Genomic DNA, 69,580 nt, shown 5'->3' on the forward strand with positions numbered 1-69,580 from the left:
AAAGCCGGAGTTACGTAGAACCGGAGGCCAGATGCTGCAGATGTCACCATGACCATCCTCTCTTCTGCCACCATCCCAGACTACCTGTCCCCCGCATTGCACCTCATCATGTCACACCCACCATCCCAGCCCCACCTCCAGCTCTGTCCCCTCTTTGTAATGTTGGTACTTGTTAAGCGCTTACTATGCGCAGAGCACTGTTCTAAGCGCTGGGGGAGATACAGGGTAATCAGGTTGTCCCACGTGAGGCTCACAGTCTTCATCCCCATTTACAGGTGAGGTCACTGAGGAGCAGAGAAGTTAAGTGACTTACCCACAGTCACACAGCTGCCAAGTGGCAGAGGCGGGATTCGAACCCATGACCTCTGACTCCCAAGCCCGTGCTCTTTCCACTGAGCCACGCTGCTTCTCTATGTGCAGTCTGTGGAAACACCGCTCTCTATAGGAAAACTCCTCTTCATCCTTAACCTGTTCCTGACCCAGCCACTGCTCCTCTCCTTCACAGAGTCCTGACTCACTCCAGACAATACCGTCTCCCAACCACATTCTCTCCAAGGAGCCTCACCATATTAATCCTCCCAATAGGGAGGAGTGAAGGGGAATCCGCCCACTCCTCAGCCTTCTGATATGCCATTTTCACGTCATCCTACCCCCTCCACTTCTCACCTTCTCTTTCTTTGAAACCCCAGTCATTTGCCTCTGTATCTGTAAACTACTGGCCTTGAAAGTGGCTTAGTGGATGGAGCCTGGGCCTGGGAGCTCGAAATTCATGGGTTCTAATCGTTGCTCTACCATACGTCTGCTGTGTGACCTTGGGCAAGTCCCTTCAGTTCTTTGGGCCTCAGTTACCTCATCTGTAAAATGGGCCATAGGTGAGCCATAAGAGTGTGAGCCATAGGTGAGACAGGGACTGTTCGACCTGACTACCTTGTATCTACCCCAGTGCTTAGAACAGTGCTTGGCACATAGTAAACACTTAACAAGTACCATAATCATTATTAAATCGTTATGATCCCCCTCTCGCTTTCCTACTCTTTCTCCATCCATACCCTGATCCCCCCAGGACCTTGATACCCACTTGGCTGTTCTCTACGACTTTTCCGGTGCCTGCTTCCTCATACTCCTTAACTCTGGTGACCTCCTGTTCTATCCCATCTCACCCACTCTGTACCTGGGCTCCAGTCTGGTTCTCCTCTTGGCTAAGCGTTGTACCAGCTCTAATCTTAGCAACCTTGGTACTGGGCTGCCCCTCTCCGCAGTTTATAAAAACCAGGTCCAAACCCTATAGCCATATTTGAAAGTGAACAATGGGGTAAAGCTTACCAATTAATCAATGGTATTTATCAAGACTTACTGTGTGGAGAGGCACTATACTGAGCACTCAGGAGGCTACAGTATGACAAAGTTGGAAGACCCATTCTCAGCCTACAAGTACAGTGTAGAGGAAGATCACTTAAACTTGTATCCAATCCTTGACCTAGGCCAGTGCCATTTTCCATTTCCTACTCCCGAGCAGCTACTCCTAAGCATAATAAACTAAAACATCAGGGGAAATAAAAAGAAAAGTACATTTCCACTTACCTGCTGTGTGACCTTGAACAAGTCACTTAATTTCTCTGGGCCTCTGTATCCTGATCTCTAAAGTGTGGATTCAATTCCTGGTCTTCCTCCTAATTAGACTGTGAACCCAATGAATCAATGGTATTTATTCAGTGCTTACTGTGTGCAGAGCTCTCTACTAAGTGCTTGGGAAAATATAATAGATTTGGTAAGTGTGATAAATACATGCCAACAAGGAGCTTACAGTCTTCGCGGGGAGACAAGACATCAAATTAGATTAGTGACAGGGGAAATGGTAGAGTATAGGAATATTTACCTAAGTGTTGTGGACCAAGAGTGAATATCAAGGTGTTTAAGGAGTTCACAGACAATGAGAACCAGCATGGCTCAGTGGAAAGAGCACGGGCTTTGGAGTCAGAGGTCATGGGTTCGAATCCTGGCTCGGCCACTTGTCAGCTGTGTGACTTTGGGCAAGTCACTTAACTTCTCAGTGCCTCAGTTACCTCATCTGTAAAATGGGGATTAAGACTGTGAGCCCCACGTGGGACAACCTGATTCCCCTCTGTCTACCCCAGCGCTTAGAACAGTGCTCGGCACATAGTAAGCGCTTAACAAATACCAACATTATTATTATTAAATTAAGTCGATACAGAGAGCAGAGTGGATAGGGGAAATAGAGGGTTTAATCTGGGAATGCATTCTAAAAGATGTAACTTTAGGAAGGTTTTGAAGGTGGGAAAGTGGGCTGCAGGATATGAATGGGGAAGGAGTTCTAGGCCTGAGGAAGAATGTGGTAATGTGTCCAACTTGATGATCTAATATCAAACCCAGTGCTCAGCATAGTGTTTGGTACGTTACTATTTTCAAATGTCATTTAGTCGTTTCTGATTCATGGAGAACTTTTGGGTACATTTTCTCCAGAACAACCTATCTTCTGCCATAACCGTATCCTGGCTAGCAGTTCTTACGTTATTGTCGTTGTGATTTCTATCTATCTAGCTGCTGCTCTGCCTCTTCCACATTTTCCCTGGACTCTTCCTAGCGTTAGTGTCTTCTCCAGAGAATTAAACCTCCTGATGATGTGTCCAAAATATGTTCATATTTATTGAGCGCTTACTGTGTGCAGAGCACTGTACTAAGCATACAAAGTATGCTAATTTGTCATTTGACCTTCCAAAAACCACCTTGGCTTAATTTGCACCAAAACCCATTTGTTTGTTTTTTGGGCAGCCCATGGTATTGGGAAAAAAAAAAAAAAAAAGGGCTTCTCGAACACCACATTTCAAAAGTCAATGCTTTTTTCTATCCTGTTTTTTCACTGTTCAGCTGTCAGACCAATACATTCTCACTGAAAACACTGTAGAATTGACAATTTGTATTTTTCTGGCAATTGTTACATCAGCACATTTCATGATTTTTTTTTTTTATTTTCTTATCCTGGCTCTTCATAGCAAATCTTCCTAACATTAACCTTTGGTTTATTTCCTGATTAATAGTCCCTTTATTATTGATTATCAATCCCAGGAGAGAAAAATTCTCTCGTACTATTTTGCACATAATAAGCCCTTAATATTTTCTGTAATATTTGTTTTTTTAAGAAAATCTAATATCAAAAAGTGATGCAGTGGATATATGACAACTGAAAATAAACTAAACTAATGGAGACTCCTAGTCTTCTTCAAAAGACAGATTCATTTGGTTCAAATTGTCATGTTATTACTTGGTAATTGACCATTTAAATTGAAGTGAATCAAAGCTTTGAAATGAAACTGTGCCAGAAAGCAAAAGATGAAATTTTGTCTTGATCCCAAGTGGAATGATGACATGGTCCCACAGCAGCACAGAGGTTCTGATCAGGCTGAAAGTGAAAAATTAAGTCATTAAGCGGGGAGAACAGGGCCAAGGCACTGAAGGTCCTGTCCATCTTTCCAAGATGAGGCTTTGGGCGTGGAGCTGGAAGCGGACTGAAGCAGGGCCTTCCATACCAGGGCAGTAAGACTGGCTCACTTCAACCCTGTGTGGATGAGGGGTAACCATTTTGAAGTCCCAGGCCAATTAAGAACCTGTATCCTTGCACCCCATGGAGCAGGAGTAGTGGAAATGTGGGGGTTTTGTATGTGTATGGTGTTTTTGATGGTATTCATTAAGCATTTACTATGTGCCAGGAACTGTACCTTAGCACTGGCTAGGTACATGATATTCAGTCTGGACAGTCTCTTTCCCACATGGGACTCAGGGTCTTTGTCCCCATTTTGCAGGTGAGATAACTGAGGCATAGAGAAGAGAAGTGCCTTGCCCAAGGTCACACAGCAGATGAATGGTGGAGTCAGGATTGGAACCAAGGTCCTTCTGACTCCCAGGCTTATGCTCTACCCACTAGGCCACTCAGGTTCACTTCCCTTTATCCGCACCCCAAGGAGGCCCTGCGTGGAGACATACTGACTTGCTGCTGGAACCAATAGTGAGCTTCATGGCCAGGGTCTTGCCAGGCCTCCAGCCGGCATTTCGATTCGGAGCAGAGGCCGCTCTCCTTGGCAAACACATGTTAGTGGGGGGGGCTAGAGCAGCCCACCGCCCTGCCAGGAAGCCAAAAAGGGGAAAAAATAAATCTTCCTCTTTGAAATCATTCAAGCCAGAACCAGTGCCCTGACAATGAATCTTCAAACCAGTTCTCCCTTCCTGACAGGAGCACCTCACTCCCACCCCTGTCTCTGAGGCCTGGCCCAAAAGCTGCTTGACAGGGGCTGGAACTTGGAAGGCTGTTTAAGAAACTGCCAAGAACGAATGTGAGTTCCCTTTCCCCTTTGCTTCACTTTTCTCATTTTTCATGGCCAATTCTTGGCTCAGGAGACACCTATTGTAAGGACTCCCCCAAGGGAGTTGAAAAATCCTCTTCCTGTCAGCCAGGATGTCCAAAAACCGTGTGAAATGTCAGGTTATTGTGTTGGCAGGGAGGAGGTGAGCTTCTGGGTACAGCTGTGCTTCTCACCCTTCTGTTATCACAACCTTGAGCTCAGTATCTGAGCAGCAGTGTGATTCCTGCTAAGCAGGTGTGCTCAGGCCCAGGGAGCATCTCCATGGCCAGTTTTAGCTGGCAGATCTCCGAGCAATCCATAGTCTCCTCTTTCAAATCTGGTTGGGTTCACTGCATTCAGACCTGGAGGGCTACCCTGGTAGCCTGCAGATAGAGACAAAGAAACAAAGCCTGTGGAAGCTGCTGGAGATGGAACCAACATGGCATTCCTCAACGTTGGAGTTACTACTTTCATGGAACAGATTTGCTCTATAAAAATTTGTGACCGGAATTCTCCTCTTCACATTACAGAGCACTGAAGCCACATGGACTTTTGGGAACAAGTTTCTCCGAATGGAGTTTGGCCTGAGGTCCCTTCACTCTGTAAAAGGTTGTCATTCTAACCACAACATCTCCACAGTGTTTCGCCATCTCCTAGAGGTTGGATGATAACATTAGGTGAGGTCTGAGGAAAGGTTTTTTTGTTTTTCTCCAAAAAATTGCTAAACGGCTCCTCCTTAGGCTCTGGAGTTTTGGTTTCTCTATTTTTAATCATTTCTTTTTAAAGTTGTTCAGTCTTGATTTCTTCCTTTTCTCCAGTTTGCTTTGGATTTTTTTTTTTCTTTTACATTTCCTTTTATGAAGTCTGACTCACTCCAGTCTCTTTGTGTGTTCTTTTTTGGCTTCCCTTATGGTAAATGCCTGCCAATTTCTTACAATCTCTGTCTGCTCCCTCACTTGGCATGCTTTTTGGCTGCCTGTCAATTCTCAGCCTTCAGCAATTTCAATTGCTACTCTCAATGAGACTATTTTTCCCCTTTGCTTCTCTGAATCTTTATGGGAGGTAGGCAATTAATATCTCTTGCCCCTTTTTAGTATACAGCTGGCATTCTCCCTCTCCCACCTCCCAACCGCGACCTTCCTCCTCCTTCCCATCCCTCTTCCTATCCTTAGCCTCACTTCCTCCCCTCCTTATCCTCATCCTCCAGCCCTCTCTCTCGTCTCCTCTCTTCCCTCAGAGAATGAAAAGCACTTTTGTATTCTAAGTCTCACTTGGAAAAGGGGCCCTTGAGCTTGTCTTGTCTCAGAAGCAGCAATTGCCCCAAACTTTCTTAGTTTTGAAATAAACTGATGCAGCCCACCTCTCCCCCCAAAATTTGCAAACAGATGATTCCCAGACACATCCACTCTAGCAGATGGATATCTGGCCTAATGGATAGAACACAGACCTGAGAGTCAGAAGGACCTGCATTCTAATCCTGGCTCCACCACTTGCCTGCTGTGTGAACTTGGGCATGTCACTTTACTTCCCTGTGTCTGTTACCTCATCTGTGAAATGGGGATTAAGACTGTGAGTCTCATGTGGGATATGGACTATGTCAAACCTGATTAGCTTGTACCTCCACCCCAGCTCATAATACAGTGCCTGATACCTAGTAAGCACTTAACAAATACCACAATAATATCATTATGACCTCCACCCAGGCTCACGTCCCTGCCTGTCAACCAGAAATGCATCAGTTCCCTTCTTTGTCCATCACCCAGCTATTCCACTGATCGCTGACATCCCTTCCAGGAGGGTTAAAACTCTAAAGCCACCCAGGTGGCAGTTTCTTGTTTTGGGGTGTTTGGGTGTGTGTGTTTAATAGTATTTGTTAAGCATTTACTGTGTGCCAGGCACTCTACTGAACACTGGGTAAAATATAAGATAATCAGGTTGGACACAGTCCATGTCCAACATGAGACTCACAGTCTTCCTCACCACTTTCCAGATGAGGAAACTGAGGCCCAGAGAAGTGAAGCAACTTGCCCAATGTCACATAGCAGACAAGTGGTAGAACTGGGATTAGAATCTCTGTCCACTGACTCCCCAACCCTTGTTTTTTTCCCCCATAGAAAACCCTGTCTTTCCATGGGAGAGCTCTTTCAAATGGTGTTTGGATGTGGGGGAACAATAATAATAATTATGGTATTTAAATGCTTACTATATGCCAGGCACTGTCCTAAGTGCTTCAGCTTCTAAGGTTGCAGAAGCTTCAGCAGTGGTAGGGTACTCAGTACAAAGGTGGGTAGGCAACACCCCCAAGTTCTGCCATTTCACCTCCAAGCACTTAGTATGTTCCTCTGCACATAGTAAGTGCTCAATACATACTATTGAATGAATGAATTCAATATCTGTCTCCCTCTCTAGATTGCAAGCTCCTTGTGGGCAGGGAACGTGTCTACCAACTCCATTGCCTTGTACTCTCCCAAGTGCTTAGTACGGTGCTCATGTCTACAGTAAGCATTCAATAAATAGGATCGATGGATTGTTCTGTTGGACTCTCTGCCCTCACCTACAGTTTTGGGGGTTTCACTGTGAAGACGTCAGGGTAGGGCCTGTCTTGTCCACTCCCACCCCTCCACCCATCCATCCCAGAATTCTGCTGAGTTGGCTGCCTACCCTCATCCACATGAAATAATGCCATTTATTACTGGATCAGATCCAACCAGCCCATGGGCCTCTCAGCTCAGTTCCAGAGCAAGAGGTTGCTGGAGGAACCATGGGTTGGCTGACATCTTTGCCATCAATCCCAGTGGTCACACATAACAATACTTAAAAATTATGGTACTTGTTAAACATGCCAAGCACTGTTCTAAGCCCTGGGGTAGATACAAGTTAGGTTGGACAGGTGAGCCCACATGGGGCTCACATTCTTAATCCCCAATTCACACATGGAATTCACTTTTTCTCTCTCCATCCCTAACTTTCCTACTCTAACCCGTTATGGACCGTTCATCTGTGACCTTTCCAGGGCATTCATGGACCTACTGATATTTCCATTCTGCACAGCTGCCTGAGATACAGGCAGTATTGAGACTTTAAACACAATTGGTTCCTGAAACATGTGCCTTTTAAAAGGTGAAGTGTTGCAATTTGGGGGCCTATTTTCCTCATAAAAACAATATAATAAATGGGATTTAACTAAGGCCAGAAATCTTTCTACTAGAAGTATCCAGAATTTATACTCCATTATAAGTAAGTAATAAAGCTACATGAATGTTAGAGAGAAGTCACTATAAGGTAGCTGACTTTCACCTCATTGGAAGTAAAATGGCTGGGTCAAACAATAATGATGGTATTTGTTAAGCACATACTGTGTGCTAGGCATTACACTAAGCACAGGGGTGGATACAAACAAATCAAGTTAGATGTTGTCCCTGACCCATGTGGGGCTCACAGTCTCAATCCCCATTTAACAGATGAGTTAACTGAGGTCCAGAGAAAAGTGACTTGCCCTTGGTCACTCCCTGGTAACTCGGCCTGAGCCAGTCACCAGCTGAACCCCCTTCTCCTCTTTCTCCCCATGGCTGCTCCTGTTTTTCTACTTTTTCTTTACACTCTCACCATTTCTCCCTCAATCAGAGCTTGTAAAATAGTTTCCCCCCCTCTTCCCTGAGCATGACCTTCCTTCTCTCCTACCCAATTTTGTTTTTGAAATTTAAAATTTAAACTTGTTTCATGGCCAGACTAGTCCCACCCCAACTCCAGCTTCTTTCTCCCCAACCTCCTCGCCCAGCCAGGACCTTCACAGCTGAGGATTAGTTGTTAGGTCTAGGAAGGAGGCCTGGGAGAGATGGTGGTCATAGCCCTCCTTCCTCTTCCTTCAACCTCAGTCAACCCATTCCTCCCATCTGTGACATTCTCAGGGCTGCGAGATTGGAAGGTCCCTTCCCAGACTTCCTCTTCTACTCCCAGTCCAACCTGGTCTAGTCCCTGGAGCAATGGTATTCCTGGAGGTTTGGGAGGTGTGGACTGTAGGCCTGAAACAAGTATGTACTGACTTGTTTTTTAAAAAACAGGCCTGGATTGTAGAAAAGATTAGAGAGGGGAATGGCTGAGAGGGGTGCAGATTTGGGGTTATAGGGGAAAGGAAGAGCATGGGAGCTGTAGGGGAGAAGAGGTGAGGAGACCCACAGAGGGTGAGGTGAGGGAAAGGAGAGGATGGGATTATGCGAGCCCCAGGAAGGGTTGACATGGCTATCTTACAACCAATGCAGTCCTGTAATAATAATAATGATGGTATTTGTAAATTGCTTACTATGTGCAAAGCACTGTTCTAAGCGCTGGGGGGATACAAGGTGATCAGTTAGTTCCACGTGGGGCTCACAGTCTTAATCCCCATTTTACAGATGAGGCAAATGAGGCACAGAGAAGTTGTGACTTGCCCAAAGTCACACAGCTGACAAGTGGCGGAGCCAGGATTAGAACCCATGACTTCTGACTCCCAAGCCCCTTCTCTTTCCACTGAGCCACACTGCTTCTCTCTAAGTGCTCTGTGATCTTGGGTCACAATAAATTCTGTCCTCATTTTCCAGATGAGGATGTGAGTTCTTACAGTGTGTTCTGTATTCACTGTTTGAGTTAATGTTAATTAATGTCATAATGTGTTAAGCACTGTTCTAAGCTATGGGGTTGATACAAGCTAATCAGGTTGGACACCGTCCCTTTCATTCATTCATTTATTCAATAGTATTTATTGAGCACTTACTATGTGCAGAGCACTGTACTAAGCGCTTGGAATGAACAAGTCGGCAACAGATAGAGACAGTCCCTGCCCTTTGACGGGCTTACAGTCTAATCGGGGGAGACAGACAAGAACAATGGCAATAAATAGTCAAGGGGAAGAACATCTCGCAAAAACAATGGCAACTAAATAGAATCAAGGCGATGTACATTTCATTAACAAAATAAATAGGGTAATGTAAATATATACAGTTGAGGCTCACAGTCTGAATCCCCATTTTACCAATGAGGTAACTGAGGTACAGAGAAGTGAAGTAACTTGTCCAAGGTCACACAACAGACAAGTGACAGAGCCAGAATTAAGACTGTGAGCCCCATGTGGGACAACCTGCTTACCTTGTATCTACTCCAGTGCTCAGAACAGTGCTTGGACATAGTAATCGCTTAACAAATATTATCATTATCATCCCAGGTCCTTCTGACACCCAGACCTGTGCACTATCCACTAGGCCTGTATTTATTAAGTGCTTACTATGTGCAGGCACTAAGTCCCTGGGGGAGCACAATACAACGGACTTGGTGGGTACATTCCGTAAGAGGGGTTAGAGTCATAAAACTGAAACCCATGTGATATGCTGAAAACTTGGTATTTAAAGGGTTACTTTGTGCCATGCACTGTACTAAGCGCTGAGTAGACCCAAGATCATCAGAGGGAACACAGTCCTTATCCCACCTGGGGCTGTAAAGCTGACCCAACCTGCTCATTTTGAAGTACTGTAATTATTGTTTCTTGAAACACTGTGATCCTAATAATAATAATAATGTTGGTATTTGTTAAGTGCTTACTATATGCAGAGAACTGTTCTAAGTGCTGGGGTAGATACAGGGTAATCAGGTTGTCCCACGTGGGGCTCAGTCTTCATCCCCATTTTACAGATGAGGTAACTGAGGCACGGAGAAGTGAAATGACTTGCCCACATGATATTTAAGTGCTTATTCTGCACGAAGCACTGTGCTAAATGCTGTGGTAGATAAAAGATAATCAGGTTGGGCCCAGTCTCTGTCTCACATGGGGCTCACAGTCTTAATCCCCATTTTTCAGATGAGGTAACTGAGGCCTAGAGAAGTTAAGGGATTTACCCAAGGCCACTCAGCAGCCAAGTGGCAGAGTTGGGATTGGAACCCAGATCCTTCTGACGCTCAGGTCTGTGTTCTATCCACTAGGCCACGCTGCTTCTCAAGGACTGCTTGTGGGACACTCAGGAGATAAAAGGGGAAGGGACAGACCCAGGGCATACTGTGGAGAGAAAAGAACAAGCAAATTTAGGGATAGAGGGATAAGGAGGTGACAGATGTCATCATCAGTGGTGTCAAGGGCATGATGTTACATGAGGCATAGTAAGGTTCTCCTGAGAAGAAGCCTCTCTCTCTAATCTCTCCTTGTTCTCTTCCCCAGTTCCCCTCCATCATTGCTAGACTGTAAGCTCATTATGGGCAGGAAACGTGTCTGCTAATTCTACTGTAGTGTACTCTCCCAAGTGCTCAGTACAGTGCTCTGCACAGAGTAAGCACTCAAAAATGCCATTGATTTTGTATGAGTGCAGCCCCTCATTGCAGCAGGAATTATAGTGACCTGGACTAAAGTTACAAAGGGCCTGATGGTGGCCTTGGTCTATCCCTGAAGGTCATACTGGGAGATGAGGAAGGAAGAGGCGGCGAAGGATGCCCTAAGGCCTATCAAGGCTTAGAAGGAAAATCTTCTTCCTCCAATTTTGCCATCAGAGGATCACAGTCTGCTGATCCTGTAGAGTGTCCAGTGCCATGTCAAGCACGTGTGGGTACACCTGCTTGGGGAAGCAGCGTGGCTCAGTGGAAAGAGCACAGGCTTGGGTGTCAGAGCTCATGAGTTCGACTCCCGGCTCTGCCACTTCTCAGCTGTGTGACTGTGGGCAAGTCACTTAACTTCTCTGTGCCTCAGTTCCCTCATCTGTAAAATGGAGATTTAAAGTGTGTGAGCCCCACGTGGGACAACCTGATTACCCTGTATCTCCCCCAGTGCTTAGAACAGTGCTCGGCATCTAGTAAGCGCTTAACAAATACCAACATTATTATCATTATTATTATTAAGTAGAAGCAGCATGGCCTAGTGGATAGATCATGGGCCTGGAAGTCAGAAACCTGGGTATTAATCCCAACTCTGCCACTTGTCTGCTGTGTGATCTTGGGCAAGTCACTTAACTTTTCTGTCACTGTTACCTCATTTGTAAAATGGTATTAAGACTGTGAGCCCTACATGGGACAGGAAAACATGTCCAACCCGATAAATTAGTATCTACCCTAGTGTTTAGTACAGTGCCTAGCACATAGTAAGTACTAAAAAATGCCATTTAAAAAGGGACACTATCAAGACTTCTGAAGATAAGCAAGGCCTGCACGATATACCCACAAACATTTCACGTGGGCAAGGATCAAGTTGGTTACAAGTCTGAAGCCAGTTAAAAGCTCCAGTTAGTAAGCCTGTGAAGCCACAATAAGAAACAGTGTGGGTTAATGGAAAGAGCATGGGTTTGGGAGTCGGAAGAGGGGGGTTCTAATCCCGCCTCCACCACTTGTTGGTTGTGACAACTTGGGCAAGCCACTTAACTTCTCTGTGTCTCAGTTACCTCATCTGTACAATGGGGATTAAGACTGTGAACCCCAAGTGGGCAACCTGGTTACCTTGTATCTACTCCTGCACTTAGAACAGTGCCCTATCATTACCTTCCAGTGTAGCAAAAAAGCTTGACAAAATTTTCCATTCTCAAATGGTATTACTGTATTGTGCTTCCAGCCTTAATGCAAATGCATTTTGGGATTTATCACTCAATCAGTGGCATTTATTTTTCATAGAGTACTGTGCTCGCCACAAAATTAGCAGATACGTTGCCTGCCCATATGAGTTTACCGTCTAGCAGAATATGCTCTTTGATAGACGTGATCATGTTTTAAAATGTTCTGTAAATTTACCTGCCGCATTTTAGGTGCTTAATAAATTGAAATGCTATATATTGATCATGCTACTGAAATGCCTTTAATGCAGTATTGTACCCTGTCAGCTTCATTTTCCTGTCCTCAAAAGGAATTCTTACTGAAAACAGTGAAGGCATTGGTAAATGATTTCTGCTAGTCATTAGGGAAACTTTTGGAAATCCCTTTCAAAAATTATAGTAGATTGCTTTTTATTCCTGTCAGTGGCCAAGAGTATTTCTCATAGAGTATGGCTTCTGAAATAAGTAACAAAGCCCTTACTAACATCTTCCCCATCTCCTCTCAAAGATTGATGCAGTATCCCAAAATATCCCTAAGCATTTGAATCATAAGAGCAGCACCATGACGTAGTGGAAAGAGCACAGACTGGGAGTCAGAGGACCTGCGTTCTACACCCGGCTCCAGTAGTATCCTGTGTGACCTTGGGCAAGTCACTTTGTTACTCTGTGTCTCAGTTACCTCATCTGTAAAATGGGGATTAAATTATCCTCCTCCTTAGACTGTGAGCCTCATGTGGAATGGGGACTGTGTCCAACCTGATGAACTTGCATCTACTCCAGTACTTAAAACAGTGATTGGTGCCTAAGTACTTAAGTATCATAATTACTTTTATTTGGGCTCAGGTGTTTAGGACAGTGTACTGCCTATAAGTGTTCAATAAATACCACTGACCAATTTTTTCCCCTCCAACTCTCTCCTTGACATCCTTCTATCTGGCTTCCACCCCCTTCACTCCACAGAAACAGTTCTCTCTAAAGTAAGTCACGAATAACCTACTGCTTGACAAATAAAGTGGCCTCTCTTTCATCCTAATCCTCTTTGACCTCGCAGCTGCTATCAACACTATGGTCCATCCCCTTCTTTTGGAAACCTCCAACCTCAGCTTCACTGACACTGTCCTCTCCTAGTTCTCCTATCTTTTTGGCTGCTGCTTCTCAGTCTCATTGGTGGGTCCTCCTCTCCCTCCACCCCTTGAATTTGGGAATCCCTCAAGACTCAGTTCTGATTCCCCTTCAAATTCTCCACTTAAGCTCACTCCCTTGGAGAACACATTTCCTCCCAAGCCTTCAACTATCCCATAATAATAATAATGATATTTAAGTGCTTACTATGTGCCAAGCATTCATTCATTAATCCGTTCAATTATATGTGAGTGTTTACTATGTGCAGAGCACTGTACTAAGCGTTTGGAATGTAAAATTAAGCAACAGATAGAGACAATCCCTGCCCAACAACGGTCACAGTCTAAAATGAGGAGACAGATAGCAAACCAAACCAAGTAGTCAGGCATCAATACCATCAAAATACTACTAAATATATACAAATATGCACAAACACTGTTCTAAGCACTGGGGTAGATACAAGGTAATCAGGTTGTCCCATGTGGGCCTCACAGTCTTAATCCCCATTTTATAGATAAGGTAACTGAGGCACAGAGAAGTTAAGTGGCTTGCCCAAGGTCACCCAGTAGGTAAGTGGCAGAGCAGGGATTAGAACCCACGACCTCTTACTCCCAAACCTGTGCTCTTTCCACTAAGTCATCTGCACAGATGACTCCGCAACCTACTTCTCCAGCCCTGACCTCTGACCTTCTCTGCAGTCTCACATTTCCTCCTAACTTCAGGATATCTCTACTTAGGTACCCCACCTACTCCCCAAATTTAATGGTCCCAATCAGAACTCACCTTCCCATCTAACCCCTGTCTTCTCCCTCCCTTTCCCATCATCACCATTCCCCCTGGTTCACAAGCCCATAACTTCGATATTACCCTAAAGTCATTTATCTTTTTCAACCCACATATTACCCAAGTCCATACTGTTCTACCTCCTCACCACATCTAGAATTCACCCTTCCTCTCTAGCCAAACTGCTAACACACTGATTTAAACCCTCATTATATTTCACCTCAACTACTGTTTCATCCTCCTCCCTGATCTCCCTGCTTCCTTCCTGACTTCTCCCTCTCCAATGCAAACTCCATTCTACTGGCCAAGTCATTTAAAAAGAAAATATTCGGTCCACCTCCCCACTCCTCAAAAACCTCTGGTTCCCCTTCCATCTCTGCATCAAAGAGAAACTCCTTTCCATTGGCTTTATGGCACTGTCAACTCTTCCCAACCTGCCTTACTTTGCTGATCACTTGCTGCAGTTCAACCCACACAGTTTGCTCCTCTAATACTAAACTTTTCACTGTACCTCAAACTTGTCTTTCTTGCCACTGACCCCGTGCCCACCTTGGAGGCAACATGGCATAGTGGATAGAGCACAGGCCTGGGACTCAGAAGGTCATGGGTTCTTCTAATTCTGACTCTGCCACTTGTCTGCTGTGTGACATTGGGCAAGTCACTTCTCTTCTCTGTACCTCAGTTACCTCATCCGTAAAATGGAGATGGAGACTGTGAGCCCCATGTGGGATAGGGACAGTGTCCAACCGATTTGCTTCTATTCACTCCAGTGCTTGGTACAGTGCCTGAAACATAGTAAGTGCTTAAATACCATTATTATTAATATATTCCTTCATAACCCATATTTGTGGTCTGTACTCAGTAAGCACTCAATAAATACAATAGCTATGTGACAGACTCCATCTCTTCCATCTTTAAAACCCTACTAACATCACACCTCCTCCAAGAGGCCTTCCCAAACAAATCCTTAGCTTCCCTGACTTACCCTCCCCTGGGTGTTACTTAAGTACTTGGCTCTGTTCCCCTTAAGTACTTTGATATTCACCCCTCCCCGGGCTGCACAGTACTAATGTGCTTATGATTCTGTAATTTATTTTAATGTCTGTCTCCTCTTCTAGTCTGCAAGCTCCTTGGGGTTGGGTAGCATCTAACCCAACTCTTTTGCATTATTGCTTAGTACAGTGCTCTGCACACAGTAAGTGCTCAATAAATACCATTGACTTTATTAGGACAATGTTTCTCAAACTGAGACTTGAGGATTCATTCATTCAATAGTATTTATTGAGCGCTTACTATGTGCAGAACACTGTACTAAGCGCTTGGAATGTACAAATCGGCAACAGATAGAGCCCCTGCCCATTGACGGGCTTACTCGTGGCCCATTACTAACCGCCTTCAGCAATCCCAACCCTCAAACTCAGCAGGAAGTTGTTCACAGGAGGGGTTCAGTAAGGTTTAGATGCTATTTAGTGGGCACTCATTTTTCAGGAACTGCCAGCCTCATAGAAAATGAGGTTCCAAGCTACCACAGCCTCCTATTTTCTCCCTTGCTATAAAATAACCCTTTATTTTACAGGAGTTTACAATCTAGAACTGACAATTGCAATTATGGCATAATTGTATATTACCTGTTATATCCTTGTTCTTCCTTCTGCTGCCACTACTTTCATCTCCATGCCTCTCTTCTCTTCTATCAGATTACAAACCCAAGAGCTCAAGATCCTTTTTTTTTTGGCTTTTGGTGTCCTCTCCAAAGAACTTAGTCCAATGCTCTACACGGTGAAGTACTCTCCCATCAGCAATGACAGATGGTTCAGAGACTTCAGGAAGGAATCGATTACCATGCTAATGGTTTTTGAAGAGGCACTAGTACTCTTTTATCCCTGTCAGTCATGTTCCCCCTGGGGCAGGAAGTAGATGGGGAGGGAAGCAGCACCTTGTGAGTGCATGTAAAGTTGTTAATCTGCAGAAACTATTTACCCCCAAAGTAACCACAGAAGAGGGCCAATGCTGGACGGTCGAGCTGTTTCCCTGAAGTCAATTGCTTCAGAGGTCCCTGCAGTCGTTCCAGCTCATGTGGCCAACTATTTTTCTTTATTCTGGCTGAATCTGTACACTTCCTGGAATGCCATGAGGGGTGTGTTTCTGTGCCTGGAAACCTTTGCTTCTGATGACATAGTCCTAGAGACAAAACCAGGACTAGAACCCAGGTTTTGTGGTTCCCAGAGCAGAATTTTTCATTCATTCATTCATTCAATAGTATTTATTGAGCGCCTCCTATGTGCAGAGCACTGTACTAAGCGCTTGGAATGTACAAATCGGTAACAGATAGAGACAGTCCCTGCCCTTTGACGGGCTTACGGTCTAATCGGGGGAGACGAACAGACAAGAACAATAGCAATAAATAGAATCAAGGGGATGAACATCTCATTAAAACAATAGCAGATAAATAGAATCAAGGCGATGTACATTTCATTAACAAAATAAATAGGGTAATGAAAATATATACAGTTGAGCAGACGAGTACAGTGCTGAGGGGATGGGAAGGGAGAGGGGGAGGAGCAGAGGGAAATGTGGGGAAAAGAGGGTTTAGCTGTGGAGAGGTGAGGGGGGGCTGGTAGAGGGAGTAGAGGGAGAAGGGGAGCTCAGTCTGGGAAGGCCTCTTGGAGGAGGTGAGCTGTAAGTAGGGTTTTGAAGAGGGGAAGAGAATTAGTTCGGAGGTGAGGGAGGGCATTCCAGGACTTTCCACTGGGCTAGTAGGAAGCCTGGATGCCCACAGGAGATGCTCATTAAATCAATCGAAAAGTAGTATTTATTGTGCACTTACTGCCTATAGAACACTATGCCAAGTACTGGTGAAAGTGGAATACAGCAGAATTGGTAGACTTGTTCCCATCTAGAAGGTATTTGTAGTTTAGAGGGGAGAACAGATATGAAAATAAATTGTGAGTATATATGACATAAATATATGGCTATGTGTGGTACATATTACTTATATAATAATAATAATAATAATAATGTTGGTATTTGTTAGGTGCTTACTATGTGCAGAGCACTGTTCTAAGCGCTGGGGTAAACACAGGGGAATCAGGTTGTCCCACGTGGGGCTCACAGTCTTAATCCCCATTTTACAGATGAGGTAACTGAGGCACAGAGAAGTTAAGTGACTTGCCCACAGTCACACAGCTGACAAGTGGCAGAGCTGGGATTCGAACTCATGAGCCCTGACTCCAAAGCCCGTGCTCTTTCCACTGTGCCACGCTGCTTCTCTGGCACTTATCTATGGCACTTAGATATAGATAGATAATAATTGTGGTATTTGTTAAGCACTTACTGTGTGCCAGGCACTTTACTAAGTGCTGAGGTAGATACAAGCAAAACGGGTTGGGCACAGTGGGTTTCAGTCTCATTCCCCATTTTACATATGAGGAAACTGAAGGCGCAGAGAAGTGACTTGCCCAAGGTTACACAACAGATACATGGCAGAGCCAGAATTAGAATCCACACCCTCAGACTCCCAGAATCATGCTCTATCCACTATGCCATGAAGTGTTTAGGGCTGAGGGTAGTGTTAATATCGGGTGCTTAAAAGGTGCAAATATAAATGTGTAGAAGACAAAGAAGGGAGAGGGTATAGGGGAAAAGAGGGCTTAGTCAAGGGGAAGAGCTCTTAGAGGAAATGTGATTTTAGGAGGGTTTTGAAGGTGGTAAGAGTGGTGGTCTGTTGTATATGAAAGAGAAGGCAGTTCCAGGCCAGAGGGAGGATGTGGGCAATGGTTCGATGGTGAGATATATGAGATTGAGGTATAGTAAGTGGGTTGGGCCCCCCTCAGCATTGCACCTGGAGAGTTTTCAGTACTCTACCAGTCTTGGCTACAGGAGGGAGAGTCAAGAAGAGGCCTATCCATTACATTCCTAGCTTGACCAGTGGTTAGCAAGTGGAAGGCAATCTACTACAAGTCAAAACTCACCTGTGCTGGGCTGCAGCTGCATGGGAGAGAGTCGAGGGCAGAGACTTGTTTACAGAGCAGAAGGTGGCAATGGTAAATCACTTCTGTATTTTTACCAAGAAAACTCTATGGATACACTACCAGAACAATTGCAGATGGAGAGTGGGACATTCCGGGAGAGATGTGTCCGTGGTGGCACTATGGGTTGGAAATGACTCGACCGCCTAAGACAAGAGTAAGTTGGCTTTAGAGTAGTGAAATGTGCAGACAGGTTTATAGTAGGAAGTCAGTGAGATAGGGTAAGAGAGGGAGATCTGAGTGCCAGTAATACCAGTAACTGATTGATCAAAGGGGGTTTGGGCAGAAGGTAGGGGTGAGTAGTGTGGGAAAAGGGACAGCTTCAGGGGTGGAGAGAGTCCCTAGTCTCCCCAGGGGGAGAAAACAAAAGTAAGCTTTATGTATGGCAGTCGACCCTCTTCCAGATCTCCTTGCCCTCATCAGTTTGACACCCTCAGACTAAACCGATTCTGTTCCTGATTCTGTTAGTGACTCATGCAGGCCTATCCATGGAAGCTAGTGAATTTCTAGAAGATATTTTTTCATAAGGAAGAATTTTCTCCCTAGATCTGCTTGGGGAAAGCTCTCTACTAAGCACCTTTCGGACAATGAGCTGTGCAGAGAGGACCAGTCCTCCTGAAGTCAGGCCCACAGAGTCCTGCCTTCATACCTGCCTCTCGGGTCTTGTTGTCAGTACATGACTGGTTATTCCATTCCTCCAATTCTGTGTCTTTCTCCCTCCCTCCCAATGAAGGTGAACTCCTAAGCCTTAGGCTAGTGGAAGTGGGTGGGTGAGGGGAAGGTGCACAGAGCCATTATTCATTCAATCATATTTATTGAATGCTTACTATGTGCAGAGCACTGTACTAAGCGCTTGGAAAATACAATTCAGCAACAGAGACAATCCCTACCCAACAGGCTCACAGTCTAGAAGGGGGAGACAGACAACAAAACAAGACAAGTGGACAGGCTTCCATTGCATCAGTATAAATAGAATTAATAATGTTGGTATTTGCTAAGTGCTTACTATGTGCAGAGCACTATTCTAAGAGCGGGGGTAGATACAGGGTAATCAGGTCATCCCACGTGAGGCTCACAGTTAATCCCCATTTTACAGATGAGGTAAATGAGGCACAGAGAAGTTAAGTGATTTGCCCACAGTCACACAGCTGACCAGTGGCAGAGCCGGGATTCGAACCCATGACGTCTGACTCCCAAACCCAGGATCTTTCCACTGAGCCATGCTGCTTCTCAGCTATATACATATTTTAGCTATATACATATGGCTAAAATAGACTAATGAATATGTACATAAATATGCAAGTGCTGTGGGGCGGGGAGAAGGGGTAAAGCAGAGGGAGGGAGTAAGGGCGACGGAGAGAGGAGGAGGAGCGGAGGAAAAAGGGGGCCTCAGTCTGGGAAGGCCTGCTAGAGGAGGTGAGCTTTCAGTAGGGCTTTGAAGGGCGGGAAGTAAACTACTTTGACGGATGTGAAGAGGGAGGGGATTCCAGGCCAGAGATAGGGCGTGGGCCAGGGGTCGATGGCGGGACAAGTGAGAACGAGGCACGGTGTGGGAGCTGTCAATCAAACAGCCTCCTGGGCCAATTAGGAGGTGTACCTATCAACGATTGGCATGACCTACCCCTTTGGCTTTTCAGCCTGCCAGTTCTGAGTCACAAGTGACAGACACTTAACAAATCCCCCTCTTATTACCTGGCTATCGCTATTGAGACACATGCAGGATAATATTCACTTTAATCCATTAGCCCTTACACAAAGAGCATTCACATACTTGGAAATCACGACCGGGACCGGCGCCAAAGTTTTATCAGCTGGCTGGGCAATATCTGTTCTGCTCTTTATATGAAACCTTTCGGGACCGTAGGTATTTTAGAAGCAAACAACTCAGCGTGGTCTAGCCGAAATAGGAACCTCAACGTTACCTTATAGATTTTCTTTTGTTTCATCTGGTGTTTGGGGAAAAATGCCCATTAAATATTCTTGAATTTCTTGTCCGTATCTATCTCTCTCATGCTGTATAATTCAAATTTCCAATCCACAAGTTCGCCCCTGGTGTCTATCCACAGGCTCTGACCAAATACGGCAAAAGTGAGATGAATTCTCATTGCTATGGACACATATTATTGTGGCAGACATGCAGATTAGCTGATGCAGAGACATTGCTTCCAGAAAAGCTATTTTGGGACCCAGGGGATATTCTAGCGGTTACTTATCCCACATGCAGTCCCTCCCTGCAGTTAATCTGCACCACATTTTGTGTAACGCTTCTCGGTTGCCCTTGCTGGAACGCACACCCGTCTGGTTGGCAGACGAAAGTCTGTTTGCTTTTATGAATCGAGGCTTGACAAATGGCTTGAGGTCAGACTGGGCAAAAGCTGAGCCTTAACGTTCAAACCAGGCTGCGTTTCTCAGATGGTCTCTCGGTGATTGACTGGGCCAGGGGTTCGTTCATTCATGCAGTTGTATTTATTGACGCTTACTCTGTGAAGAGCACTTTACTAAGCTCTTGGGAGAGTGCAGTACAGTGAAGACATGTTCACATTCCCTGACCACAGCAAGTTTACAATCTCGAGGCGGGGAGACAGATAGTAAAATAAATAAATTAGAGATGTTTACATAAATGTGTGGGGCTTGGAGGAGGATGAAAAAAGGAGCAAGTCAGGGTGACGCAGAAGGAAGTACGAGGAAAGGAAAGGGGGGCTCAGTCAGGGAAGGCCTCTTGGTGGAGATGAGCCTTCCATAAGGCTTTAAAGGCAGGGAGAGCAGTTGTCTGTCAGATTTGAGGAGGGAGGACGTTCTGGGCCAGAGGCAGGACATGGGTGAGGGGTCAGGGGAGACAGATAGTAAAATAAAATAAATTAGAGATGTTTACATAAATGTGTGGGGCTTGGAGGAGGATGAAAGCTTAAGCACATACTATGTGTTAAGCAGCGGGGTAGATACCATGCAATTAGACCCAGTCCCTGTCCCACATGGGGCTCATAATCAATGCAGGAGAGAGAACAGGTTAAGGGAGATTCCTCATTTATGCATGTAACATTTTTGGAAGGGTCACTTCCTAATGTTTAACGCATTGAACAGCTGTCTCCGGTCATCTTTAAGAAAAGAGAGGAGGTCCACAAAACAAGTACTTAGTACAATGCTTTGCACACTGTAAGCACTCAATAAATATGATTGAGTGAATAGAAGCCCGGAAAGCTTATCCCGGATGGATGGAGAACAAAAGGCACACAAGAACAACTGGTGGTGTACAGTATGAGATTCCAAGCTGTGACTTCCTACATTCTCGCTCACAGATCCCATGGATATATGATGCACAATATAATTATTTGCACTGGCATATGATTGCCATGTAGAGGAAGCATGAAATGGATTAGATGATCTGAATGGGTTTATTTCTTATACATGTGAGCTTGTTGTGGGCAGGGAAAGTATCTACCAACTCTGTGCTTTGCTCTCCCAGGTGCATACTACCGTGCTCTGCACACTGTAAGCGCTCAGTAAATACAGTTGATTGATAATGTATTTTCCCTCTGAATGATCTGCCGTCTATTTGGGTTTCATTCTCTGGACTGATTAGTGGACAGACTCCACAGAGAATTTCACAGTGGAAGACATCATCTCCACTCCTGACCCTAATAATATAACAATATTAATTGTGGTATTTGTTAAGCACTTACTAAGAGCGGGGGTCAATGCAAGATAATAAACTTGGACACGATCCCTATACCACAAGGGGCTCAGTCTAAGAGAACAGGTAGTAAATCTCCATTTTACAGATGAGAAAACATGCACAGAGAAACTAATAAACTTCCACAAGGTGACAAACCAGGCAGGTGGCAGAACCAGAATTAGAACCCAGATCCTCAGACACACAGGCCCCTGACCTTTCCAACCAGGCTATGATGCTTTCCTGCTACATGAACAAGTACTAAAATGGGAAGACTCAATAGTTTTTTTTCAACTCTGAAATGTTCTTACTTTTCCTTTCAATCAACTGATCATACTTATCAAGCATTTTCTCTGTGCAGAGAACTGTACCAAGTGCTTGAGAGAGTATAATAGAACAAGGTGGGAGACACGTTCCCAACCCATAATGACTTTCTAGGCTGGAGGGTGAGACAGATATTAATATAAATTACAGATAGGTACATAGGTGCTGTGGGGCTGAGAGAGAGGTGAATAAAAGGTACAAAACTGAGTGCAACGGTGACCCAGAAGGGCAGGATAGAAGAGGAAATGAGGGCATAGTTGGTGAAGTCCTCTTGGAAAGGATGTGTTTTTAATAAGATTTTGAATGTGGGGTTTTTCCTTTGCCTCTGACAAATTATTTTGCAAAAACTTACCCGCTTACTGCCAGGTACATTTTGGTCACCTTCAGCTTTTGTGGTGATTAAATTGTGAGACCATATGTACCCAGTGCATCTAAAATGCTGGATTGTTTTGTTTTACTTTTTGTTTTTTGTTGTTGTTGTTTTGAAAAATTCACACTGCATGGTAACTGGGAGCATACACAGTTTTTGACATGGCAGGCAACTGCTTCCCCATTGGCTGGAACCGACGGGCAAAAGTTTTCTAATTTTTTTAACAGAACGCATAGTGAAAACACACACTATAGCAGAATTGAGTGAACTATGCTAAGCCCTTCTGTTTACTGTCAGTTTCCTCATCTATGAAATGGGGATTAAGACTGTGAACCCATTTAGGACAGGGACTGTGTACAATCTGATTAGCTTTTATCTACCCCAGTGCTTAGTACAGTGTCTTGGCACATAGTAAATGTTTGACAAATATAACAAAAAAATTGAAAATATTATTTTGTTGTTTTGGTATTTGTTTAGCATTTGCTGTGAGCTAGGCACTGTACTAAGCACTGGGGTAGATAAAAGCTAATCAGGTTGGACACAGTTCCTGCCCCACACGGGGCTCACAGTCCTAATCATCATTTTACAGATAAGGTAACTGAGGCACAGTGAAATGACTTGCCCCAGGTGACACAGCAGAAGTGGCAAATCTGGGTTTAGGACCCAGGTCTTAATGATTCCTGGTCCATAGTCTATCCACTAGGCCACACTTCTTGTTGTTCACATCATTAGTACAGGAAAGGTTTTTATAGTTCTCTAGAACTACCCCTTATCGCTACAGCTCTAAATGAAGTCTACAGGATTAAAGGTAACTTTGAAGAAAGTTTAAGTTAAATGGTGGCATTTGTTAAGCCCTTACTATGTGCCAGGCACTGTACTAAGCACTGAGGTGGATGCAAGCAAATTGGGGCTCACAGTTTAAATCCCCATTTTACGGATCAGGTAATGGAGGCACAGAGAATTGAAGTGACTTGCTGGAATTAGAAACCAGGTCCTTCTGACTCCCAGGCCTATGCTCTATCCATTAGACCACATTGCTTCTCATTCACCTCATTAGTACAGGAAATGTTTAATGGTTCTCTAGAGCTAACTTTTTTTCTCTACAGCTCTAAAAGAAGTCTACAGGCATGTAGCACAAGTGAGAAACTTTGCTGAGATACCTTGACATTCTGGATGGTTTGGCAACTCCATTTGACTTGTGGAGGAAACTAGGGTGAAAATTATTTTAAAAACTTGTTAAATGCATTTTTCCCATGAGCAGTGAATGTTCTTGTAGGTTTGCAGTTACTTCTCCACTTCCTAAATGTCCTTAGAGGAAAAGGCACAGGATCTTCTCAGCATCTGAAGCAAAGTTTCTCAAGTGCCATCACCAGAGTATTTTGTATGGCCAGTGGGGAGGTTGAAATGGAGAAATGCTGGCCCAGAGCCCCCATGAAGATGGCAGGGTGTGGTAGGCGAAGATGGAAGAGGAAGGCAATGCCAGAAATAGTTGGGACTCTGGAAGAAGTTGAGGGGTGGTGAAAGGGAGGGGTCTGGGTCCACTTGAGGGCCTAGCCACTGAAAAGCAAAAGTAGCAGCCAGTGCCTTAGATCTAAGTGAGGGCAGCTTGGCCTAGGGGATAGAGCCCGAGCCTAGGAGTCGGATGGACCTGGGTTCTAATCCCAGCTCTACCACCAGTCTTTGTGACCTTGGGCAAATCACTTCTCTGGGCCTCAGTTACCTCATCTGGAAAATGGGGATTAAGACTGTGAACCTTATGGGAGATATGGATTGGGTCCAACCTGATTAGCTTGTATCAACCTAGAGAAGCAGCATGGCTCAGTGGAAAGAGCACGGGCTTTGGAGTCAGGGCTCATGAGTTCGAATCCCAGCTCTGCCACTTGTCGGCTGTGTGACTGTGGGCAAGTCACTTCACTTCTCTGTGCCTCAGTTCCCTCATCTGTAAAATGGGAATTAAGACTGTGAGCCCCACGTGGGACAACCTGATTCCCCTATGTCTACCCCAGCGCTTAGAACAGTGCTCGGCACATAGTAAGCGCTTAACAAATACCAACAATATCATTATTATTATTAACCTCAATACAGTGCCAGGCACATAGTAAGCACTTAACAAATACCATTAATAATAATAAAAGGTAGTAGGGAAGGGAGAGAGATTGAGGGGGAGATTAAGATTGACTGGAGGCAAGAAAAGAGAGGCTAAAACCTAAATGGGAGAGGAGTGTGAGAATGTCACATGGGAAAGGCATGAAGTTATGTCTTTTCAGCTTTGTAATCAACTTCTGGGCAGCATTCGTAGCTACTTAATCTGTTGAACTCTCCCAAGAGTTGAAAAGAGTAAGAGCTCAATAAAGTATCCCATATTTTCATTTTTCCCACCCTCCCACCTCCTTCCTAACTCTGTTTCCCCATTTTATCTCATTCTGACTCTCCTCCCAATCCTTTCTCCATTACCCTCCATCCCAAGCCTGTATCCTGTTGATGATTGGACAGTGGGCTTTTGGAAGTGGGAGAGCTTGGTCTTACAAATGGCATGGCCTGGGGGAAAGAACACTTTCCTGAGAGTCAGAGAACTTGGATTCTAATCCCTGTAGTTTGCTGTGTGACCTTGGGTAAATCACTTAACTTTCTCTGTACTTCAATTTTCTTATCCTTTCCTTCCCCATTAGACTGTGAACCCCATGTGAGACAGAGATTAGCCCAGAGTTTAGTCCAAATCTCAGCAGATAGCATTTAACAAATACTATCGCTACTATCATACCATCATTTATTATTATAAAATTATCATCACCAGAATGTTGGGAATAGAGAAACAGCATTGTGTAGTGGATTGAGCATGGGCCTGGAAGTCAGAAGGATCCAGGTTCCAATCTCTGCTCGGCCACTTATCTGCTGTGTGAACTTGAACAAGTCACTTAACTTCTCTGTGCCTCAGTTACCTCATCTCTAAAATATGGAGATTAACAGGGTGAGGCCAATGTGGGATAGGGACTGTGTCCAACCTCATTAGCTTGTATCTACCCCAGCACCTAAAACAGTGCTTGGCACATAGTAAGCACTTAACAAGTACCACAGTTATTAGTACTAGTGGTAGTAAAATGTTGTTTGAGAAACACCACTCTGAAGGCTGAGCTAAACCCCAGTTCCAGTTGTGGGCAAAATTCATTTAGGTTAGGGGCAGTGGGAAACGGGATTTAATTTGAAAGCCTGTTGTGGGCAGGGAATGTGTCTGATTTTGTTGTTATGGCGTAGTGGAAAGAGAATGGGCCTAGGTCTCAGAGGGTCAAGGGTTCTAATCCAGACTCTGCCACATCTGCTGTGTGACCTTGGGCAAGTCACTTCACTTCTCTGTGCCTCTCTTACCTCATCTTTAAATTGGGAAATTGAGACTGTGTGCCCCATGTGGGACAGTGATTGTGTCCAACTCAATTAGTTTGTATCCACCCCATCACCCATCACCCCATCACTTAGTACAGAGCCTGGCACATAGTAAGTGCTTAACAAATACCATTATCATCATTACTCTCCCAAGCACTTAGTACAGTGCTCTGCACGTATGTGCTCAGTGAATACAAATGATTGATTGGTTGATTGAACTGGCTTTGGCAGTGTTTACCTCCAGGTCCTCTGGACCTGCCATTTCTCACTGTGGGCTGGGTATGTGGTGCCCAGCTCCCTAAAGTAAATACTGCATGAAACTTCCTTAGCAAATGTCAAAGGAGGGAACAGAGATTGGCTTGGGCCTTCACTCTTCCCCAAAGCTTTGGTGCACAGTCTCAATTTTAGTTCAGTAAATCTGAACTGAACTCTGACATGAATCAGAATCCATTTTAGATTTTTCAGTTGTCCCTGCTGAGAATTTGAGGGGATATTTGGTCCTATTTTGATGAGTAGGGACGAAAAACCCCACCAAAATATTTATTTTAAAAGTTCTGGAAATTCAGTCATTACCCTGTCTGTCTGCACGTTGCTGTAATATCTGTTCTATTGTGTGGTATTTAGGACAGTGCCCTGCACAAGGTAAGTGCTCAGTAAATGCAATTGACTGGTTAATACTGCCATTCTTCAATCAACAGTATTGAGCACTTATTGTTTGCAGAGCATTGTCCTAGGCACTTGGGAGAGTAGAGTAAAATAGAGTAGTACTGCATTTTAGCTAAAATAGGGTTTCTCCCATTTCAATTCAACTGAAAGAGGACTAGGAAACACTGAAAATTACCACGAGATTTTCATTTTGGGCTGAAGTCATTATGGTCTTGTATAGATTTGATTTTCTATAATGTAAGCTCGTTGTGGGGAGAGATAGTGTCTGCCAACTCCACTGTACCCTCCATCTTTCTGCTGACCTCTTGCCCATATTCTACCTCTGGCCTGGAAAGCCCTCCCTCTTCACACCCAACGGAGAACACTTTCCCCACCTTCAAAGTCTTATTTCAGTCACATTTCCTCCAAAAGGCCTTCCCCAACTGAGTCCTCACTTCCTCTTCTCCTGATCCCTTATGTGTCCCTCTTGCATGTAGATTTGCACCCTATATTAATCTCTCCTTCAGCACCACAACACTTATGTACATATCTGTAATTTATATTACTGTCTGCCTCAGCCTCTAGACCATTAACTGGTTGTGGGCAGGAAATGTCTACCAATTCTATTATCTTGTACTCTCCCAAGTGCTTAGTACAGTGCTCTGCATACAATAAGCACTCAACTGATATGATTGAATGCTCTGAGTACTGTGTTTTGCACACAGCAAGTACTCAATAAATACCATCGATGATAAAGAACTTGCTGTTTTTAAGCTGCTTGAGGACCCGATGTGTGCCTAGTATGGTGTTTTGTATACTGCAGGTGGCCAGTAAATACTGTTCCTGCTGCCAAGCTCAAGAGGTGATCAGGTTGACAGTTCACATCTGTTTCTCGAACTTCCTCTACCCTCTTTAGATGGAGAAATAAAGCTCAGTTTGAACGTCTAGGAACAAAACCCATCGCCCTCATTCATTCATTCAATCGTAGTTACTGGGCGCTTACTCTGTATGCAAAGCACTGTACTAAGCACTTGGGAGAGTACAGTATAAGAACAAACAGACACATTCCTTTCCACAACGAGCTCACAGTCTAGAGGGGGAGACAGACATTAATATAAATAAATAATTAATAGGATTTATACATACGTGCTGTGGGGATGGGAGAGAGAATGAATGAAGGAGCAAGTAAAAGTGGTGCAGAAGGGAGTGAGAGAAGAGGACAGGAAGGTGTAGCTAGGGAAGGCTTCTCTCTGGCCCTCATGACTCCTTGCAATGGGGTCCAACTTCCCTTGTTTGGGGGACTCATCCCAAGTTTTCAGCAGGACTTGAGAGCTTCCAACAAGCCCTGAAAAGACTCAATTCCTTCCTTTCCAAAGCTTTTTCTGCACCTTCCAGCCACCTCCAACCTCTGTCCCACTTGCTCCATCATTAAGGTTCTGCTCTCCCTTGTTCCATGTCAAATGGAGAGTTGACCCTAACACCTCCGAGCTTTCCCCTTCCTTGAAACCCATTGCTTCAGTGTTCTTTTTTGAACTTCTTATCAAAAAAGCAATTTCTCAGATTCCTCAAAAACATCAGATTTGAGAATGATGCTGACTGCCATGATGATAGAAATCCAGGAGTTAGCTCTTTCTGTTCTTATGGGACACATAAAGGTCACAGATTAATTTTGCTCACAGAAGTGCTAAGCATCTGATACTACCATAATAGCATGATAAATTTCATCATCAATGACATATCAAAAGCCACTTATGTTTCAGCAATCTTACCTTACTTCTTTTAATACTCTTTTGGAATAACACTAGTGAATTTTGATGATAATATCAATGAGGTTGGCTCTCATTTGAAAATAATGCTGCAAAGTTTTCCTCAGCTTTAACACTTCCCTTCTCCTTCTGTTGTATTTTGACAGACTTGAATAGAGTGATTATAGCCCATTGCAATTTAGCATAGATTATAGCAGATCTCTCAGCCTCTTGGGAACATGGTCTAGTAGAAAGAACAAAGGAGTAGAATGCTTGTGTACTAGTTAATGATGATAATTGTGGTATTTAAGTGCTTACTATGCGTCAAGCACTGTACTAAGTGCAGGGGTTGATGCAAAATAATAAGGTTCTTCATGGCACCCCACCCTCAGCCCCACAGCATTTAAGAACATATCCCCCTAGACTGTAAGCTCCTTTGAGCAAGGAATGTTTTCACCAATTCTACTGCATCATACTCTTTCAATTAGTGCAGTGTTTTACATATATTAAGTGTTTAATAAATGACATTGATTGAAATCCGTAATTTATATTATATATGTCTCCTCCTCTAGATTGTTTGCTCACTCTGGGCAGGGAAAATCTACTAAATCTATTGCATCATACTCTCCCAAGTGTTTAGTACAGTGGTCTTCACACAGTAAGCACAGAATAAATATTTTGAATAAATTGTTAGCGGTGGGCTTGAGCAAGTCATCTAAGCTCTCTGGGTTCCTTATCCATAAAATGGGAAATGTCTTTTCTCCTTTCTTGCCCATGAGGGACAGAGACTGGGTCCATTCTAATTTTCTTTCACCAATCTCATGCTGTTCCTGCTCACTTTAATGTTTGGACTTCCATAACCCAACATTCCATATCCCAGGTGGAATAAGTATGCTCATTCCATACTCTGAGTCCCTCAGCATGGGCCAATTTGTGGGGCCTGATATCCTCTGATTTTCTAATTGTGCTCCCCTTGGCTGTTGAGGCCAACTCAAGAACCCATGTCTCTGGCTGACTGAGAACTCCAGGTGGAACTGAAAAGAAGCCAAATCAGCCTTTCTGTCTCATTAGTTCCTTGAAGTCTGTCACCAAATCCCCATCCCACATCTTCCTTGCCCCCTTTTCACTCCTCTTTTGTAATGAACAGCTGTCCTCTATCTAAGAAAGCTGCAAAAATTCTACAATCTTACCTCTAGTGTCCTAGTGACTTCTTGTTCAACAAAAATAATATGGTTGTCCTCTGGCATGATATTAATGCCAATAATAAAATTATAATAATCATGGTATTTAAGTGTTTTCTATATGCCAAGTACTGTATTAAACACTGAGGTAGATATAGCATATTCAACTTGGACATAGTCCCTATCCCATATAGGGATCCCAATCTAAAAAGAAGAAAGAATGGCTATTTAATCCTTTTTTACAGATGGGGAAGCTGAGGCAGAGAGAAGTTAAATGATTTGTCCAGGTTCAGAATCAGGAAAGTGGTGGAACTGGGATTAGAAGTCAATATCCCAGTCCCGTTTTCTTTCCACTAGACCAATACATGCCGCACTTCTTCAAATACTGGGAGATAGGAGGGGGTTGGGAGAGGTTGATAACTTCTGCAGGACACAGTGACTTGAAAAGTCCAATGATTCTAAGCTCCCTGTGGACATGGAACATGTCTACTAATTCTTGTATTTTCCCAAGTGCTTACGCCAGTGCTCTGCACACAGTAAGCACTCAATAAATACAATTGACCGAATTGAACCATACTGCTTATTGCGGTTTCACATGTCCAAGCACTGGCTGCTCCAAGTTCTGTTTCCCGTTCCAAGCCCCCTAATTATCTGGTTGGGGACTGCATTGGAGTCTATTTATTTGTCCTCTAAAGATCTATAGTTATCTAGGGACTAATGTCCTGGCCAGGCTTCCAAAAATGTTGAGGTTTCATTTCACTCTCCGAGCAACAAGTTCAATTCCTTTATTCTTCTTGTTCTTAAAAAGGGGTTGAAAATCCCCATTTGAAATAAGCATGAATCGTCTCTGTAAATTTGAATTAATGTTGTTTCCAACTGCCCGGATTTTACAAGTCGGAGCAGAGGGGAGAAAACGGTGATTAAAATCTTCCCTACATCTACTCTGATAGTGATATAATTTTCCCTGCTGCTTTATGGCTTCTTGAAGCTATTGGAGGCATACTAATAAAAATGTCTGTCATAAAACTCATATCTCAATCTTGAAATTATTATTCAAAGTTAAAATTGAAAACTGTTTAAGTGGGGGGGGGGGCAAGAAGCCATTTCAATAAGGTAATGAGAGAAATGTGTTTAAATATAAAAATTGGTATAATTAGAAGCTATTAATGTTGTTTGAATTTTTTTTACCTCCATAAAGTATTTCTCTTGAATAACAGAGGGCCTAAAATCGAATTGTGTGTTTAATTTTTATCAAATGTCATCATGGTGCAAACTATGGTAGCAAAGAACAGAGAGGTTAATAATGACCTTTCATCTGTCTAGACTGATTAGCTTGTATCACCCCTATGCTTAATACAGTACCTGGCATATAGTAAGTGCTTAAATGCCATAAAAAATAGTTTTAAAAAGGTAAGGTTTAACTATGCAAATAATTCTCATTGGCTTTAATGAGGGAAACATTACCCAACTTGTCTTCGCTGATGCAGTCGTCTTCTGCTTCTCCTATTTCTCTGGCCTCTTTTCCTTCCTCTCTAGACTCTAAGCATCCTCTCGGGATCACACCTGGAGAGTTTCCAGTACTCTATCAATCTCAGCTATGGGAGGGAAAGTCAAGCAGAGGCCTACCCATTCTATTCCTAGCTTGGGCAGTGGCTAGCGAGTGGAAGGCAATCCGCTACAAGTCAAAATTCACCCATGCTGGGAAGCAGTGGCATGGGAGGGAGTCAAAAGTGGAGACTCAAGTTTACTGCGTGGAAGTTGGCAATGGTAAACCACTTCCGTATTTTTACCAAGAAAACTCTATGGTCCACTACTAGAACATTTGCAGATGGAGAGCGGGGTGTTCTGGGAGAGATGTTTCTCTGGTGTCGCTATGGGTCGGAAATGACTCGATGGGATAAGACAGGACTGTAAGCTCCTTATGGGCACGGAACGTGACTGCTAATTGTGTTATACTGTATTTTCCCATTTTCTTAGTGCAGTGTTTTGCATATAGTAAGTGCTCAGTAAATATGACTGAGTGATTTTCGGTCTCTGTCACTGGCTCCCTTGCCTCCCACCCCCTAAATGTGGCAGCCCTTCAAGGTTCATTTCTGGGTCCCCTATTATTCTCCAACTCTACATACACTCCTTTGGAGAACACATTTGCTCTCATGGTTTCAATTACAGCCTCTACCCAAATGAATCCCAAATCTACACCTCTCTCCTCTCTAGTTTCACATTTCCTCCTACCTTCCAGAATCTCTACTTGGGTGTTCTGCCAACACCCCCAATTTAACATGTCCAAAACAGATCTCATCTTCCCACCCAAACCCTCTCCTTCCTGCAAATTCCTGATGGAGAATCACCATCCTCCCTGTCTCACTAGTCCAAAACCTTGACTTTATCCTCAAGTCATCATTCAACCCACATATTCAGTTTTACAAAATCCTGTTGACTCTACCTTCGCAGTATCTCTAGAATAGGCCCTTTTTCTCTCCACCCAAACTGCTTCCATGCTTATCAAAGGCCTTGACATAACCTGCCTTGAACTATGCATCAGCCTCTTCAATGACCTCCCTGCCTCCAGCCTCTTCCCCCATCTACTCTATATTACACTCTGCTTCCTGGGTCATTTAAAAAAATAATAATAATTCTGTGCCCATCTCTCCACTCCTCAAAAACCTTCAAAACCTCCAGTGGTTCCCCACCCTTTTCCATATCAAACAGAAAAGAGAAACTCCATACTATCAGATCAAACAGCTCTTTCCTCCCTACTTAGCTTTACTCCTCTTCCTCTAAAACCCAACCTGCACACTTCACTCCTCTAACACCAATCCACCCACTGACCTTCACTCTCACCTTCTCCCCCCCTCCTCACACCCCTTACCCCTTCATCCCTTGCTCCTGCCCTACCTCCTACCTGGAATTCTCTCCCCTGGGCAGATCCCCACTTTCCCCATTTTCAAAGCCCTACTAAAATCATATCTCTTCCAGGAAACCTTCCCTGACTAACCTACCTTTTTTTCCCTCCCTTCTGTATTGCCTATACACTTAGGTCTGTAGCCCCTAACCACTTTGATGGTCACCTTTCCTTCCCCCGCTGCACCATTTAATTCATTCAATCGTATTTACTGAATGCTTATTGTATGCAGAGCACTGTTCTAAGCATTTGGAAAGTACAGTTTGGCAACAGATAGAGACAATCCCTGCCCAATGACGGACTCACAGTATTCTTGTACTCTGTTGCTTCATCTAACTGTAATGTTTTAGGCTGTGTGAACTCTAGACTGTGAGCTTGTTATGGGCAGGGAAAGTGGCCACTAATTCTGTTGTATTGTACTCCCCCAAGCTCTTAGTGTTCTGCACACAATAGGTGCTCAAATACCATTGATTATTTTAATGTCTGTCTCCCCCATTAGACTTTTAATTCCTTTAGGACAGGGATCATATCTACCAACTCTGTGTAATATACTCTCCCAAGTGCTTTCAAGAACACTCTACACACAATAAGTGCTCAGTAAATGCCACTGATTGATTCATGCAGTTGCCTTAAAAGTGCATTTATAGAGTTAGTTACTCATTCCCACCTTCAAGAGGAAAAAATCTCTCCTCCAGGGGTGCAGAGAGCAGATGGAAGTTTGCCCTTCCACTGGATTGGAATGCTCAGATGATTATAATAATGATGGTGATAGCAATAATGGTATTGGGAAAGTACTATATGCCAGGCACTGTACTAAGTGCTGGAGTGGATGCTAGCAAATCAGGTTGGGCAGAGCCCCTGTCCCACATGGGGCTCACAGTCTCAATTCCCATTTTACAGGTGGGCCCAGAGAACTGAGGTGACTTGTCCAAAGTGACACAGCAGACAAGTGGCAGAGCCAGCATTAGAATGCATGATCTTCTGACTCCCAGACTCATGTTCTATTCGCTAGGCCATACTACTTCTCAGTTATCTGCCTGGCACCAGCTAGCCTTTTATCCAGGTCTTCCCAGGCTGTCTTAGACTTCCCCATTAGAGAAGGCTTGTCCTTCCTCTTGCTAACGTGACAAGTACATCAGCCTCTGTAGAAGCCGCGACCTAAACCGACAAGATCCCCTTTTTGGTTCCGGGAGGGCTATTTTGATCATTTTATCAGTTCAGGTGGTTTGTTTCCATTTTCAACCCTGCACCTTTCCCTTTTTTGTGAATTGATGTTTTCTGATTGCATTTTCCCTCCCCACTCCTAAATTCTGAATTTCTTTGGGGCAGGGACAATGTCTTTCACAAAATCCCCTTGGAAACTTCTTCAGTGCCTAGACCAGTCCAATACTGGCCTGGAGGAAATTTAAGCACTCTGTTGATGAAAATGACTGGGATTTCTTTGTGTTTGTGAAAGGATATAACAGTTCCACCCTCCAAAACCTCAGTCATCCTGCTCTGCATTTACCTGTTTTCACCCTATGGTATCTGATAATTGAGTCAATCAGTCATAGTATCCTCCCACCTATTTCACTTTCAGTTAAGTTATCTCTTCTAGCTTACTGATTGTTCCTCACTGGTTGTTCTGCTGATTGACTTTAGTTTATTTAATGAAAAATCCATGTTATATTATGCAGATCTGGAATGTGAAACTGGCCAAGCTCTTAAGGAAGCAGGTTAAATAGGGGTGTCTAGTGCCTGAAAATCTGAACGTAAATCAACCCAGACAAATTTGCTGAAAGAGACACAACTCCCAACAAACAAGAAATTCACTCTCTTCTCTGTCTTGGAGAGAGAGAAATGGAAGAAGCAACGTGGACAAGCAAAAAGAACATGGGACTGGGAATGAGAGGACCTGGGTTCTAATCCCAGCTCTGTCACTTGTCTGCTGTATGTCATAAGGCAAATCACTGAAGTTCTCTGCATCTGTTTCCTCATCTGTAGAATGGGGGTTTAATACCCGACCTTCCTTTCCCTCAGACTTTGAGCCCATGTAGGACACGAACTGTGGGAATGTGTCTGTTGTTGTACTGTACTCTCCCAAGCGCTTAGTATAATGTTTTGCACCCAGTAAGTGCTCAATAAATATGATTGAATGAATTAATGAATTAATATTTGGTACATAAAGCTTAACAAATACCACATGTTTCAATATTTTCTGTGGGCATAAATCCATCATGGTGAAAGAGTGGTACAGTGCCTGGGCTCATAGTAAGCTCCTCCATATCAAACAAAAACTCCTCATCATTGGCTTTAAAGCACTCCATCACTTTGCCCCTTCCTACCTCACCTCGCTTCTCTCCTCCAACCCAGCCTGCATACTTCTTTCCTCGGGTGCTATACTTCTCACTGTGCCTCAATCTCACCTGCTTCGCCACTGACCCTTGGCCTACGTCTTACCTCTGGCAGATCTGAGGATGGAGGGCATTCCAGGCCAGACAATTACTTTCCCCCCTTTCAAAGACTTACTGAAGGCACATCTCATCCAAAAGGCCTTCCAGACTAAGCCCCACTTTTCCTCATCTCCCACTCCCTTCTGCATCATCCTGACTTGCTCCCTTTGCTTTTCCCTCCTCCTCTCACCTCAGAGTACTTATGTATATATCTGTAATTTTATTTATTTATTTTGAGGTCTCTGTACTTGGATTAATATGTCTTCCCCTTTCTAGACAGTGAGCTCATTATAGGCAGGGATTGTCTCCTTTTATTATTGTATTGAACTTTCCCAAGTGCTTAGTACAGTGGTCTGCACATAGTAAGTGCTCAATAAATATGAATGAATGAATGAACAAGTAATGTCATTATTAACAGAGGCAGCGTCCCACTGGCTGCTGGTTCTGCTCCCTGCATCTACCCCAGCCACCCAAATCCATCCTATTTACCTCTCTGCCACAGCCCCCACTTCCACCCCAGCCCATGTTCCCAATCCAACCCCTGCCTCCACCCATGTTCAGAAGCGGGATTTTGAAGGGCTTATTCGGCACTGTCTGGGTAGCGAGTTCAAGCTGTATGAGCACAGACCGGCCTAATCCTGATACCTCCACTTGCCTGCGGTGTGACCTTAAGCAAGTCACTTCTCTGGGACAGATTTCTTTAAAATGGAAATTAGATATCTGTCCTCCCTCCTCCTTAGACTGTTAGCTCTGGGTGAGACAGGAACTGTGTCTGACCTGATTATCTTGTATTTTACTCCAGTGCTTAGTAGAGTGCCAGTTGGTAAAGCGCTTGGCACAAAGTAAGCCCTTAAAAAATATCGTAATTACTATTATTACTATTATAAAATGATCATTCCATCCACTGGGGATTTCTGGTTATCTTAAATGCCGGTAGATCCAACCCACCTTTTCTGATGCTATAAACTAGGTCCAGAGACATGAAATCAAGGTTTCAGTTTTGAAGCATACCTTCTTAAACCCAACTGGCAAAAATGAAAGCTCATTCTGGCCAAATGCAAAACTTGGTCATGGCCTTTCACACCTGGTATTCTCTCAGATAGCCAGGTTGGGAGTTTTTCCCTTGTTTTACAAGTAGATGCACTTAGACCCTCTAGACTGTAAGCTCATCGTGGGCAGGGAATGTATCTGTTATATTGTACTCCCAAGCACTTAGTTTATTGCTCAGAACGTAGTAAGTGCTCAATAAATATGACTGACTGACCCCCAGATTCAGCCATTTTGTTCTCAGTGAGCAACAGTTGTTTCTATAATGCTCCTTTGGCGTTTTTTCCCACGTGGGAAAACTGGGTGAACTCTTGCTTTATAGGAAGTGCAAGAATCCTTGCCAAAATCTACAGTCTAATTTTGAACTAGTGGATGAGATACATAGGAAGCTTGTTGGAAACTGCATTCCCACACTGAAGAAATGTAATTGTGAATGGGCCTTTTATTTAAATAATTAATGTGCCATTCAACTTCAGTGAGCATGTTTTTAGCCAACAGGATAGGGAACCTGGAACTGTATGGTCTTAAGTCATATAGTTAACTTTCTGAATTTCCAATCATCTTTTTAATCCATCCTACATACTTTTCCTATAAGAACATGGTGTTTTGATAAATAACCTTACAGAGGAAATGGTTTACTAATTTGGTATGAGACCTTGAATGTCTCACACATGTTTATGAAATCCTTCTATTTTCATGTTAGAATAAATTGCTTTAACAACTATGTTGCCCTCTTTTTAGAAAGGACTATAACATATCATAATTATCATTATAATTATTGTATTTGTTAAGCACTATGTGCCAAACACTGGTCTAAGTGCCAGGTGGATACAAGTTAATCAGGTTGTACATCACTCTGTGCTATTTGGAGAATGCAGTCTAAGTAGAAGGGAGAAAAGTATTAATTCCCCATTTTACATATGAGGAAACTGAGGCCCAGAGAATTGTGACTTTACCAAGACTACAAAACAAGCAATTGGTAGAGCTGGGATTAGAATTGCTCTTTCCGCTAGGCCACACTGAATTCATTCATTCCTTTTTATGGTCATTGTTTTCTTTTAGAAACTCACAGAATACTTATGCGTAAAAAGGTCATGCCCATGTTCATGAAAATGCACTCGACATGATACAAGCAACGTTATCACCTTAGAAAAAAAAGTTAAATCTCTCCCAGTGTTTAGGACTATGCTCTGAACCCAGTAAGTACTTAGTAAATACTATTCATTTACCTTTTTTTTCTCAAATGGGAGTTTGGTCAAACTGAAAGAAGCAGCATGGCCTAGTGGAAAGAGCCATGGGCTGGGAGTCAGAAGGACCTGGGTTCTAATCCTAGCGCTGCCACTTTTCTGAAACGCCTCCTGGGACAAGAAATTTCACTTCTGTGCCTCAGTTACCTCATCTGTAAAAATAGGGATTAAAACTGTGTCCAATCCAACTTGCTTGTGTCCACCCCTGCACTTAGCACAGTGCCTAACACATAGAGCTTAATAAATACCACAATTATTAAATGGAGAACAGTAGTGAAGTGCTTGAGGAAACGACAGTAGAGACTGCAGAGAGGCAGCCAGCTATAGGGATCTTGAGGGAGGAGAGGCATGAGGAAGGGAGAATCAGCCTCAGGTAGCCCAATTCTGCCATCCCCCACACCAGCTCTCCAGAATTAGAGTGGCAAAATCGGTGATGTTGTCCCCTCTTCTTCAAGATACCCCCTACTAACCACCCTGAGCTCCTCTCCTTCACTTGCTTCTGCCACCCTTTGGTCAGCAGGCAGAGTGGCTATGGATTAGACAGAAACTCATTAAAAATAATAGTAATAATGATAAGAAGGTTGCTCTGCCTTCATAGTAATAAATGATGATGGTATTTGTTAAACCTTAGTAGGGGCCAGGTACTGTCCTAAGTGCTGGGGTGGATACAAGCAAATCAAGTTGAAACAGACCCTCTCCCTTGTGGGGCTCACAGTCTCAATCCCTATTGTACAGATGAGAAAACTGAGGCACAGAGATGTGACTTGTCCAAGGTCCCACAGCAGACAAGTGGCAGAGCTGGGATTAGAACCCATGACCTTCTAACTCCCAAGTCCATGCTCTATCCACTACACCATGCTGCTTCTCAAAAACTTGGTAAGATAAACTAGGTGGCAGTGCCTTAACCATATATTCATCATTCAATCCTACTTATTGAGAGCTTACTATGTGCAGAGCACTGTACTAAGCACTTGGAATGTACAATTTGGCAACAGATAGAGACAATCCCTGCCCAATAACGGGATCACAGTCTAAATGGGGGCGACAGACAGCAAAACAGAACAAAAGAAAACAAGTAGTCTGGTGACAATATCATCAAGATAAATAGACTCATAGATATACACACACACACACACATTAACAAAATAGAGAAATAATATAGTCAAATTTGTACAGTGCTGTGGGGAGGGGGAAGGGGGAAGAGCAGAGGGCGGGAGAAGGGGGGATGGGGAGGGGAGGAGGAGAAGAGGAAAAGGCGGGGCTCAGTCTGGGAAGGCCTCCTGGAGGAGGTGAGCGCTCAGTAGGGCTTTGAAGAGGGGAAGAGAGTTTGATGGATGTGAGGAGGGAGGGCATTCCAGGACAGCAGTAGGATGTGGGCCAGTGTTCAGTGGCGGGAGAGGCATGAACGAGGGATCGTGAGGAGGTGAGCAGCAGAGGAGCAGAGTGTATGGGGTGGAGTGCAGAAGGAGAGAAAGGAGGTGAGGCAGGAGGGGGCCAGGTGATAGAGAGCTTTGAAGACAAGAGTGAGGAGTTTTTGTTTCATGCAAAGGTTGATAGGCAACAACTGGAGGTTTTTGAGGAAAGGAGTGACATGCCCAGAGCGTTTCTGTAGGAAGATGATCCGGGAAGTGGAATGAAAAATAGACTGGAGCGGGGAGAGACAGAAGGAAGGGAGATCAGAGAGGAGGCTGACACAATAATCCAGTCAGGATATTATGAGAGTCGATTAGAGTCGATTAGACTGTAAGCCCGTCAAACGGCAGGGACTGTCTCTATCTGTTGCTGACTTGTTCATTCCAAGCGCTTAGTACAGTGCTCTGCACATAGTAAGCGTTCAATGAATACTATTGAATGAATGAGAGCTTGTACCAGCAATCTAGCAGTTTGGATGGAGAGGAAGGGGTGGATCTTAGCAATATTGTGAAGGTGAAACCAGCAGGTGTTAGTGACAGCTTGGATGTTGGGGTGAATGAGAGAGCATGTGTTGTAAAGGCCACTAGGATCTCTTCCATCCTTCTAAAGGGGAGGGCTAGCCTCTCCCTTCATATAACACAGGACATCTCTACTGGGATTGCCAAATCCAATGGCCTCTACTCCCTCCTAATCTTCCTCGGCCACCCTGCTGCCTTTGACCCTGTTGACCGTCCCCTTCTGCTGGAAACATTATCCAACCTTAGCTTCACTGGCACTGGCCTCTCCTGGTTGTCCTGCTATCTCTCTGGTCACTCATTTTGTCTCTTTTATGGGTTTTTCCTCTGCTTCCCATCCCCTAACTGTGCGGGTCCCTCATGGTTCAGGTCTGGGTCCCCTTCTATTCTCTATCTACAACCATTCCCTTGGAGAACTCAATTACTCATGTGGCCTCTATGCAGATGATTCCCAAATGTACATCTCAAGCCCTGATCTCTCTCCCTCTCTGCAGTCTCTGATTTCCTCCTGCCTTCAAGACACCTCTACTTGGATGTCATCACCTCCCATCACCACAAGATGCTTAGAGAAGCAGCGTGGCGCAGTGGAAAGAGCATGGGCTTTGGAGTCAGGGCTCGTGAGTTCGAATCCCAGCTCTACCACTTGTCAGCTGTGTGACTGTGGGCAAGTCACTTAACTTCTCTGTGCCTCAGTTCCCTCATCTGTAAAATGGGGATTAAGACTGTGAGCCCCACGTGGGACAACCTGATTCCCCTATGTCTACCCCAGCGCTTAGAACAGTGCTCTGCACATAGTAAGCGCTCAACAAATACCAACATTATTATTATTATTACCACAAACTAAACAGGTCCAAATCAGAACTCCTTTTCTTCACACCCAAAACCTATCCTCCTCCTGACTTTTCTGTCACTATAGTCAGCATCAACATTCAGTAGTATTTATTGAGCGCTTACTATGTGCAGAGCACTGTACTAAGTGCTTGGAATGTACAATTCTGCAACAGATAGAGATAATCCCTGCCCAATAATGGGCTCACAGTCTCACAGCCCATAAAGTGGGTGTGGTCCTTGACTCCTCTCTCCACGACATGGATAAAATCTGCCCTTTCCTCTCCAGCCAAACTGCTACTATATCAATCCAAACACTTGATCCTATCCAACCTTGATTACCGTATCATCCTCCTTGCTGACCTCCTTGCCTCCTGTCTCTCCTCACTTCAGTCCATATTTCACTCTGCTACGCAGGTTATTTTTCTAAAAAAGGTTCAGGCCACATTTCCCCAGTCCTCACGGACCTCCAGTGATTGCCCATCCGCCTCCGCATCAGACAGAAACTTGTTACCGTTGAGTTTCAGGCCCTGAATCACCTTGCCCCCTCCTACGTCACCGTTCTACTCTACTACAGCAACCCAGCCCGCACACTTCACTCTTCTAATTCCAACCTACTCACTGTACCTCAGTCTCATCCATCTTGCCACTGACGTTTCCCTCATGTCCTGCCTCTGGCCTGGAACGCCATCCCTTTACATATACAACAGACAGTTACTCTTCCCACCTTCAAAGTCTTATTGAAGACACATCTCTTCCAAGAGGCCTTCCCTGACTAAGCCCTCTTTTCCTTTTCTCAACTCCCTTCTGCATCACCCTGACTTGCTCCCTTTATGCATCCTCCTCCCAGCCTCACAGCACTTATGAATGTATTCATAATTCATTTATATTTGTGTCTGTTTCCCCCTCTAGACTTCAAGATTATTGTGAGCAGAGAATGTGTCTGTTATACTGTGTTGTACTCTTCCAAAGGCTTAGAACAGTGCTCTGCATCAAGGAAGTGTTTAATATAAATGATTGATTGGATGTGACATCTCAAGCTTACTATGACTGACAACTCAAGCTTACTATGTCCAAAACAGAACTCCTCACTGTTATATTATACTTTCCCAATCACTTAGTACAGTTGTCTGCACATGGTAAGCACTCAATAAATTTGATAGATTTCCACTCAAACCCTCCCCTCCCCATGTTTTTTTAGAGAAGCAGTATGGCGTAGTGGATAATAATAATAATAATGGCATTTGTTAAGCACTTACTAGTGCAGAGCACTATTCTAAGTGCTGGGGTAGATATAGGGTAATCAGGTTGACCCACGTGGGACTCGCAGTCTTCATCCCCATTTTACAGATGAGGTAACTGAGGCACAGAAAAGTGAAGTGACTTGCCCACAGTCACACAGCTGACAAGTGGGAGAGCTGGGATTCAAACCCTTGACCTCTGACTCCCAAGCCCATGCTCTTTCCACTGAGCCATGCTTTGGGCCTGGGAGTCAGAAGGTCATGGGTTCTAATTCTGTCTCCATCACTAGTCTCCTGTGTGACCTTGGGCAAGACACTTCACTTTTCTGTGCTTCAGTTACCTCATCTGCAAATGGGGATGGAGATGGTGAGCCCCATCTGGCACAGGGCCTGTGTCCATCTCGATCTGCTTGTATCCACCCGAGGGCTTAGTACAGTGCCTGGCACATAGTTAAGCACTTAACAAATACTATAATTATTATTACTTTAGATAGCACCACTATCCTCTCTGTCTCACAAGCCCATAGCCTTGGCATTTTCCTTGACTTGTTTCGCTCATTCCACCTGTATATTTGGTCTGTCACTAAATTCTGTCAATTCTGCCTTCACAATATCACTAAAATCCCTCCTGTCCTCTCTATCCAAATTATTATTCTGATTCAAGTATGCCTTGACTCCTGCATTAGCCTCTTCACTGACCTCCTGTCTCTCCCCTCTCCAGCCTATATTTCATTCTGCTTCCTGGATCATTTTCTTCAAAAAAAGTTCACTCTATGACTCCTCCAGAACATCTGATTAGTTGCCCACCCACCTCTGCATCAAAGAGAAACTCCTTACCATCGGCTTTAAGGATCTCAAACACTCTGCCCCTTTCCTAACTCAGCTTGCTACTCTTCTACTACAACTCAGCTGCACACTTTGCTCTTCTAACACCAACCTACTCTACCTCCACCTTGTCTGCTGCCCTGCCCACCCTTTGCCCACATCCTCTTTCTGGCCTGAAATTCCCTCCCCTTTCATAGCCAACAGACTATCGATATCCCCATCTTCAAACTCTGCTAAAATTCCATCTCCTCCGAGAGGTCTTCCTGACTAAACCCTCACTTCCTCTATGTCCCTTCTGCATCACCTCTGTGCATGGATCTGTACTCCTTAAGCACTTGCTGTTCATCCCACCCTTAACCCTGCAGCACCTGTGTACATATCCTTACACTTTATCATTTTCCCTCTCTGAAATTTATTTTGTCTGTCTCCCCATCAAGACTGTAAACTCCCTGTTTCCAGGGCTCATTCTTCCCAGCATTTAATACAGTGCTCTTCACAGAGTAAGCCCTTCAAATACCAGTGACTGATTACTATGGTATTTGTTAAGTCCTTACTACTTGCCAGGCACCTAAGCACAAGATTGATACAAGATAATCAGGTAGGACACAGCCCCCATCCTACTTGGGGTCCACCGTTTAATTAGGATGGCGAATGGGTATTTAATCCCCATTTTCCAGATTAGGAGAATCCAGAGAAGTCAAAGGACTTGCCCAAGGTGTCACAGTAGGCAAGTGAAAAAGCTGGGATTAGAACCCATGTCCGCTTATTCCTTTGTTTCCAAATACAAAAGTAGCAGTTTCTAATAACCAAGGAACATTTTTGGTTGTCGTTAAACCAGTTTCATTCGCCCATGCCTTGGCCATGTCTCCAACCACATGTTTTCCTCAGTTCTCCTTCTCTACTAACCACTGTCAGTGGATATCAGGTTTTGAGTCTTGAGGAGTTGCTTTAGGACTTACTCTAAATGTCATCTTCAAATGCTTTCAGATTTTCCTATCTTCCAATAAGAAGCTCTTCAATTTACACCTTCAAAGACAGGCAGCTGAATACAATGGACAAAATGTGAGGAATAAAGAATTGAAGTTGTCCATATATATAACCTTGCAGAGAAAATGCTGCTTTTAAGGAAGCACTCAAGCCTTCTTGCAAATGGATTCAAAAGACAATGCTTTGTTTTTCCGGTGAGGAAGAAAGAATAGCTCTAACCTTCTCTGCTCCTGCCTAGCCTTGAGAAGAGCTTTTTTCAAAATGCAGCTTTAAAATCACATGGTGAGTTTTTCTTTTAACCTTGAGAAGGGCTTTCAAATACGATAGAGGTACTTCAGTTACCCTCTTGGCCATTATCCCTACAAGAAGCTTTGTACCATTTTAAAATACAAGGAATTTTCTCATAGACCACTTACCCGAACATTTAAGGAAGAAACTTCAGCTTTATAAGGGGAAGCAGCGTGATCTAGTGGATAGAGCAAAAGCTCAGGAGTCAGAAGGACCTGGGTTCTAATCCCAGCTCTGCCTCTTTTCTGCTGTGTGACCTTGGGCAGGTGTGTCACTTCACTTCTCAGTGTCAGTTACCTCATCTGTAAAATGGGAATTAAATCCTACTCCCTCCTTATTTAGACTGTGAGCTCATGTTGGACAGGGACTGTGTCCAACTCAATTTGCTTAGATCCACCCCAGCCCTTAGTACAGTGCCTGGTATATCATAAGCATTTAACATTACTATTATTATTATTATCATAAGAGTGAGGATTCCATGCTCCTCTATTTCCTCAGCCTCACTGGCATTTTAAAATTTGAAACTACAGAACTGTCCTCAAAGTGGCCATTTTGTGTCCATATATATGGAGGTATACAAAACAATCCCCACATCAACTGAGCCATCAAGCTAATTACTGGAAAAATTCTTACTGCCCAAAACCACTCTAAGGAGAATGAACGAGTGAGCATTTGCTTCCAATATTAATTGAAATTTCTGGATCAGAAAGTTTTCTGTTTTTGAGCACAATCAATTTGCTTTGTAATTTTTTTTTATTTTGAAAGAAAAATTCAATCTGAGGGAACAAATTAAACTAGGTTAAAAAGGAAGATTTAAATTTTAGTCCAAAAGTTAAACTTGATACATTTAAATCTAATAAGGAATGATCTGTACACTATCAGAAAAGATGAGCTTATCCGCTTCTACAGCATGGCTTAGTGAGAAGCAGCATATGGTGTAGCAAAAAGAGCATGGGCCTGTGAGTCAGAGGACCTGTGTCCTAATCCCTGTTCTGCCACTTGCCTGCTGTGACACCTTGGGCAAATTCCATACCTTCTCTTTCTCAGTTTCCTCATCTGCAAAATCAATCATATTTACTGATCATTTACTCTGTGCAGAGGACTGTACTAAGTGCTTGGGGAAAGTACTGTATAATAGAGGTGGTAGTTATGTTCCTGCCCACAAGAAGTTTACAGTTTAGAGGAGGAGATTGGATTTAAATAGATGAGTGATGTGGCAAATAGAGAGTAAGGATAAGTATGTAAGTGTCGTGGGGCTGAAGGTGAGGTGAATATCAGGTGCTTAAAAGGTAGATCCAAGTGCCTAGGTGTTGCAGAAGGGAGGGTAAGAAGGGGAAATGGGGGCTTAGTTGGGTGAGGCCTCTTGGAGAAAATGTGATTTTTTTAGGAGGGCTTTGAAGGTAAGGAGAGTGGTGATCTGCCATATATGAATGGGGACGGAGTTCCAGAACAGAGAGACGATGTGGACACGGGGTTGAGAAGCAGCCTGGCATAGTGGATAGAGCACAGGCCTGGAAGTCAGAAGGTCATGAGTTCTAATCACGGCTCTGTCTCTAGTCTGCTGCGTGATCTTGGGCCAGTCACTTCACTTCTCTGGGCCTCAGTTCCTTCATCTGGAAAATGGGAGTGGAGACTATGACCCCCACGTGGGACAGGGACTGTGTCCAACCCAGTTTGCTTGTATCCATCCCAGTGCTTAGTACAGTGCTTGGCACATAGTAAGCGTTTAACAAATACCATCATTATTATTATTAATAGTTATGGTATTTTTTGAGCACTTACTATGTGCCAAGCACTGTTCTAAGTACTGCAGGGGATACAAGGTGATCAGATTGTCCCATGTGGGACTCACAGTATTAATCCCCATTTTATAGATGAGGTAACTGAGGCACAGAGGAGTAAAGTGACTTGCCCAAAGTCACACAGCTGACAAGCGGCAGAACTGGGATTTGAACCCATGACCTCTGACTCCCAAGCCTGTGCTCTTTCCATTGAACCACCCTGCTTATTATAGAGAAGCAGCCTGGCATAGTGGAGAGAGTATGGGCCTGGAAATCAGAAGGTCATGGGTTCTAAACCCAGCTCTGCCACCTGTCTGCTGTGTGACCTTGGGCAAGTCACTTCACTTCTCTATGCCTCAGTTACCTTTTCTATACAATGGGGACTGAGATTGTGAGCCCCACCTGGGACAGGGACCATGTCCAAATCAGTTTGCTTGTATTCACCCCAGCGCTTAGTGCTGTGCCGGGCACAAAGTTAGCACTTAAATACCATTATCATTATTATTATTATTAGCAGTGGGATAGATGAGTTGAAAGTAATGAGATCAGTTTGGATGAAGTGGAAAGTACCTGTCTCCTTCCTCTTTAGTGTGTGAACCCTGTGTGGGACAGGGAATGTGTCCAACCTAATTATCTTTTATCTACTTATCTACTCCCCCACTGAGTAGAGTTCTTGGCACATACTAAGTGCTTAACAATTATTATTGTTAGTTGTTGTCTTGTGTTACGCTGTCAAGTCGTCTCCGACCCATAGCGACTGCATGGACACATCTAATCCAGAACACCCCACCTCCATCTGCAATATTCAGGTAGTGCATCCCTAGAGTTTTCTTGGTAAGAATACAGAAGTGGTTTACTTCTTTTCGTGCAGTAAACTTGAATCTCCACCCTCGACTCTCTCGCATGCTGCTGCTGCCCAGCGAAGGTGAGTTTGGACTTGTAGCAGATTGCCTTCCACTCGCTAGCCACTGCCCAAGCTAGGAATGGAATAGATAGTCCGCTTGACTCTCTCTTCCATAGCCGAGTCTAGTAGAGTACTGGAAACTCTCCAGATGCTATCCTAAGAGAAGGAGGAGGAGTAGAAGTATTTTGAGAGCTTCACAAGTAGCCTTTGACCATTGTTTAGGACATTTTCTTAGATTAAGATCACCACAATTTAAATCTTTTTACTGACAAATCATGATAATGGTAACTTTAGTGAAGATTTTAGATCCAGCAATCAATCAGTGAATGGTATTTATTGAGGACTTACTGTATGCAGACCACTCTCCAGAAAATAATTTTTAGCACCTCTAGATGAGTGAATTGAAATACTATTTAATACAGGGTGACGTAGAAAAGACAAGCCAATGTGAGATATTGAAAAGATGTGCAGCAATAAGGCACAAATATTTTACTTTGTAATTTTATATTATCAGAAAAATCAATCAGAAGTGCTGAATTTGTTGAGCTGAAGCTCTCAGAAATGTTGTTTTGAAAACCTGAGTTCTGAGGGGTTTTCATGTTTTTCATTTATTTTTTATGGTATTTGTTAAGCACTTACTATATGTTCGGCATTGTACTAAGCCTTGGGGTAGGTAGATTCATTCATGTCATTCATTCAGCTGTATTTATTGAGCGCTTACTGTGTGCAGAACACTGTACTAAGTGCTTGAAAAGTACAATATGGCAACAGATGGAGATAATCCCTACTCAACAACGGGCTCACAGTCTAGAAGGGGGTGGCAGACAACAAAACTAAACAAGTAGACAGGACAGGCATCACTACCACCAAAATAGATAAATAGAACCATAGATAAGTGCACATCATTAATAAATAGAGCAATAAATATGTACAAATATATACAAGTGTCGTGGGGAGGGGAAGGAGATAGAGTAGAGGGAGGGAGTAGGGGAAATGAGAAGGGGAGGAGGAACAGAGGGAAAGGGAGGGCTCAGTCTGGGAAGGCCTCCTGGAGGAGGTGAGCTCTCAGTATGACTTTGAAGAGAGGAAGAGAGCTAGTTTGGTGGATGTGAGGAGGGAAGGCATTCCAGGTCAGAGGTAAGACGTGGGCCAAGGGTCGACGGCTAGACAGACGGGAATGAGGCACAGTGAGGAGTTGAGCGGTGGCAGAGGAGCGGAGTGTGCGGGCTGGGCTGTAGAAGGAGAGAAGGGAGGTGAGGTAGGAGGGGGCAAGGTGATGGAGATCTTTGAAGCCAATAGTGAGGAGTTTTTGCTTCCTGCGAAGGTTGTTAGGCAACTTCAGGAGATTTTTGAGGAGGGGAGTGACATGCCCAGAGCGTTTCTGCAGAAAACTATCAGGTTGGACACAGTCCCCGTGTCACATACAACTCACAGTCTTAATCTCCATTTTACAGATGAGGTAATGAGGCACAGAGAAGTCAAGTGATGTGCCCAAGGTTACAGAGCAGCCAAGTGGTGGAGCCAGGATTAGAATCCAGGTTGGTTTGACTCATTCATTCATTCAATCAATCATATTCATTGAGTGTTTACTGTGTGCAGAGCACTTGGGAGAGTACAAGAATAAACAGACACATTCCCTACCCTAAATGAGCTTCCAGTCTAGAGAGGGGGAGAGAGAGAGACATCAATAGAAATAAATAAAATTACAGATATGTGCATAAGAGCTGTGGGGCTAGGATGGAGGAAAGAGCAAAGGGAGTGAGTCAGGGTGATACAGAAGGGAGTGGGAGATGAAGAAAGGTAGGGCTTAGTCTGGAAGACTCCCAAGCCTGGTCTGTATACACCAGGCCATGCTGCTTCTCCTTAGTGTTCTATTCTACTAATATTCTCGAATCGAGGGATAACACAAGTTCTAGCTTTCACTAGAACAAATGGATTTTTTACATGAAGCAGTGGTACAGAGGCACTATATATTCAGTGATTGTTTTCCTGTAAAATGATAGGTTGTTATATCAAATATTTTCCTGTTTTAATAATGCCCTTTAATAGCCCTGTTATTCGTCTAGTGGAAAGCACGATTCTAGGAATCAGAAGACCTGGGCTCTGGGTCTGACTAGTGGGTAGAACATGGGCCTGGGAGTCAGAAGGATCTGGGTTCTAATCCCAACTCTGCCCCATGTCTGCTGTTTGACCTTGGGCAAATCACTCAACTTCTCTGGGCCTCAGTTATCTCATCTGTAAATTGGGGATTAAGAGTGTGAGCTCCATGTGGGACAGGAACTATATTTATTTATATTTATTGAGTGCTTACTGTGTGCAGAACACTGTACTAAGCACTTGGAAAGTGCAATTTGGCAACAGGTAGAGACAATCCCTACCCAACAGTGGGCTCACAGTCTAGAAGGGGGAAGACAGACAACAAAACAAGTAGACATGCATCAATAGCATCAAAAAAAAATAAATTGAATTATAGATATATACACATAATAAAAAAGCAGAATTATAAATATGTACATATATACATAAGTGCTGTGGGGCAGGGAAGGGAGTAGGGGCAGAGAAAAAGGGGGGCTCAGTCTGGGAAGACCTCCAGGAGGAGATGAGCTTTCAGTAGGGCTTTGAAGTGGGAGAAGTGAGCTAGTTTGGCAGATGTGAGGAGGGAGGACACTCCAGGCCAAAGGTAGGACATGGGCCTGGGGTCGACGGGGAACAGGCAAGAACAAGGCAAAGTGAGAAGGTTAGTACTAGAGGAGCGGAATGTGTTGGCTGGGCTGTAGAAGGAGAGAAGGGAGGTGAGGTGGGAGGGGGCAAGGTTGAAGCTAATAGTGAGGAGTTTTTGCTTGATACGGAGGTTGATAAACAACCACTAGAGATTTTTGAGGAGGGGGGTGACATGCCCATAGCGTTTCTGTAGAAAGATATTCCCAGCAGCAGAGTGAAGTAAAGACTGAAGTGGGGAGAGAGAGGAGGATGGGAGATCAGAAAGGAGGCTGATGCAGTAATCCAGTCGGGATATGATGAGTGATTGTACTAACCAGGGAGCGATTTGGATGGAGAGGAAAGGGCAGCTTTTCCTGATTGATCTGTATTTATCCCAGAGTTTAGAACAGGACATGGCACATTGTAAGTACTTAAGAAGTACCATAATGATTATTTTCTCTACTGGAACGGTGCCACCTGTGGTCAAAATTTCAGAGCAAAGTCACCTAGGGCATTCTGCAAGGTAGACAGGTCTAGAAGGAGTCTTCAAAAATAGCTAGCAAACATGGTTGCCCAAGACCACAGCAGTGACTGAAGCAACTGCCTGCTGGCTGGTGGTGTTCATGGCAGAGCACTGGCACTAAACTGTGGTCACTTCAGAGAAGCAGCATGGCATAGTGGATAGAGCATGGGCCTGGAAGTCAGAAGGTCATGGGTTCTAATCCTCGCTCCTCCCCTTGTCTGCTTAGGAAAGTTGCTTCACTTATCTGTGCCTCAGTTACTTGATCTGTAAAATGGGGATTGAGACTTTGAGCCCCATGGGGAAAAGGGACTGTGCCCAATTTGATTTGCCTCTATCCACCCCAGCACTTAGTACAGTGTCTGGCACTAAGTGCTTAAAAAGTACCATCATGATTATTATTAGAAGAAGCGTGGTCTAAATAGAGCACAGACCTGGGAGTCAGAAAGACCTGGGTTCTAATCCTAGCCCTGCCACTTGTCTTCTATGTGATCTTGAACAAGTCATTGCACTTCTCTGTGCCTCAGTTCCCTCATCTGTAAAATGGAGATAAAGACTGTGAGCCCTATGTGGGACAGGGACTGTATCCAACCTGATTAGCTTGTATCTACTCCAGAGTTTAGTACAGTACCTGGAACACAGTAAGCACTTAACATATATCACAACTATTATTATTATTATTCAACTGCAAATAGTACTATGTGTAAAAATCTGCCATGTCCACATCAAAATGTACTGCCCCACTCTTTCCAGCCTGAATTGCCCTCAGCCCCACAGCACTTACTTACATACCCGTAATTTATTTATTTAAGTTAATGTCTTTCACCTCCTCTAGACTGTAAGCTCCTTGTGGGTAGAGAACGTTTCCACCCACTCTGTTGTAGTGTACTCTTCCAAATGCTAGTACGGCGCTCTGCACGTGTAAGCACTCAAGAAATGCTTCTGATTGACTGCTCACCACACTCCATACCTCAGGGGGAAGTAAGAGTTTGAGGTGAGAGAAAGTGTGAGTGGCATTGTACAAGCCACTAACGTGATCATGAATTCTTCTGCAGTTTGCTCATCCATCACTCCCCACATGAGAATCCATCATCAGATATTCAAATGCACCTTCAATAATTTATTCTGATTACTCTATTTGGAAATCATAGGTGAACTCTGGGATCAATGCTGTCGTCTTTGAGTACCAAGGAAAAACTGTACATTATAGCTATTTTTATGTCTGCCTCTGCCATTAGAGTGTAAGCTCCTTGGGGGCATCATGACTCATTTCTATTGTATTTTGTCAAATGTTTAGCACAGTTCATGGCCCCCTTGAGCACTCAGTAATAATAATAATAATAATGTTGGTATTTGTTAAGCGCTTACTATGTGCAGTGCACTGTTCTAAGCGCTAGGGTAGATACAGAGTCATCAGGTTGTCCCACATGAGGCTCACAGTCTTAATCCCCATTTTACAGATGAGGGAACTGAGGCCCAGAGAAGTGAAGTGACTTGCCCACAGTCACACAGCTGACAAATGGGAGAGCCAGGATTCGAACCCATGACCTCTGACTCCCAAGCCCAGGCTCTTTCCACTGAGCCACACTGCTTCTCTTCATACTATTACTACTACCACCAGTATAGCATGGTAGCCATTTTCAAAAATAAAGAATATTGAATTATCGGCAGAATTTTCTTGCCTGCAGAGGATTAATAGAGGAGATTTTTTGCCAGATGGATATGATTCAATCGATGTTGGTTTGGATTGTTGTTCCCCAGTAAGGCCATTACTTCTAGATTCATTCAATTGTATTTATTGAGCACAGAACACTGTACAAGGCACTTGGAATGTACAATTTGGCAACAGATAGAGACATTCACTGCCCAACAATGGGCTCACAGTCTCAACACACCTTTATATCCATTATTTTTTTATTTGAAGTGTCCAGCCCTAACAATAATAATAATGGTGATGCTTTTAAGTGTTTACTATGTGTAAAGCTCTGTGCTAAACTCTGAAGTAGATGTAATACAGCCAGATCAGACCCCAACTCTGACCCACATGGCGCTCACAATCTAAGGGAGGAAGGGGGAGTAATGCCCATGATCAGTGGAACCTGGGAGAGGAACACAAAATCTTGGAGTAAGTGAGGGTGTCAAGGGGTCACCCCAGAGAAACACTCAAGGTGTTTTTTGTTCTTTTGTGTTCATGGTATTTGTTAAGCTCTTACTATGTGCCACGCACTATTCATCCTGGGGTAGATTCACATTTAGCAGTTTGGACACAGTCCCTGTCCCACATAGGCTTCACAATCTTAATCCCCATTTTACAGATGAGGTAATTGAGGCACAGAGAAGTTAAGTGACTTGCCCAAGGTCACACAATAAACACGTGGTGGAGCTGAAACTAGAACCCAGGTCCTTCTGATTCTCTTGTACTCTATCCGCTAGGCCATGCTGGTTCTCAGTTCTGGTGTTTTTTTTCAATTACTGGGATTTTCCTCTTTTTAATCTGCATTTATAGACAGAGGAACAAAACACTGCATCAGGCAGTGATAGGCACACCCAACAGAATGCTTCCTTGGTATAACTAACAATCACAAAAATTCTTTTAGAGGAAAGTAACTCCATCTTTCAACATTTCAGTTGCTGATGTTGGGCTGGTTTTGATTTCAATAATTACATAATCTCTTAGAGAATTGCTGGCATTTCTTCTCCAGAGTTGGCACAAAAACAGTTAAGTACTGTCAAACTGAATGCTGAAACCAATATGTGGGTAGGTTTTATCACTTCATTTAAACCACAAATTCCATACATGAAAAAAGAAAAGTGAACTCACTTTCTCCTCCAGCCAAGAATTATTGCTTCTCAAACTGGAAAGAATAGGGCAGGTTCCAATAGCGGACTGTATTTTTACCTCATTATTAGACTCCGAAGCATTTGTTTCATGGGATTAAAATTGGGACTGCTTAGCTGTATAATGCAGAACTAAGAGCAAAATTAGTCACCCTGTGTTTTGGATGATCCAAGGACATTTTGGGATTGAAGTTGAAGCCAGAACCCATCTGAGAGTTCTATGAAAGCCCTGACAGTCATGGCTAAAGGAGATTCCCAAAAAAGATACTGACCAGATTGATATCCCAAAATGTAAAGGATAATAGTAGAAAATACCAAAGTCCAGGTCATCAAGATAGCATTTAAAGCCAATGAGGTTCAGAACTGCAAGGACCAAGCTTGGTGATCTGATTACCAACCCGGTCTCTCCTCCCCTTTACCCTCCTCTTCTCTCCTCTTCCCTCCGAGGGTAAGAAGCCAGCTGTTCGGAGCCTCATCAAAGCCTTTCTAAAATCATATCTCCTCCAAAAGGCCTACCATAACTAACTCTTCATTTCCCCTACTCCCTCTCCCTTCTGCATCACCTATTTACTTGGTTCTGTGTTCTTTAAACACATGATATTCACCCCATCCTCAACCCCACGTACTTAGGTTTATCCTTAATTTTATGTCGATCTTCACCTCTAGACTGTAAGCTCCAAGTGGATCGGGAAAATGTCGACCAAATCTGTTGGTTTGTGCTCTCCCAAGCACTTAGAGTGCTCTGCATGCAGTAAGCACTCAATAAATACAATCAATTGACTGATTGATTAATAGAAATCACACACCACAAGCTTTTGTTATCAAGCTTATTGGGAGACTTTGCTTGGGAAAAGAACTGGAGAAAGGGTTTAGTCTAAAGTAACACTCTTATCAACTCACCCTTGCTTACCTCAAACACCTGTTATAGCTTAAGCAGAAATAAATAAATCACATTTCTGTTTGTTTAATGCTATTTGATAAACACTTACTATGTGCCAGACATTATATTAGGTGCTTGGGTGGATACAAACAAATTGGGTTGGACACAATCCCTGTTCCGCATGGGACTCACAGTCTTAATCCCCATTTTATAGTTGATGTAACTGAGGCACAGAGAAGTGAAATGACTTACCTAAGGTCACACAGCAGACAAGTGGTGGAGCCAGGATTAGAACCCAGGTCTTTCTGACTTCCAGGCCCGTGCTCTATCCACAAGACCACACTACTTCTCTCTTCTCTTCCACACGTGGACCTCTTCTTGCGGTGGGTTCTGGGAGCTGGAAGAGCAGGCCGCAACAGGTGCATGTGTATAATAACGACATTTATTAGGTGCTTACTATGTGCCAGGTACTGTTCTAAAAGCTGGGGTGGGTGAAAAGCAAATCCGGTTGGACACAGTCCCTGTCCCACATGGGGTTTACAGTCACAATCCCCATTTTATAGTTGAGGTTACTGAGGCACAGAGAATAATAATAATAATAATGGTATTTAAGTGCTTACTATATGCAAAGCACTGCTCTAAGCGCTGGGGGATTCAAGGTGATCAGGTTGTCACGTGGGGCTCACAGTCTTAATCCCCATTTTACAGATGAGGTAACTGAGGCACAGAGAAGTTAAGTGATTTGCCCAAAGTCACACAGCTGACAAGCCGTGGAGCTGGGATTAGAACCCATGACCTCTGACTCCCAATCCCGCGCTCTTTCTACTGAGCCACACTGCTTGCCCAAGGTCACACAGTAGACGAGTGGTGGAGCCAGAATTAGAACCCAGGTTCTTCTGACTCCCAGGCCTGTGCTCTATCCACCTGGCCACGCTGCTGTAGATTTTTTACCTCTAACCCTGACCTCCAAAAAAGACTGATTACTTGCTCAATCCTTACCAGTTTGTACTGTGTTTGTACAGGGTATAAATTCCTTTCCAGAAAACATTTCAAAACACCTAACAAATGCATGGTAACAAGGAGGGTATTCTTTCCATTTTGCAGGTTGGAAAGATAGGGCCTAAAGAGGTTGAGGGATTTTCTTCGAACTAGGCCTGGTAAATCCAGGCCACTTCAGTCAGCAGTAGATTCTCCCTTATTCACTTGTAATGATGAGAGGGATTTCTTCAGAACAGTAGCTCATCACTCACCTCCACTGCCAAATATTTTATTGTGAGATGGTTGCTGTTTTACAACTGACCACACAGGGCACACAGAGAACTTCTCTTTGTTTTCAGAGATATCACTAGTAACCCAGATCCTACCCCTGTGTGGGTATGCCTAAAAAGAATGTTTATGCAGCTGGCGCTCTCTTCTACCTCGTGTGCACTTGGATCATTTCTTACTGTGCAGAAGCATTTACCTCATATAGGGCCTGCCTCCTTGATATCAACCCCGATCTTCACACCACCTTTGCCAGAATGCTATCTCTGGGAGGCTGGTCTGTCTGCCATGATGGTTTCTCAACAGTCCACTGTTGCATCATCTTATTTGGGAAGTCAGTTAATCATATTTGAGTGTTTACTGTTTCCAGAACACTGTACTAAGTGTTTGGGAGAGTAGTGTACGATAAAAAATGGACACATTTCCTGCCTACAATGAGCTTATGTGTACAGGGGGAGGCAGACATTAATATAAACAAAGAAGTCACAGATATGTACGTAAGTGCTGTGAGGGGGGAATGAATAAAGAGAGCAAATTCATGCATTCAATTCAATAGTATTTATAGAGCACTTACTATGTGCAGAGCACTGTACTAAGCGCTTGGAATGTACAAATCAGCAACAGATAGAGACAGTCCCTGCCCTTTGATGGGCTTCAAGTCTAATCGGGGGAGAGGGACAGACAAGAACAATAGCAATAAATAGAATCAAGGCGATGAACATCTCATTAAAACAATAGCAAATAAATAGAATCAAGGTGATGTACATCTCATTAACAAAGTAACAAAGTAAATAGGGTAATGAAAAGTAAAGAAAATCAAAATGACAAAGAAGGAGCGGGAGAAGAGGAAAGGAAGGCTTAGTCAGGGAAGGCCTCTTGGAGGAGATGTGCCCTGGTGTTTGTTTATCTATGTCTTTAGAACAGTTATTCTGTTTTTTTCTGCTTGCGTGTCCCCTTTCAGTCCCCTATACAGCAGCTGCTTGGTTATCCTTCTGGCATCGTCATTATCAGGGGTATTTTTTGAACGCTTACTCTGTGCAGAGCACTGTACTGAGAGCTTGGGAGGGCACGATATGATAGTCGGTAGACATGTTCTCTCCCCACAAAGATCTTATAATCTAGAGGGGAGACAGCTCACTGTGGGCAGGGAATATGTCTGTTAATTTTGTAACAACTGTTTGTTAATTTTGTTGTATTGTTATACTGTTAGTGCATAGTACTCTCTCAAGCACTTAATAAAGTGCTTTGTACACAGTAAGTGCTTAATAAATATGACAATGAATGAATATACAAAAATGTTATGTGATTTATAGATATGTGCATAAGTGTGGTGGGGCTGAGAGTGGGGCAGATATCAAATAATAATGATGATGACATTTGTTAAGCACTTACTATGTGCAAAGCACTGTTCTAAGTGCTGGGAGAGGGATACAAGGTGATCAGGTTCCCCCATGTAAAGCTCACAGTCATAATTCCCATTTTACAGATGGGGTAACTGAGGCACAGAGAAGTGAAGTGACTTGCCCAAGGTCACACGCTCAAAGGTCATGGATCTAATTGCGGTCATCTATTCTCTTCACGTGTCCTCTCCAGCATTACCTCAGTGGCGGTGAACTGACTACCTTTCAAGAGCTCAATTCTGTTTTAGCCTTACATTTGAGGTAGAATAGGATTCATGGGCTATGCTGGTAAAATTGCTGAAGAAGTTAGGTGTGCTTTGTGGTATCTCCTGGTCTCTATCAATTAATGCTATTTATTGAGAGCCTAATGTGTGCAGAGCACTGAACAAAATGCTTGGTAGAATACAATATAACAGAGTTGGGAGACATCCCTGCCCACAAGGAGCTTACAGTCTAGAAAATAAAATAAATTTACAGATAAGAGAAATGGGAGAGAATAGGGGTACATATTTTAAGTGCTGTGGGGTTGGGGTCGGGGTGAATACCAGATGTTCTAAGAGATAGATTCAAGTATATAGAAGGTAGAAGCCCATGACAACCTTACAGACCTCTAGACTGTGAGGTCGTCTTCTAGACTATAAGATCTTTGTGGGCAGGGAATGTGTCAGTTATATTGTTATATTGTACTCTCCCAGGTGCTTCCTACAGTGCTCTGAACATAGTAAGAGCTCAATAAATATGATTGACTCATCTGCCTTTTGATGTGGAACTTAATGTCCCATAGTCGCCTCTTTATCAATCAGCAGGAAACCATGCTAGCCTTTCTGAAAAGTTTGTGCAGGTGTCTAATAGATTAGTCTTGCTCCTTGCTTGCAAATTTCTGCAGGAATGTCATCAGATCTAAGGGCTTTTACTATTTTAATCAGTTTGTCAGTTTTTGGAATTGCTCTGGTATATCTAATTGAGTGCTTAGAGAACCGCTCTTTCTCCTCATTGTTTTTTGTCATTGTCGGGCATTTGTATTAACGATGGCAACTAAGTGCCTTTGCTTCAGAGTCAAGTTTGGTCATTTTGGGGACAGCCAAGCCATGGCACAGAGAAGTTAAGTGGCTTGCCCAAGTCACAGAGCAGACAATGGTGGAGCCGGGATTAGAACCCATGTCCTCTGACTCCCAAGCCCGTGCTCTTTCCACTAAGCCACGCTGCTTCTCTGCATGTGTATATACATAGATATTCCTGCTATTTGAATTTATATTCATCTGGTTGCATGTGTTCAACTCATCTGATTACATGTTCATCTATTTAAGCTCTCTTTGCCTCCCTGGAAATTTATAAGCAATTCATGGGAATAATTATGTCTGCCTCCTGTTGATTCCCTCAGTGTACAGTGTTTTGCACATAGTAAGTACCCAATAAATATTGATGATGATGATTTAGGGCCTACCAGATAAGGGTCACCTGAAACATCCATTTGTTGCTCCTGTGGTAGAGTGCAACCCCCTTGAGGACAGGATGATGTCGACCAACTCTGATCTGGGCACTGTAAGCACTCAGTAAGTACTAGTGATGAAATCACAAGTGGAAATTCAACTTGATGGCCTATTCCTCAATAAGCTGTCTCCTCCAAGCCCTAATGTACTGTGTAACCATGTCCCTGCACTCCTGGTGAGGGAGAGAACCCTGTCCTCTCTATAGTTTGGAGTATCATAACTTGGGCTCCTGATCCCTTGTCAAACCCACTCTTTCAGTCAATCAGTCACTGGTATTATTGAGTGCTTACTGTTTGCTGAGGACTGTACTAAACACCTGGGAGAGTACAGGTACAACAGAGTTGGTAGGCACGTTCCCGGCCCACAAGGAGCTTAGAGTCTAGAGGGGAAGTTCTGCTTCATCAAGAAGTAGATTCTAGGCTTGGTCCAGAATGAGAAAGCTAGAACCAGACCAGGATAGGGCTTGAGGAATGGGCTCCGAATGGGCTGAGAAGCCACGTGGCCTAATGGATAGACCCTGGGCGTGGGAGTCAATAGGACCTGGGTGCTAATACCAGAGAAGCAGCGTGGCTCAGTGGAAAGAGCACGGGCTTTGGAGTCAGAGGTCATGGGTTCGAATTCCCGCTCGGCCACTTGTCAGCTGTGTGACTTTGGGCAAGTCACTTAACTTCTCGGTGCCTCAGTTACCTCATCTGTAAAATGGGGATTAAGACTGTGAGCCCCACGTGGGACAACCTGATTCCCCTGTGTCTACCCCAGCGCTTAGAACAGTGCTCGGCACAAAATAAGCGCTTAACAAATACCAAAATTATTATTATTATTATTAACTCCACCACTTGTTGCCTTGTGACCCTACACAAGTCACTCCACTTTTCTGGTCCTCAGTTACCTTATCTGCAAAATGGAGATTAAGACCTTGGGCCCCAAGTAGCACACCCTTCTATCCCTAAAATGGAAGTCAAACTCCAGAAATGGCAGCAGAGCAGAGAGAAAGTCCACCTTGAGCCAAAAAAAGACCTCCATTCTCCCCACATTTAAAGCCATATTAAAATCACATCTACTCCAAGAGGTCTTCCTCAATTATTCCTTCATTCCCCTACTCTCTTTCCCTTCTGGTCACCTACGCCCTTGGATATACATCCTTCGAGCACTCAATATTCACCCCACCTTCAGCCCCACAGCATTTATACACATATTCATAATTTATGTATTTTAATATCTATCGCCCCCTCTAGACTAATCTCCTTGCAGGCAGGGAGAGTATCTACCACTCCGTTGAGGTCTCCCAAGGGCTTAGTATAGTGATCTGCAGCGAGTAAGTGCTCACTAAATGCCACTGATTAAGTCTAGTTGCCCCTCAGTCTATGCTTACCTTAAATAAAAATTGGAAACCAAAATTTTTAGCCCTGCCAAAATATGAAATGCTTGAAAAATATTTACTGGGATAATCTAAACTTTCCATCTTTGGCAATATGGGCCCGTTCCTGTCTTTCAGAAACCCAATCCCTACACTGAGGAAATGTAAATCTTTGTCTCATACTAAAAAGCCTTTCAAAGAAAGTTTACTGCATGCAAGATGGCACTAGGCCCTTAAGTTGGTCGGGGGGAGGGGCAGGGAAAGACAGGGTTATGATATTTAGGAGACGTTTAAGACCCAATCCCTTGCCTAAAGGAACTTTCCATTTAATTCTCATAAAAAACCAAACTGGGTAATAGAAAGGAAAGAGAAAGCTTATTCAATTTATTTTTTCTTAAATCCACTGCCTGATGTTAGAGAGGTCTTAAACACATACAAATTTGCTCCTACAATAAAATCAAAGAAGCTTTTCCTGGGGAAAGGGAATTGGACTGGCCTTCAGTTCACAGGCTTTCAGATAACACTCAGCTTTTTTAATCTGAACTGGCAAAGAACCAAATCCTCTGCTACAGGAAAGACATAGTTTGTACCAAGGTGAAAAATGGACTAGTTCAAAGGAGTAGGGAATGAAAGTGAATAGCAACAAAGTTGTTAACACCTATTGAATTGTGACTTAATGTCCTTTAAATCCTGCTTGCATGTTGTTTCTACTCAGTTTACTTAAAATTCAGCTTTCCCTTTATTAAGCTACATTGGCAGATATGTCTTGCTTTTTTTTTTGCCCTCCTGAACCAGAGTGAGAATCCAAAATTGCTACAATGTGACAATGACCCCAGTTACCATTGACATATTTTAAATTTCATAATTGGCATAATCCTAAATCAAATATTCAGAGATTGAGTGATTCTAAAACCCTATCTACTTTTCACCTCAATTCACACTGTCCTATTTTATTCCTTCCAGTGCTCACTCCCTCTCCTGCTGTCTTCAATAAATCTTCCCGACCACTTTATCCCATCCATCCATTCTTCAATTACTTAGTCCTAAAATGCTTCCCTGGGCTGCCTCCTCTCTTCATTCTTTTCTTATTTTCTCCTTTATTTTTAACCACATTTGTTAAGCTCTTATTCTGTGCCAGGCGTCATACTAAGTGCTGGGGTAGATACAAGATAATTTGGCTTCCCTTTCAGTTTTCCACATGTCCCCTCTTTCTATTCTTTTGTCTGTGGCCTGAGTTTTCTTCCTTTTTGTTCTGCTTTTCTATTCCTGCTTTCACTTTTGTTTCTCATTTTTCTCTTTTCCTCTCCTGTTCTTTCTCTCTTCTCCCCTTCACTTACACTCCAAGAATGGATGTGATTTTTCTCAATAATACCAAAGTCTTTCAGAATAACAGACTGTAAGCTTGTCCTCTAGAGTATAAACTAGTTGTGGGCAGGGAATGTGTCTGTTTATTGTTGTATTGTACTGTCCCAAGGGCTTAGTACAGTGATCTGTACACAGTAAGCGCTCAATAAATACGATTGAATGAATGGATGAATGAACAGTGATGAGCCATCCATATAAGGGACAGTGTGGCAGAACCTCTCATCTTAATGATAGTAATTATGTTATTTGAAAAGTGCTGACAATGTACCAGGCACTGTACTAAGCACTGGGGTGAATACAAGCAAATTGGGTTGGACACAGTCCCGTCCCATGTGGGGCTTACAGTCTAAATCCCCATTTTACAGATGAAGAAACTGAGGCCCAGAGAAGTGAAGTGACTTGCCCAGGACCATACAGCAGACAAGTGGAGGGTCCAGGATTAGAACCCATGACCTTCTGACTCCCAGGCCTGTGATCTGTCCACTAAGCTTTGCTGCTTCTCATTAGTCTCTCTCCCAACCCTGGGGGTTCCTGGTTATTTGTGGATTCTTTTTTTTATGGGGCTTGGCGGGATGGGACTTTTCAAAATATTCCCAAAGAATGAAGGCTCACCCACTTCCCACTCTGATAAAAGGTGAAACTTCTGCCCAGGCTGGTGGGTGAGAGAGGAAAACAGGAAAAGGAGGGACACCCATATTTTTTGAGTAGTTTTTTTCTTAAAGCAGGGAGGGTACATGGCTAGTCTCCTGCGCAGACCTCCCCAACCCCACCATTGCTTCTATAACTAACCCACAAACTCCAATAGTATCTTATTTTTATTTCTTCTGCTTACCTTTGGCTCCTGAAAAATTGCCCAGGATTATACTTCCACTCCTTTTCAGGCCTGAACTTTGTCCAATCTTGAGAACTAAACAGGTCCAAGATAGTCTAGTCCTTGAATGGGAGACCAGCTGGCTTTCCTGATTTCTGTTGCTTTACCTTTTAAGCCCTTGATATTCACCTTCCCCACCCCCACTCAGCCCCACAACACTTAGACAAGTATCCATAATATGTCTCAATGTATTTCTTCCCTTCTAGCCTGAAAGCTCTTTGTGGGCAGGAAAGATATCCACTATGTGTCTGTAACATTGGTATATTGTATTCTCTCAAGTGCTTAGTACAGTGCTCCGCACACAGTAAATGCTCAATAAATACGATTGTATTATGTTCTCCCAAGCACTTCAGCATTCTGCACACAGACAATGAGCTCCTTGTGGGCAGGGAATGTGTCTGTTTATTGTTATAGTGTACTTTTCCAAGCACTTAATACAGTGCTTTGCACACAGTAAGTGCTCAATAAATGCAATTGAATGAATGAAGTGAACCACTCAGTAAATGTCACTGATTGCCTGCCTGGAGTTAGGCTATGGACTAAATGAGCACACAGTAAGAATAATCAGTGTTTGTTAAGCGTTTACTTTGTGCAAGGCACTGTACTAAGTGCTGGAGTTCCTGTCCCGCTCTGGGTCACTTTGATATGCCCTCATGTCTGCTTGAAGAGGACAAAATATTTCCCTGCAAATACTTGAGACTGGAAGTGCCAGACGGAGCTCTCGGCTGCGACCATAAACCTCACTGCCCAGTTCCATTTGAGGAGGAGGCCGTGATCTGGGCCAACAGCAACTCAAGACTGAGAAACACCCTAGTTATGCTACTGCCATTCTAGTGCCTACCTGATCCCTGTGGAGCTGTAAAGTTGTACTGGAAATCTGTGCTGCCATGGAGGTCTCCAGCCCAAGGTGACAGTTTTTCTCCAGAAGCCAGGTGCACTCCTGGCTCCGGGAGAACGTAAAGAGCCTGGCAAAAGGAGCCTGAGTGGCCAAGGAGAAGCAGCATGGCCTAGTGGATAGGAAACAGGCCTGGGAGTCAGAGGTTCATGGGTTCTAATTACAGCTCCTCTTTGTGTCTGCTGTGTGACCTTGGACAAACCAGTTCCCTTTTCTGTGACTCAGTTACCTCTTCTGTAAAAATGGGGGATTAAGACTGTGAGCCCCATGCAGAACAGGGACAGTGTCCAACCCGATATGGTTGTATCCACCCCAGAGCTTAGTACAGTGTCTGGCACATAATAAGTGCTTAACAAATACCACAATTACTATTATTTTTGGAGGACAGAAGTGGGACTTTGCAGGCTTCAGTTCCATTGCTGAACCATTTTTTCAGAATATTACATCTTTGATCTCTAACAGACCCTCTCAGAGATCCCATTTCCACTTGATCCTCATGTGATCATGCCACCCAGTTCAGCACCACTCTCTAGCAGTTTTTCATCCTCCTCATCATCATTATAATAATATTTGTTAAGTAATTACTCTCTGCCAAGCACTGTACTAAGCACTGAGGTAGAATGTAAACCCCATTTAGGACCTGATGATCTTGTATCTAAGTAGGAGGGACAACAGGTAATGAATCTCCATTTGGCAGATGAGAGAACTGAAGCACAGAGAAGTAAAGCCACTTGCCCAAGGTCACACAGCAGACAAGTGGTGGGGCTGGAATTAGAACCCAGGTCCTCGGATTCCCAGGTCACACCACTTCTCTGTATCCCTAAAAGAAGAATACTTGTGGATGTCAGCGCTCACCACCAGTTTATGCTTCTCACTAGTCGGTTCTCATCTCCTTTTACACCCCAAAATGATCCCACCTGCTTCCACCTACCTTGCTTTTTTTGCAACCTTTCATTCATTCATTCAGTCGTATTTATTGAGCGCTTACTGTGTGCAGAGCACTATACTAAGTGCTTAGAGGAGCCTTCCTCTCCTGCCCTTGGCCTTCCTTCTTCCCCACCTCCAAGCCTTGGTCCAAGCTATTTTATACATTTCTGGTCTGTTTGCTTGTTCCCTCCCCTCCTCTAAGTCCTAGCTCAGAGCCCATACTTCCTGCTGGAAGCCTTTCCCTGATAGTGAATGTGTGTTTTAGCCCGAATTACCCAATTTGGCTGACTTTACTGTCTCCAGTCCCACAGTTTCTACCCGACTCCCGTTCCCTTGTGCCGTAATGGTCCTTGGGTAAGACGTAATTAGGCCCCAGCGCTTTTCAGCTTGGGCTCAGGCCAAGGATTCAAAAACATATCTTTCCCAACTGCCTCTTAGATCCTGTTGCCCTTTTGTGATCTGGAATACTGGCTTTAATAATCCAACTTTCAGGCACATAGAACATTGGCTACCAGCCTGTAGAGCAAGTTAATCCATAGGCAACACACATATTGAAAGCGTTTGCAAAATTATTTTTTAAACCATACTTTTCTCCATAAAGAGGGTAAAAATAAATTTAAAACTGTTTCTAAAACAACTCCATTTCTTTCGGACCTGCCACATCCCTGCTCGGAAAGCCCCAAAGACTTGTAATAGAAAATCCCTCCTGAAGAGTGCATCTAGTAGAAGCAAAGTGTTGAATTTAATTCTTAAGCCAGATCGGGTGTTGAAGAATATACCCAGGATGGGTGAGATGTAGAAAAATAACAGTAGGAGTTATCAAAGTGTGACTGGATGATTATATTTGACAACTGCAAAGGAAAAGTCTTGGTTTTCCAGTCAGTCAATCGTATTTATTGAGCACTTTCTGTGTACAGACCACTGTACTAAGTGCTTGGGAGAGTACAGTATCAAAGACAGACACATTCCCTGCTCACAATGAGCTTACAGCCTAGAGGAGGGGAGGCAGATAATAAAAAATAAGGATATGAATATAAGTATATAAGTGATGTGGGACTGACGGAGTAACAAAAAATGGTGCAAGGTTTCCACACAATCTGTCTTGTCTCCTCCCCTGACACTGCCCCCTTCCTTCCCATTCCTAGCTTTTCTAACATTTAAGGTTTAGTGAAAAACCTGAAGACTTTCCAGGGTTTCCAACAAGCTGCTTGACAGCACTCCCTCACGGTTCAGCAGCTTCCCTCACTCATCTGTGAGTCCCACGCCTACAGATCTTGAGGGAAAGAAAAGACAGACTGACAGAGATGACTCTGGGGTCCAAACTCAGGTTTCAGCAGCATGACCTAGTGGAAAGAGCACTGGCCTGGGAATCCGAAGGACCTGGTTCTAATCCCAGCTCTGCCACTTGTCTGCTGTGTGACCTCGGGCAAGTCACTTCACTTCTCTGTGCCTCAGTTACCTCATCTACAAAATAAGGATTAAGAGTGTGAGCACTATGTGGGAAAAGGACTGTGTCCAACCTGAATAGCTTGTATCTACCCCAGCATTTAGAATAGTGCCTGACACAATGTAAGCACTTAACAAATACCACAATTAGTATTATAATTATTATTATTCCAAGACTGGTTTAATTTCCAATGGCAACCATGAGGAATAACCATAGCAGCTGAATGTCACATTTCCATTTTCTATGCCTATTTGTTGGACAGTTAACCTGAAAGTGCTTAATATCCCAACAGTAAAATATTTCAGGGGCTTCGGTTGATGGGGGATAAAATGTATGGGAAAGCAATTTAAAGTTAATGCTCCACTTTGAGTCCCGGCCCTCTTCCTTACCAGTGTGGAATGGGAGGAGGAGCACTAGAATGATCCACTTGGGAGGTTTGTGGAAATACTTGGTGTAATAATTGTTTTATTAATTGCTTACTATGTGCCAGGCACTAAGTACTAAGTGCTGAAGTAGATTCAAGATAATCAGATCACACTGAATCCCTGTCCACTTGGGGCTCATGATATGGGGGCGGGAGAACAGCTATTTAATCCCCATTTTACAGATGAGGAAACTGAGGCACAGAGAAGTTAAGTGACTTGTCTTAGGTCATTCATCAGACAAGTGTTGGAGTTGGGATTAGAACCCAGACACCTCAACTCCCAAGACCATTCTCTTTCCACTAGGTCACTCAGTATGCTCTGTGGTAGTGTTTAATCACAAGTCCAAAGAAGAATTACATGATCATCACACTTTAGCAAGAGGAAGCAATGCAGCTATGGAATTGTAACAGATAATAAGGAATTTTGATAATATTCACCCTGTCAACTCTCAAGATATGAGACAAATATAATTTTTTATGTTATTTGTTAAGCGCTTACTATGTGCCAGGCACTGCAGTAAGCACTGAGGGAGATACAAAGGTAGTTTGGACACAGTCCTTGTCCTACATAGGGCTCACAGTCCTAATCATCATTTTACAGATGAGGTAACTGAGGTACTGACAGTTTTTTTTGGGGGGGAGGAGGCAAAGCTGGGGCAAAGCTCTGCTGGGTTTTTGTTTGCAACAAAGAATAAGCTTAAAGGGAAATGAAATGTTCCTTCAAAAAAAAAAAAAAAACCCATCAAATTTAAAACATATCAGGCACCTCTTTTTCTGATTAAAAAAACATCTCTCTGGCTTTTTTCCAGGTTGAATTGCTCCCTATGAAATGAGAAAAAAATATAGGAACATTTTTGTGAAATATGACCAGATCCCCAAATTGGCTTCCGGTGGAAAGAAAATTGAAAGGAGTCCAGAATTACTCCATTCGATTCTCAACTCTCAGGAGGTCCAGTGACACAATTTCCCAGCCTCCAAGTGGGTTTTACTGAGAACTAGGACTAGTTTGGGCTTGGAGATGAGTTTTTAAAACTCAGTGGCCCACCCTTGAACACGGAACAGTTCTCGACTTTCTAGTTCAGATAAATGTCACTTTTTATATTTAATAATAATCGTGGTGCTTGTTAAACATTTACTGTGTGCCTAGTACTGTGGTAGGCACACAGTGGTAGATACAGGATAATCAGTCTAGGCATCGTCCCTGACCCGCCTAGAGATCACAGTCTATATAGGAGGGAGAACTGGTATTCATTCATTCATTCAATAGTATTTATTGAGCACTTACTATGTGCAGAGCACTGTACTAAGCGCTTGGAATGTACAAATCGGCAACAGATAGAGACAGTCCCTGCCCATTGATGGGCTTACAGTCTAATCGGGGAGACAGACAGTCCCCATTTTCAGATGAGGTAATTGCGGCATAGAAAAGTTAAACAACTTGCCCGAAATCATGTAGTAGTCAAGTTGCAGAGCTTGATTAGAACCCAGGTCCTCTGACGCCCATACTCTTTCCACTGGACCAGGCTGCCTCCCTTTCCAAAATTAACACCCCGTTTCAGCTCTACAATACGGGAACCAACTTTCCATCATTAACCTCCACTATGGTACTAGCTCCATTTAACCCTGTTTGCCACCTTCAGTAGGGCAGAGCTTCAGGGAAAATAGCTTATGTAACCCCACCCACCCCTCCCTAATCTTCCCCAAAATTTCTCCTCCCAAATTGTCTCCCCAAATTCCAGCTTCCAGAGGGCCTTTGCCCCACCCTTCTACCTGGAGATTTTTGTTGATTTTGCTTTTAGAGAACATCATATTTGTCCATATGCAGCTGAACTGGCCCTTTCCCCAGCTGCAGCCCCCTCCCCTCCCTCTCCAGGATGGCCACCGACAGAGCCAGGGAAGGCCGTTGCAGGGTACTGTCATCGGGCCTTTCCTCCCTCCTTCTCAGGCCTGGACTGTCAGTCAATCATATTTATTGAGTGCTTACTGTATGCAGAGCACTGTACTGAGCCCTTGGGAGAGTGCAATATTACAATCAAGAGAGACATTCCCTGCCCACAACAAGTTTACAGTCTGGAGGAGGAGACAGACATTAATATAAATAAATACATTACAGATATGTACTTAAGTGAAGCAGCATGGCTTAGTGGAAAGAGCACTGGCTTGGGAGTCAGAGGACGTGGGTTCTAATCCTAGCACTGCCACTCTTCTGCTATGTGACCTTGGGCAAGCCACTTAACTTCTCTGTGCCTCAGTTACCTCATCTGTAAAATGGGGATTAAGACTGTGAGCTCCACGTGGGACAACCTGATCCCCTATATCTAGCCCAGCACTTAAAACAGTGCTTGGCACATATTAAGCGCTTAACAAATACCATTATTATTATTATTATTATTAAGAGCTGTGGGACTCGGGGGTGGGGGCAATGAATTAAAGGAGCAAGTCAGGGTGATGAAGAAGGGAGTGGGAAAGGAGCCCCAGTAACTCTGGTGGGCCCAGGTGGCTAGCCAAAGCCATCAATGCACAACTGTAATGTGAAGAAAGAATATAGGGTCCTGAGTAGAGAGGGTTGGCATAGAGGAACCGTGGTGGGTTTGGGACTCAGGATCTATAGGAAAACAATAGAGGAAGTCTAAGGAAAAACCTGCCCCTGAAGCCCCTTTTTATGTTAAAAAAAAAAATCGAAGGGAGGGAAGGATCTCAAATGTGTCCAGACTTTTTAAGATTAGTTGATGAACTGTCTAGCATTCCACAGTTGCTATCCCACCAACAATCACACCCAACAAGGACAAGATTTAGCACAAAAGAGGTTTCCTAACAGAGGTTTCAGCCCCACTTCTCCACCTCCCTCCCCACTGCACCTCGCTCAGTCTTTGGTGATATACTGTTTCGATAATCTAAGGAGCCGCACTCTGGGCTGTAAGGCTCTAAACTGTAAGCTCACTGTGGGAATGTGTCTGTTTATTGTTAGATTGTACACTCTCAAGCGCTTAGTACAGACCTCTGCCCAAAGCAAGCACTCAATAAGTATGATTTACTGACTTGGCTACAGTGCCAAAACTCAGCTCCCAGAGAAAAAAAAGTACCAGAATAATCCCAGCTCTGCCACTTGTCTGCTTTGTGTGAGTTTCGGCAAGGTGTTTCATTTCTCTGTGCCTCAGTTACCTCATCTGTAAAATGGGAATTAAGACCGTGAGCCCCATGTGGGACAAGGGGCTCTGTCCAAACTGATTACCTTATATCTACCCCAGCATTTAGAAAAGTGCCTAGCAAATAATAAGTGCTTAGCAGATACCATAAAAAAATGGGGATATGCAAGATCAGTGTTAAGGAGAGTGAAATATGAAGATGCTATGGTGGTTTGGGGTTGATTGGGCTGGGAGAGGGGAGAAATAATCAGAGAAGTCTTCCTGAAGGAGGTGAGTTTTAGGAGGGCTTTGAAGATGAGGATGATGATAGCATTTGTTAAGCACTTTTTGTGTGTCAAACTCTGTTCTAAGCGCTAGGGTAGATACAAGGTAATCAGGTTGGACACCGTACCTGTCCAACATGGGACTCCCAGTTTTAATCCCCATTTTAAGGAGGTAACTGAGGCACAGAGAAGTGAAGTGACTTACCCAAGGTCTCACAGCAGACAAATGACAGAATTGGGATTAGAACCTAGGTCCTTCTAACTTCCAAGCCCATGCTCTATCCCCTAGGCCTTGCAGTTTGGTTTAGCAGAATTGGGAGGTGATGCAAATTCCTGAAAGGGAAGTTGAAAGCGAGGTGTAGTTAAAAAGTTAGCATGGAAGGGATGAAGAATGAGTGCTGAAACCTCAGGGGTGAAGAGAGTTGATAAGTAAGAGGGAGAGAAATGGTGGAGAACTTAGAAGCCAATGGTCAAGAGTTTCCAAGAAACTCTTTCTCCTCCCACGCTGCCCTGGAAGAACTCTTTGACCTCTCACATCTAGCTGGGTTCATTTATCCTTCATAATATCTGTTTTATTCTATTCATGTGCCAGAAGTTACATCCAGGATCCTGAATATAAATAAATGTTCTTTGAAGCTCTTTTTATTTGAGTAAGGCAGTACTCAAAGGAACGATTAGAAAATGGGGCATTGTGTAAATAGGCTTTTATATATGAACGCAGATGGTAAATCAAAAATGGATTTACAAAATGTGCTAACTATGCTCAAAAGATATTTATTTATCTCTGTGTTTTGCCAGTTTGCCTGGCAAGGAAAAATGTCTTTTTAAAATAAAAAAGAAACTGCCACCTTGAGGTACTATAGTTGATAAAGTGCCTAATAAGATGATTTATTTTTAAAAAGCTTTTAAAATAATGAGACTATAGCCAAGGAAAAATGAATTTCTTTAAGTTTATTTTGTATATAATGATCCTGCCTACTGTTTCTTGAGTATTTTGAAGTCTAGTAAAATTCCCTTGGGCAGCACCCATTATTATAAGAATTAGAAAAATGTTCCTCAGCAAGTCAAACTTTTAAAGAGAGTGCACTGCCATGTTATGGGCCACATAACAATAAAGCTGCTTTTCTCATTCCTAGAAGAGATACAGAGGTTATCCTCTACCAATCTTCAAGGGTTTTATTCATTCACTCAATCATATTTATTGAGTAGTTACTGTGTGCAGACCACTGTACTAAGTGCTTGGAAGGTACAATTTGGCAACAAATAGAAACAATCCCTGCCTAACAACAAGCTCACAGTCTAAAAGGGGGAGACCGCAAAACAAAACAAGTAGACATGCATCAGTACCATCAAAATAGATAAATAGAATCATAGATATGTACCCATCATTAATAAAATAGAGTAATAAATAATATATACAAATATACACAAGTGCTTTGGGGGTGTGGGTAGAGCAGAGGAAGGGAGTAGAGGCAAAAGGGAGGGGAAGAGGGGCAGAGGGAAAGGGAGGGCTCAGTCTGGAGGAGGTGAGCTCTCAGTAGGGCTTTGAAGGGGGCAAGAGAGTTAGTTTGGCAGATGTGAGGAGGGAGGGCATTCCACGTCAGAGGTAGGACGTGGGCCACGGGTTGATGGCGGGACAGCAGAGAATGAGGCATAGTGAGGAGGTTAGCGGCAGAAGAGTCAAGTGTACCAGGTGGGCTGCCGAAGGAGAGAAGGGAGGTGAGGTAGGAGGGGGTCAGGTGATGGAGAGCTTTGAAGCCAAGAGTGAGGAGTTTTTGTTTCATGCGAAGGTTGATAAGCAACCACTGAAGGCTTTTGAGGAGAGGGGTGACATGCTCAGAGAGTTTCTGAAGAAAGATAATCCAGATAGTGGAGTGAAGTATAGACTGAAGCAGGTGGAGACAGAAGGATGGGAGATCAGAGAGGTAGCTGATGCAATAATCCAGTCGGGATATTATGAGAGATTGTACCAGCACGGTAGCACTTTTGATGGAGAGGAAAAGGCAGATCTTGGTGATGTCGTGAAGATAAGACCGGCAGGTTTTGGTGAGGGATTGGATGTGTGGGGTGAATGAGAACCCAGAGTAAGGATAACACCAAGATGGCGGGCTTGAGAGACGGGAAGGATGGTCATACCATCCACAGTGACAGGAAAGTCAGGAAGAGGGCGGGCTTGGGAGGGATGATAAGGAGCTCAGTTTTGAACATGTTGAGTTTTAGGTGGCGGGCAGGCATCCAGGTGGAAACGTCC

The 69,580-nt window shown here is 43.7% G+C and overlaps 2 non-coding genes and 1 pseudogene across 2 annotated transcripts; 1 reads left to right on the top strand and 2 right to left on the bottom strand.

The window, feature by feature from the left end:
- Positions 1 to 30,678: 30,678 nt before the first annotated feature.
- LOC114815653 lies at positions 30,679 to 30,816 on the top strand. Its single transcript, XR_003763453.1, has one exon. It is a non-coding gene; the product is annotated as a small nucleolar RNA SNORA7 (small nucleolar RNA).
- A 7,912-nt stretch (positions 30,817 to 38,728) lies between these two features.
- Positions 38,729 to 38,814, bottom strand: LOC114816732 (annotated as a pseudogene).
- A 6,760-nt stretch (positions 38,815 to 45,574) lies between these two features.
- Positions 45,575 to 45,709, bottom strand: LOC114817661. Its single transcript, XR_003765516.1, has one exon. It is a non-coding gene; the product is annotated as a small nucleolar RNA SNORA7 (small nucleolar RNA).
- Between the last annotated feature and the right edge of the window lie 23,871 nt (positions 45,710 to 69,580).

Source organism: Ornithorhynchus anatinus, chromosome 1 (genome assembly GCF_004115215.2).
Source record: "Ornithorhynchus anatinus isolate Pmale09 chromosome 1, mOrnAna1.pri.v4, whole genome shotgun sequence".
Lineage (NCBI taxonomy): Eukaryota > Metazoa > Chordata > Mammalia > Monotremata > Ornithorhynchidae > Ornithorhynchus > Ornithorhynchus anatinus.